The sequence below is a fragment of the Pholcus phalangioides genome, unplaced genomic scaffold (genome assembly GCF_987345545.1).
Source record: "Pholcus phalangioides strain wild (caught in Gottingen) unplaced genomic scaffold, Ppha-v1.0 ptg000019l_1, whole genome shotgun sequence".
Taxonomy (NCBI): Eukaryota; Metazoa; Arthropoda; class Arachnida; order Araneae; family Pholcidae; genus Pholcus; species Pholcus phalangioides.
Window position 1 is genome coordinate 8,982,699 of NW_028301612.1, and position 72,089 is coordinate 9,054,787.

Here is a 72,089-nt window from a genome sequence, read left to right on the forward strand (position 1 = left end):
TGCCTCTATCGGGAGTCGAACCCGGGGCCCTCGATTGCCGGACGAGCGCAGAGCACTCGTCCGGCAATACGTTCTAGCGAAGGAAAATCTCTATCTCCTCTGTAGCTTAGTGTTCAGAGCACTCGTCCGGCAATCGAGGGACCCGGGTTCGACTCCCGGTAGAGGCAGAGATGAGTTTTTCCCTTCCTTAAAAAATTAATATCTCAAATAATAACTATCTTCACAACATCCAGTCTTCTGTATATCTTGTAAAATTGTCTAATCCGTCTGCAGAACACCTGCATCATCGTCGTGGACCAATTGTGGTCCACGGACCAGTCCAGCGATTGAGAAACGCTGATTTAAAATATTTGAAGAGAAACAAAAATTAAGCTATTCAACATAAAATTTTAAATAAATGAGCAAATTTGGCAATAATAAATAATAAATTATGAACATTATGAAGGCATATTCGGAGATCGAGGTAAAACTTTATAACAAATAACGCGATGTTAATTAGGATATAAATGCATTAAATACAGTTTCTAAAGACATACTGATGAGATGCATTGTAGTCCCTATTTCTTTTTTATTATCCATAACTACAAATAGTTTCTTCAAATAACACTTTGTCCATCAATCTGCTTACTGTGTTTTCTTGGAAATGATACCTATTTACCAACAAAAGAGCTGAGTCTATTTTTGGACAATAGGCCGAGGAAAACAAAAAATTATAGCTTTTTCCCAAATGGTCTTATGCTTATCGTGAAACAAAATCAAAGAAAATCTAAGCAAAAAATAAAAAGGAAAAATAATAGAACTAGAAATGTACACTTATTCCATCCGATAAGAAGGGGAAAAAATGGAGAAAAAGGAAGAAGTGGCTGATTCAATAAGAGGCTGGTTATTGCCTAAAGGTTCCATCTTTTCTTCTGTTTCTCATTTTTTCCGTGGTTATTTTTCGCAAACACCCAAAAAATAGAGTAATGTGGTGTTCTAGTTGACAGCCGATTGCTCTATTAATGCAACCTAAATACAAACGAATTATTCTTGTTGCTGACGTATCCAAATTCTGAAAATTTAGTTATTCTAATGACGGAATTCATTGAACCCATTTCGTATTTTGAATAACCATATTTTCTGAATTTATTAATCACTATTTGATACCTGATTAATAATTATTCCAATTATATATATATAAAAAATTGTCATCACCAACTTTTAGAAAAGGCCATTTTTAGAGCTTTCAAACTGAAATTCATTGAATTCACTATTAGGTTTCACAAAAGTAATTCAAAGTAACCAAAGTAAATTAACTTCTTGGTGAAAAAATAGAAAGTGCAAACCATCGAAACTTGTCTTTTTTAAAAATAACATTAAAAAATTAAATCATGTGAACAAAAAAATATATCCATGAATATAAAATGACCAGATGCGTTTCGACAATGATGGGGACAATATTGTTATCCAAGTTTCGAATTATAATGACGCGTCTACCAATCTTGGGAAAATTTGTAGGATTCGCACATTGCAATTCCCATATTGCATCATATCTGACTGTTGGTTGTTTAAAGCAGTGATTCTCAACCATCGGAAGCCTGCGGTTTGGTTTCATTTATTTTTGTATGTGGCAGCATAGGCGGTGATAGACTTGTCTGTCACCGCGGGGGTGGGGTGGGGGCAAGGTCATTATTGCTGGGGGTGCACGATGATGATGATGTTAATTCACATGTACATATATACATTAAATCAGTCGACTCCACCTTTGATGCTGGGGGGTCCGTATCTCCGCCCATGTGTGGCTGGTCTTTCAAACACACGCAGTCACTCGTGGTCGGGTATGAATGAGGTCGGGGCCCGGTGGTTGAGAAACACTGGCTTACTTCCTTAATTTTTTATGTATATTAGCCGTGGCCCAAAATCAAGAAAACGATCAACTTCACGACTCACGAGTCTATTTACACTTTAAAATTGTTTTTTAAATAATATTCTTTAATAAGGAAATGTTTGGTTTCGAAAATTTTTAAACCAGTCAGTGAAGTTTTAATTCAATGGGACCTGAGCTAGGAAATCACATTGGGGCGAAAATTATTATAGATTTTCAGTTGTTCTGAAAAATTATTTCTTTCATAAATTCTGAATAGTTATTAATTCCGGAACTGTTTTCCGATTAATTTTTAATTATCGCTTTTGTTAATTTTTGATTTCAAACATAATGTCAAATTCTGAATAAATGTTTTTCATAAATTCTGAAAATGTTTTTCATAAATTCTGAAAATGTTTTATTATTATTTCTCGAATGTTTTTCATTATTTCACGAATGTTTTTCATTATTTCTCGAATGTTTTTCATTATTTCTGGAATGATTTTCCTTAGATACTTTTATTTAATTTTTTTATTATGTGTTTCCTTCATCGAAATTAAATTCTCATGAATTCTGAGCTTTCACTGATATTTTTTAGCGTGGTCATATTTTTGTATATGCATATTTAAGCAGTCCTACGCTCCTGTAATATTGTTTTGCATTTTTGAATGTCGACTATTCTACAGAAAATTTATAAAATCGTTTCCCAAGACAGCTCCGAAAAATGTCCGAGTCTCAGCCCAGAAATACAAAGTCGTTCGGATCGCCTGAAATAAAATGGATTTATAACCGAAGTTTTTTACGTAGATCCGTACCGCATATTTTAGCCGTCTTGATACTAAAGTTTCGCGGGTTACCTATAACCTAGAACCCCTGCCTCATTGGTCTGCTTAGCTTCGTCTACATAAATATCGACTTTATTACACCGAATCCAAGCAATTTAATCTGACAAAAAGTTTAATTTTTCACTTCTTTAGGGTGGAGTGCTTGAACTGATTAGTTGAGGCCAGTTGCAAAGATTTGCAGAAGTGTTGTTGCTGCGGGTATCGTTCCAGGGATTGGAAGTTTACTAATGTAGTTCCGATATTTAGAAAGGGTAGTAGAGAAACAGTGTTGAATTGTCTTTCAGTGAGTTTGACGAGCGCCCTCTCGAAAATTTTAGAAAATGTTATCAAAAGGCGATTGGTGAAGTGGATAGACGAGAATAATGTATTGTCGGATAAAGGTCTGGACACACATATCCGCACCGTGCCAGGACCGTAGCTTGGCCGTCAGTTGGCCGTGTGACTCGGCTCGTCCCCCTTCAGACCACACCTTTCCGCGTGTAGCCCGTGCCGTCACCGTATGCTGGCCATCGAACCGTGTCAGTTTGCTTTAAGATTTTCACGTAGCCAGTTCAAAACTGTTCAGCAAATTTAGTAATGGTGATTTGGCTGTAATAGCCCTATCGTTAGAAGAGGAGGAAGAGGAGAATTTGAAAAGAAAAGATGCAAAATCGAGAAAAAAAAAATAGGTAAAAAAAAAGCTATTGCATTGTGATTTGGGGCAAATAAATGAAGTTTTCATATAAAATATTTTTATTAGCAATCAACAGTCAAATTGCACTGAATTCATTTTTATGGGACGGCAAAACAGATTTTATAAAAATATAAATGTCTCATGGATAAGATGTCAAAGTGTGTGTAGTTATTATATGCTTCCATTTAAATCAGATAAAATTTTATTAAATTAATTTTGAATTTTTACAAAATTTCGTTAATGTTTGTGGTATGATCTTCTCCCTACGCTACGAGGCCATAAGTTATTTCAGGTTATCCAGGCGTTAATAAGAAATTATTGTTTACTTGAATTTTAGATTAAAAAACTGTTCAAGAAAAATCTATTTTTTTTCTTGCAAAATTTTTTATTTGGGTTTTCAATTTTAAATGTAAATTCAAAAATATTTAATAGATGTGTAGAACAATTTAATGTATGGAATGAATAAAGTAAATACTACTGTAAACAATCTATCCGTATATGCATATAATCTTCTGTCTCTGTGTGTGTGTGGTGTTTTTTATTTGGACTAACCTCCACCTTTGTATGTACCAAACAGGAACTTGCAAGAACTATAACTATATAGAATCTTAAGAGCAGCTGAGAGTAAAAACAGAAGTGGCCAGGCCGGGTGCTATTTGACTGTGTATACATATTTTTTTGTTTATATGCCCTTGGCAGAAAGGGAATGATTTCATGGAGAGATATATTGAGAAAAAAAGTCACTAAAAAAGTAAAAAATACCTGCGGAGAGAGTTACTCTTCCTCACACACACATTTTCTTTTCTTTTTTCAGAATCAACAGTCATCTGTTGGGGCAGATGGTGTCAAATTGCGATAAAATGTGGGTGTATACTACCCTTCCTTACAATTACATAGAAACAGCATATCCCACTTTGTGTACGTATGTAGAATCTTCTAACCCAGAATTCGCCCCTCTGCACATTGCGATTGGTGACAAATATAGTGGAAATCGTTGGAAGTGTTTAGTCCCCCAGAGTGTTTTTCCCGTTTGCATAACAATATTCGATAACTTAAAGTATTTATTGCCAAAGTCAGTCTCTTGAACAGCAATGTCCGATGTCATGGCCTTCACAAGGGAGGAAGGAGATGGCAGAGCACCGCGCCAGCACCGGGAACTAAGACGATTATTATCTCTCTTTTCACTCCATAAATTTACTACACAGGATCCCCATAAAAAGCCCGATATGAAAACCCACCAAAGATCCCAGTCCAGGGGGTCCTGTTGCAGGATGTGTGTGGGGGGGGGGCATATCGGATATAGCGAAGCATGTTGCGTGTTCTGATCCACGTTCTTTCATGTTGCGTAAGTACTAAATTTAAAATGTTTCCAATATTTTCATATACGGTAAAAGAAGTTTGAACCATTCTCTATCAAATGCATGTTCAGTGTTTTATTTATGGAGCATTGGGGATTGAACACATTCACACAGTTTTTAAAATAATTATTCTATTATTATTTTAATAAACATCTCCAAACGCAATTTTGCTACATGCTATTAAATAGGGGGAGGAGTGTTTAGTCTGAAAGGGAATATTTTTGAGCTCATTTGAAAGCCATGAAACCTGTAGTAAATGTCGAAACTTCGGCAGTATTACGATAATAATTTTAAATCACTCATTCTCAATGTCCCAGTTAGCGCTGAGAAATATCCGTACAAAAAAATAATTAGACGCACAATTAAATGTTAATTAACACAAAAATTGATGGAGATAATTTTAAACTAATGTGAAAAACCGTTTCCAAAACTAATGAAAAATTTAGAACCGAGGGATTAAAAATAATTGGGAGAAATAATTTCAGTGCCAATGAAAATTCAAAATTATAATAAAAGAAATAATTTCGGAATTGATTAAAATTTAGAATTAACGGAAGAAATAATTCCAGAACTATTGAAAATTCAGAATTAATAAAAGGAATAATGCCGAAATTGATTAAAATCAAGAAATAAATGGAATTAATAATTCAGCCATTGATGAAAATTGAAAAGCGACATAAAATAAATGAGCGCTCTCTCCTCTTTTATAAAAAAATCTGCGCTCTCTCTCCCTCCCGAGACCGCACCGTCACCGTAAAAATATAAAATAAACTACTTGGTGACGGTGTGGACGCGGTGCGGTGACGGTGCTCGGCTACGGTGCGGCTGCATTGCTTAGCAAAGAATTATTCTTTGACCGTGTGATGACCTCACTCGGCCGACGCACGTGTCGGGCACGGTGCGGATATGTGTGTCCAGACCTTAATCAGCTCGATTTTAGGAAGAGGAAGTTATGTCTAACCAATCTCCTCCTTGCCTCTATGATTACGTGACTAAGGCTTTGAGAAAAGGCGAAAATGTCAACATTGCTTATCTTGATTTACAGAAGGCATTCGATCGGGTCCAACATGGTAAACTCTTAAAACATTTACATGAATTGAGATTGGGTGCAACTTGTTGAATTGGATAGAATCGTAGTTGAGAGATAGGCCACAAAGAATTGTGGTGAACGGGGAATTTTCTGATTGGACAGGTGCCAAAAGTGGAGTTCCTCAAGGAAGTGGCTTTGGCCTCATACTTTTTTTCACTTTTTATCGATAGACTCGATCAGGGTATCGATAGGATTGTTAGCAAATTCGCAGATGACGTGAAGCTAAGGGGAGAGGGGTAGTCAGGAATCAAAGCGATAGGGAGTTGTTTCAGACCAACTTAAACAAGAGTGCAGCATGGGCACATAAACGGGGGATGATTTTTAGCGTTGACATGGGTTGAGCATGGGTGGTCATTTTGGTTTGAACAATTCACGTTTCTCTTCCGAGTTGAATGGTGTCACTATCCCGGATAAAACTAGGTTCACTGATTTGGAAATTCTCATTGATGAGCAGTTTAGGTTTTATGAACATTGTTTAGTCATGGTCAAAATATCGAATAGAATGCGCGGTTTCATGTCAAAAAAGTCCCTTCGAGTTCTCTTAAAGTAATTCTTCTTTTTTTCCAAGACTTAGTCCGTTCGGGATAAGAGTACACCGTAAGATTTTGGAGACCTTACCTACAGAGTGAGACATTGACTTGGTAGAGGGGAGCAAAGTAAACTATGCGTGATTTTGTTGTCACACAGGGCTTCAGCTATAAAAAAAGACTTGCATTTTTGAATATGTCAACATTGGTGGGACGTAGGTGTCTCTGGAGGATAAATGATCGAAATATTTAAACTTATCATTGAACTGGATAGGATGGACCACCACAAGTTACTGATACACCGTCAGTCGAATGGTTCGACAAAGGAAAAGCAGTATCGATTAGTAAAGGACAATTCCAGGTTGTGATGCCGCAGGGAATTATTCTTTGATTGGATCGTCGATAAATAGAATAGCTTACCTCCGGGAGTCGTGAATTCTAACACAACCGACGTGGTTGGAAAATTGGACGATGAATAGTGGGATAAATCGAGAATCATACTTATATAAAACAACCACAACCTTTTTACGGCCAGTGTTTCATATGGTGTTGATTATTAGTTTATTCTTTCATGACATACGCTTTTATATTGGGTTGCTGTATTTTGTTTATATTTTCCAACAATTATTTTATGGGCATCTTTTTTTCAGCCACCTCAATGGGCATTTTACCTGTTGTGGCCGTTGTATTGGTATTTGAGCGGATAGGAAATTGCTTCTGTAGTGATGAACAAGAGTTTTGAGGGATTCTTCAATTCATCAACAGGTACTTCAATTCATCATCCGGCCTTCTATCGATAGAATTGAATTTAACTAGTTATACGTTCTACGAGAACTTATGAAATCGAACCTTCCCTAATCTGAAATGAAAGGGTTAGAACCAGTTTCGGATAAGAACAATTTTGAACACGTTCACATATATCTATATAAAACCAACTAATATAAATCACTTCAGAGCTAATGAATTGTTTGTCATATTTATGAAATTCACATAAATTTATTTATCTGAAAAATTATTTGACAATTTTTGGTAATTGACTAGGCATATACATTCTCAGCTCACACATAACTTCTGATATGCGCATTTAAAAATAATTTTGATCATTTCTCTGGGATATTTTACTGCATTTCTACCTTTAAATATATCTTTTTTGAGTCAACTGCGTTATTTCCGTAAATTACAATACCCGACCTCAGCGTATCTTCTATACATATCTCCAGGCCGTGTAATCTTATAAAAGCATATCTCAATAAATTGTGCAAAAGAAATAACATATTTAAGAAGAAATAGACTTTCACAATGCAATATTTGCTTACAAAACGACTTTTATACGAAGATGAGAGACATCGCGACTCTTCTAGAATAGCTGCTGTATCAAAAAGCAAGAAACCGCTTGAAGCTACTAGTAGAAATAAACGAGGAAACTCGATTAGCAGATCACTTGAATTTTTCCTAGAACATAAATTTCAATACAATTCGAGACCTTCGAGTGTAACCCGGTGTTACCTTTTTAAATATCTACACGCTCATTTTTCAATGTTAAATTCCTCAAGAGTCTTAAAATCTTTTTTCCACGAGAGCTTTACAAATCTAATAACTTTAGAAGATGAGCCACTGTCAAATGGAACTCAAGAGTCACCAATGATTTTTCTAATCTGTTTTAATAACCGAGACACTTCGCGAGCTGCGAATTGAGGTTTCTCGCAGTCAAACTGTTAGCTAATGTAACAAATGATCACTAATAAATCAAGATCCAGTGGAAACAATTCATTTCAATGAACTAGAATTGAAATTTCGATCTTGTGCTGGTTAGCGCACAGATCTTAATTCTCTGCGGAGTAATTCTGGGTACGTAGATCGTTATTTACTCAACAAAGAAGCGCAGAATTAGCAGATGCGTTTGTGTCTGCGTGTGCGCGTGTAGTATGTGAACGTAATAGTTAAGAGATGTCGGGAGAGAAAAACGTAAGTGGTTGGAAGAGGGAATGAAAGCAAGTTGCTTCTAGTGGTAATCTCTTAATTAACGAAGTCTTCCTGACTTCATTATAGCTTCCCGTCTCTTGACATAGACGTTCACAACAGTCTTTTTGGAATAAGAATAGTAAGGGGGGCTAGCGAGAGAGAGAACTTGAGGTATCTCTCTTTTTGATCGGCAAACAAGGTTTACGACTCTATAAAAGAAAGCGATGGAAGCTGAGGACCCTTACGAGACGTGGTCCGGACTTCAAAACTAACTTTTGGAGCCCCCTTTTTTTTCCCTCGGTTAAAGAAAACACTGAGTGTCTAGCTGGAGTGAATAATATTAGGCGGAATGAAAAGGAAGGAAAGTGTGCCTCAGAAGTAGACATGACGATAAAAGAACTCACATTCAGAATCTTTTAATACATACAGTACTTAGTCAGAGAACATGCACTTGTATATTTTCGAAAACCATGTTATAATTATTCAAAAATATCTTATTGTGACAAGAAAAAGGAAAACCTAATCATTAACTGCGAAAAAACTGTGAGCATCGGATTTCGAATAGGGGTTTACGCCAGGGGGCAATGCTGTTAAACCAATTCTCATTCCCAGATTTTTGAAAACGATTGAAAATTATGTGTGAGTTTAACCCCTTTACGATCACGGACGTAATATTGCGTTCAAATGCCAGTGGAATAAATTCAAACAAGTTCTCTGTATTTTCTTTCTTCTCTCTTCACCATGATGTAGCTTCATAGTAACCCTATCAACTAAAGTTAGCTTTTCTTTCCGTCGCTTTTTTCGATGTTAATGATTTTTCCCGCAATTATAATGTACCTTCCAACTATATAAATGTAAGAGTGAAAGAGAACACTTAGGGTGAGGGTGAAAAAAGACTCGCGAAAAATTCTCCTATCTACCTTATATCTATCAAATTTTTTCCCTTTTATATATTTTTTCCTTCCCCTCGCCCTTTTTTTTTCAAATTTGCGGTAAGGCTATGATTAGGTTACCAGCAATCGGTTTATCGCCGATTCGTCAAATAAAGATGATACAAATTTGTTGCCAAAAACTTGTATGTGAAGTGGTTAATTTTGGAATAGATGCCGTAAGTTCCAGGTTTGAACAGGGGAAAACATATAGATAACAATATATTTTTTCCTAACGTGCTTTAGGTGGCCACTGATAGATGGCGCCCTCATTTCCAACTGAAATCACTAACGGCAGTAAATTGTAGTGTATAACGATACGGCCGGAGTTGGTGTACGGTGAAGTAGTAGCAGTCAAATGCTTCGACATCCTTTTCGGCTTATTGAATTTTATCATTTCGATAATTTTTTGTCGCAACACGTAATTTTCTGCAGACGAGCGCTAACTAGACCGGTAACTAGAATTTATCGCCGATTCCGAACGGCAGGCTTGTTTTTCTATACTCATCGAGAGGTTGATGCACTAACCCCTCTATGTGTGGTCTCCCCTGCGGTACAAATTTTTTCTGGAGTCATATCGCCGTTTTCGTTGTACCCCTGTGTCAGGAAAGTTTTCTGACAAGGACGAACCAGGTATCGAACTCGCGACGCCTCTAAATATCGTCGATAATAATGTTATAATAATGTTAATGATTATGTCATAAAGCACCAAAGGATACCTTTGTGTATATATTTGAATATCACGACAGAATTTTTTCGCCATTTTCTTATAGATTTATTCCGCGACGCGATTTTTGTTCTATTTTCCACGAAATACTTCTTCATCCTTAACAACGTAATACTGGAATTTATATCTAAGAGAAGATATCGATTTCGTTATGGACGGAAATTGATAGAATGGCGATATTCGTTTGCCCCAAGAAACGAAAGTTTGGTTTGCACAGACTAAATCAGGGCTGAGAACAACTGTTCGTAAGAGAAATGCGGGGTACTAACGAGGGAAATTGGATCGAGGTTCTCAAAATTTTAAAGGGATTCGATAAACTGGATCAGGGCATTCTGCGTCAGACGCGGTCAAGCACGAGAAAACACGGAAACATCAATTCAGATTATATTCATACAAAGAATGCGTTATCGTGGATAGTTCTTCTGTATGAGGGTGGTTAAGTCTCGGAATAAGCTATCTCTTCGACAGCGTATCATTAATATCTTCAGAACCGATGAATAAAATAAAATAAATTAGAGTAAATCTATTTATATATATAGTTCACCTTTTTTTTTAGCTAATCTTGAATAGATACAGAGAGGAAAAATCATTCTTTGGAATAATCGTTTTTATCTCTGTCTGTTCACAGGAGAATTAATGAATACACACTTGCGATGCTGTCAAATTAATTCTTAAAACTCTCCACCTACGACGACCTTATCACATATGCAGTCAAACTCGGCTATAACTAGCTCGGTTGTAACGACACCTCAACTAAAAATTGAATGGAGTCGAACTTGGTTAATTCGATGATTTCGGATTAACCAATTTCAGTCACCGGAAAAAAAGTTCGAATTATCCAAAATTTGCATAATCCAAATAATCTATGCTGGATCATTAAAATGGCTACAAATTGCAACTTAATCATCATCATCGCTCATATAGGATGATAATAATCATGACTTTAATTATAATTTCATCATCAGTTCCGAAACGGTTTCACAAATTTTAATAATTTGTAGTTATATTGATCAGTCTTTTTAGCTGCTACATTATTCCACTGTTCTGGAATCAGCATCACTACAGAATTTCTTGACCGTGTTGAAAGCCTGATTTACGGAAACAGTTCATAATGAAGTCACGAAAATGTTTTCCAAATTTTGTTTATCATTCTAATGCTATCAAGGATATATACTTGGTCCATATTATTGAACAACAGTGATCGGTATTAAGGGGTACATGTTCTCGATGCACTTCAGCTGAACAAAGTCGAAATGGGCATTAACTTATCAAAGAAAGAGCGCAGAGTAAAACAGAATTTTTAAACTTTTATTTGTCTTTTTTGCAACTTGGTCGAGAAAAGCAGTCTTACTTGTAGAAATTTTGGAAACTGCATTTGTTCTTACAAAAAAAATCATGATTTTTTTCCCTCTAACTTAAAATCATCCAAAACATTCGAATAATATTCGAATTGAACAAGAAATTTTGACATTTGGATAGAAAATTCAAAAGAAGTTAGTAAGAGTTCAAGTCATCCAAAGTTCGAATTCACTATTCATTTCGAATTAGCGAAATTCTACTGTATTTGGTGGCCTGGGATGATTCTAATGGAGAACAATGTTAATGAAATTTGCTTATAACGTCAATGAAAACGTAACGACCTCGGATGTAAAGACACATTTTTTTGTCACTTGTTTTACGTTTCTCAAGAAATTCCCATAAAAGTGCTAAAAAAAACTCCAGTTTTTTTTTACGAAGCCTGCCTTTAATTCAAATATTGAAATAAAGGATGAAGACAATTTGTGTAATTTATAAATTATTTCATAAGATTATAAATACAAAAATTCCTGCAAGTTTGTCATGCATACTTTTTTTTTGCTATGAAATAATTTTTAATTTTTTCCTTGTAGACTTGTAGCACTTCATTTCCAGACACAGGTTATTTATGGGCCAAGATTGATGATTTTGAAAAATAATGGCAAGAATTTGTCCCGTGATATCCCGTGTTCATGATCCCGTATTTTTTTCGATAAAATATGTAAACATCTTGTGAAAAACTTCAGTGAAATCACACACAGTGAAAAAAATTCATTTTAATATTTGATTGAACCTGATTATATTGTGCCATATTTAAAAGATGTCGCCCTCATTACCTCTTTTTTCACGACACCTTGATTACAGCAAGATTTCAAGAAATTTTCGATGCCGTTATAACCGAACTTAACTATAAATTGTGTTAGACTTAACTTTCGAACGGATTTATGAGACAAATTAATTAATTTTAACAACAACAGTTAACTGTTTAGCAAAATAACAAGTTGTAAACACAATAGAAAGTAAAAATTTATTCGTGGGAACGATAACTCCCCGTGAATCATAGCTTGTAAATAGGCCCAGAGTTTTCCCATTTTTAGTGTATTTTCAAAAGCCGGGGGGGGGCAACAGACCCCCTGACCCCCCAAATGACGGGCTTGACGTCTGGTGAGTCGTGACAATCCAAGAACTTTACCTGATCTTAAAGGCAGCATTTCGCGCCACGCGCGTGATGAACGTTTCCCCGCACACACTTCGGTCATTTGTGGAGTATGCCATCTTGCGATTCCACATGAAAATGATGTCCATGATGTGGAACATGTTTTGTTGCAGTAACAATTGTAAAAGTGTTTGACAATTGTTAAACCGCTCTCTGGTGACGACATGTGCAACTAATTTTCCCCCCCTAAAACAAATTCCCATCACTTCATGAAGTCCTCTACAAAATTTCACAATTTTCTGATGACTGGTTTCGCCTGTATGCTACTTTAAAATAGGGTCTTATTTATGGGCGCCCTGTACTTTAAAAATTTATACAAATTGAAGGAGAGAAGTGATATATTTGAATGCGGTTTCCGAATAAGTTATTCTCAGGTAGTAGAAAGGGGTGTCTTTTTCATTAAAACAAAAACAAAAAATTGAAATTTTTGTTCTTCGACGAATGCCTAAAAAATTGAAAACATATGTGAACGTCAGAAACGGGAAAATTCAGAAATGACTGTGTTAATCGTCAACCCTGCATTTTATAGGATTCTGACTTCAATATTTCCAAATGATTTGCTTCCGTGCAGTGTGCTCTATCGACAAAAAATTGAACTATTTTTTTTTTCTGCACCAATAAAAAACCCTCTTCGTGGGGATAACTTTTCCTCAAACCGCATTTGAAATGCTAATTCTTTTAATTTTTATGAATTTTTAAACTACAGACGAATCCCGTTGTAGTGAACCGTCTGCGGACCCAATAAAAAATTCACTATAACAAAAGGTTCACTATATCCAAATTTGTTGAAACGTTGAAGTTAGTTAAATAGATGTTCAGTTGGGACCACTAAAAAAGTTCACTATAACCGAGAGTTCACTATAACCGGGAGTTCATTATATCCCGGATTCACTATAGCGAGGTTCGACTGTATTTACGAATTTATGAGACACCCTTAAGTATGTAAATAAGATGTGTAAGAAAAATATCGTTTCTAGCTGATATTTCTTCAATTTTTTATGTAACAAAATTTATTCGTTGAGTTTTTCGTACACCTTATTCGTGGTTTTCCTTCGCCTGCCGTAATAGACGGTCTTGAGAAATAAAAACTGGTCTACGTGCAATTTAATGACACAATGACATTAAAACACACGAACACACAAAATAAATAAAAACATGGAATATAGTTTTTATCTAAAAGAGGCCGAAAATTACTTCAGATGATCAAAAATCGATAGTTCCAATGAACGACAACACACATTACCTATCATAAATTACGTGCAAAATTAAAATTATATCAGGATCAGGATACTTGATGTTTAATAAAGAATTTGATTTATAAAAAAATAATTATCGCAGATATAGTAAATAACGTCAAATAAATCTCGTAGCTATGCAAAAAAAATTAATTGCAATTTCGGAATGAAACTTCATTTGTCAATGTAATCAAATTTATTCGTGTATTAAAAAAAAATTTTTTTTGGCTTACGTAACAGTCTGTTTATAAATAAAAATCAGTCCAAGTGCATTTAATGACACACATTACAAAAAAAAAAAAAAAAGAAACATGAAAAAAGCTTTATCTAGAAAAGGATAAAAACGACTCTCAGATGACAAAAAGTCAATATTTTCAGTAAAGATGGAAAATATATTAATTGAATTTAAATTATCAAGTACTTATGGAAAATATCACTGTTCAATTCGAAAATAAAATACGCTGTTTTGAAGGATGGAAAGACGGTCAGCAATCTATGATCAAAAAAAACTTAGGAAAACTACGTTTATATTATACATACCATATGAATATGTGTAACAAATCGTACGTAAGGGAGACATTTAGAAACACTGAGTCCATATTAATGGTCTAATTTGATGTCGGTGTATTGTAAACGATTAATCCATTGATAATCTATCACTGGGCAGCATTCTTTAGTCTCTTTTTTTTCCCCCTAGTCATTGCTTTTATATTAAGAAATCCATTTGGTTGTGATTTCAAGGATCATTACCTTTCTCATTTTCTTTTCTCTGTTAATGCTCAAAAGCTTAATATACGCTTAAAACATAAGCTATCCGTAAAGAAAAATCTGACTGAAATATATATGTATGTATATGAAAAATGATCCGATCCAATAATTTTCTAATTTCAATGAAAATAAGAGAATGAAAATTTCAGTATTTAATAAAAAAAAAATCCTGAAGAATGATGTAATTTGTATTGATAAATAATTGTTTAATAATACAATTGCGATGCTCTCAAGTTAATGCTTTAAAAAATATCCCCCTACGACAACATACATTAGATATCATAAATTACATACAACGCTAAAATTATTATTGGTGTTTAATAAAGAAGGAAATATTTTTTGATTGAAAACAAAAATAATTCTCTCAGATATAGTAAATAACAAATGTAATAAAAAATCTTTCAAGCTGAAATTCCTTCATTTGTCAATGTAATCAAATTTATTCCTGTTGTAAATTTTTTTTTGTTTCCGTAATAGTCTGTTAAGGAAGAAAAATCAGTCTAAGTGCATTTTAATGACACACATTACAACGAAAAAAAAATACATGAAAGATGCTTTATCTAGAAAAGGGTCAGAAACGAAAAATAAAATTTCCAATATGATGAAAAATATTGATGGTATTTAAATATTCAAGTACCTATGGACCATACCTCTGATTTATTAAATTCGAAAAAATAAAATACGCTGTTTTTAAAGATGGAAAGACGGTCAACAGTTCATTGTGTTATTACACATACCGTATGAATATTTGTAACAAATCGTACGTAAGAGAGACAACTAGAAACCGAGTTTATATTAATGGTCTAATTTCACTTCGGTGTATCATACACGATTAATCAATTTATAATTTATCATTGCGAAAGAATCTTTATAGTCCCCTTTTCTCTTAAGTCATTGCTTTTGTATTAAGAAATCCATTTGGTTGTGATTTCAAGGATTATTACCTTCTATATTTTTGTTTATCTGTTAATGTTCAAAAGCTTGATGGATGTTTACCACAAAATATGAGCTTTCGTGATTAGAAAACCGCGCACAAAGAAATATTAATGATAATAACTGAGATAAACGTGTGTATAAGAAATGATCAGATCTAATAATTTTCTATATTCAATGCAAATAAGAAAATTAAACTTTTGGTAATAAAATATTGATGGTTTTTTTCGAAATATTTTCACATTACTTTTACCTGAAAAATAAGAATAAAGTATTACATTAGTTAGTACATTAACAAACCAAAATAAACTTGCGATGATCTCAACATAATTCTTCAAAAATATCCCCTATGATAACACACATTGCATATCACAAATTATATACATCGTTAAAATTACACCAGGATACTTGGTGTTTAATATAGAAGGCATGAATGAATGAACGACAGAACTTTGCCACTGGACTTATTCCGTTGCCGAGATCTCTTCCAGCCCAGCTTCGTGGCAGAGTCTGGAACATAATATAGAAGGCAATGTTTTTTGATTAAAAAAAAAGTTTAATGAAGCCATTGAAGACTTCACCTTGAGACCTTTTTATTTTAATGGTATACATCACAGTGAAAAAGTGTTTGCGTGAATAAAAAACAACCCTCTTGATAAAACAACGTGCGTGAACGTTGTTTTTATCAAGAGGGGGAACAAAAATGACTTCAGATGACAATAAATCAATATTTCCAACAAATAAAGAAATACTAAATATAATTAAAATTATAAAGTGTTTCAGAACCATATCTTTAATCTCTTACATTCGAAAATATGTTGTTTTGAAAGATTGATAAACGATCAGCATTACATTATCGAAAACTTAGGAAAAATACGTTCATAATAGACAGACCATATGGATATTTGAAATAAATCGTACATAAAAGAGACGCATAGAAACAGAGTCGTGTTTAGTCTATATTAATGGCTTAATTTCATGTCGGTACACATTTCATGGCGTACACGATCAATCGATTTATAGGTATCAATTGATTTATAGTTATCAATCGATTAATTGGGCACTATACGATAGATTATAATTAGGGATACGTAAATTTCGCAAAAAAAAAATTTAAAATCATAAATTTCGCATTTATATATTTGCTAAAAATTCTGGTGAGAAATTTGGTATGTGTTCACAAAATTTTTTTTCACTTTTTCACAAAAAATATAAACTTAAAAAGTGAATAAAATATATTTTAAAAAAATAGCATGTCATAGGACCTCGGCTAAAATTATTTTTCTGAGGCCTTGATAGAAATGCTTACTCTCGATAATTTGAACCAGATCTCATTTTCATAAGGCCCCTCTCCACTTGAGGTTTCTGGGCCGCGCTCGGTCGGACCCATGGAATAAGACGACACTGGTTGGATGCCATGTGTAAAGCCAATTTATTTTAACTCTTTCCTGCTGTTGTGTCTTCAGCAGAATACTATGCCGTTCATCAATTCCAACATACACTAGAGTCTCGTTTATCCGACGTCCCAAAAAGAAAAAGAGATCAAGCACCAAAACTGTTGAGCTTTTAGAATTTCACATAACGAAATTTCATATAAACTGTAATTAAATACATTGAGCAACAAGAAGAAGCTACAGGAATGGACATAATGATGCTGCAAAGATGGCGAGATTTGGCAGCGAAGAAACGATACTCGTCAGGAAAGCAGACTACGATCAAAAATTTCTTTAAATCATGACAGAACTAAACTTTTTAAGTACTGTATTTAACTTCAGAATGTTCTGTAACTGTAAGTTCATTTTCTTACTTAATTTTTTTCTGTTGTTTTGCTGTAAACATGACTATTAGGTTCGTAATGTGCAAAATTATAAGAGTTTCACGTTTAATAGGCTTTTCCTTAACACCTCCGTATTATCCGACATTCTGACAGCATGTTTATGTCGGATAAGAGAGACTATACTATATTCATTTGTCAGTTTTTTTGTTGTAAAAATGCCCTTGAAATTTGAGCCCAAAAGATTTCAAATCTACGAATTTACTCCACAAAACATGTGCGAATGGAAAGTTTGATCCTTTCAAAATTGTCGATCAGCATCATTTTCCTACATAACTCGGAAACGGAACTCAACTAAAACCGTATTTAGGAGCTTTCATTGTCAAAACTTATTTTTAAGAAACTTATGCTGGAGTAATCGTCTTCATATTTATTGAGAAAAGCATCAATATATGATATTCGCTCAGACGAATGACACATTTGAACCACGACTTATGCTTGGTTACTACAGGCGTCGGGAAGAATTTTGCTGCCACCAGTAATAGCCTACTAACATAGTGATACTTTTGTTTTCTTTTTGGTAGCTTAGATACGCACTGCTCATTTTTTTTTGAGTGCAAAACAAGTTATCTTCGTGTCTTGGATACAACAAAATTAAACTCTTTGAATTCTTGAATGAATGCGCGCGTCACACACAAGATTCACTTTATGCTCCCAGCATTTGTAGTGCAAAATGTTGTCACCAAAAAGTGTTTTTAATAATTTGAAGCACGCAGTCATGTAACGCACGGAGTACGATGCTAGATCCTTTATTTTCGTATTCAGTTTCGTGTTCTTCAAAGGCGTCAATTATAGCTTGGAAACACACGGAAGAATTAACGATAAAATTTAAATGATCGAGATTTCGCAGAAAAAAAAGTAAAAATTCAAATTTGTGCATTTATTCGTCAAAATTGCAAATTTCGTATTTATCGCATTTATTTTGTGAATTTCGCATTTATCGCATTTATTTCGTGAATTTTGCATTGATCACGGTTATTTCGTAAATATGAAATTTACGTATCTGTAATTATAATCTATCATAGAGAAGCATTCTTTGGTCCGTTTTTCCTGCAGTCATTGCTTTTATATTAAGAAATCAATTCGGCTGTGATTTCAAAGATCATTAACTTCTTCAACTTTTTTCCTGTCAATACTCGAAAAATTAATATACGCTTTCCACAAAATATAAGCTTCAGTGATTTGAAAAAAACAAAATGCACCGAAATTTATGCATGTGTAAAAAAAGACCTGATCTAATAATTTTCTAATTTCAATGCAAATAAGAAAATGAAATTTTCAATATTTAATAAAAAATCATTTTCGGACGAGGTACATATACCTGAAGAATAATGTAATTTACATTAAAAAATAATAGCAAATGCAAAAAAAAAAACAAGAAGCTCCTGAGAGCAAAAATCGTCATCTCTCTATACCCAATAAATAAATTAATTGATGAAGGGGAGAGAGATTTTCTTTCGAAATTTCCGTAATTAGTTTTCGTTCGGATATTCGTATTTCGAAAAATATTACGGAATATTGACGATTTTAATTTACAGGAATAATAACAACGAAACTCCCCAGTGGATATGATTTTTGAGAGGAAAATATGCGAAATGCATATTCATGAAAAGCGCGTGTTATTATTCTTTTTAGTGTTTAGAACACATTAATGTGTTTCAAATGTATATTTGTAGCGAAATCAGTTCTTCGAATCTTTACTTGCTCGTTCCGAAACGTGTTAAATTTGTGATCGTAATACTAATGTGATGAGAGAAGGAGAAATATATTCTTTCAATTATATTATACAAAAGTGATAAATAATGTACATATAACGGAATAAATTGGAAGTGACTGAGAATTACATTTTTCCATAAGCAATAAATTAGTGATAAGGAATTAAGATAAGGATGTTTGTCATACCTAATAAAATTTTATCGGTAATTTCTATTTATGCATTTACGAGTCAATATTAAATGAAACTTCCAAATTTTCAGATAGATGATTGGAAACCTAATTTAAAACATAGAAAACAAATTTCACAAATATAATGGACCATCTAAACAGCGTGTGTAATGGGAATATTTCTTTGGATATAATTTAGTTTTTTCAGTTTTTTTTTTTTTAAACACGTAACGAAGTTTATGTGATCAGAAGCGTGGGCGACCTTATCAGACGCGGGACAGCTTGCGAAAATAACTGCGGGGCCCCTTTAGCCTCGATTTTTATTTTTCTTATGTGAGATGGGGAATCGAAAACATTAAGGAAATGGAAATCATGAAAAATTCAGAATAAATGTAAGAAATAGTTCAAAACTGATGAAAATTTTTCAGAATCCCAGAATCGATGGAAATTCCGAATTGCCAAAATGAATCAAAGTTCGGAATTGCAGAATTGATGAAAATTTAAGAATTTATTGAAAAAAGTAATTTCGCATTGTGTGTGTTGAATAATAATCATTCCAGAATTTTTTCTTTCTAGCTGAAAATGGAGAATTCTAAAATTATTTCTTTCTAGATGAAAATGCAGAATTTCAGAATTGATGAAAATGCAGAATTTTAGAATTGATTAAAATGCAGATATCCAGAATTGATCAAAATGCAGGAATCCAGAATTGATCAAAATGCAGGAATCCAGAATTGATCAAAATGCAGGAATCCAGAATTGATCAAAATGCAGGAATCCAGAATTGATCAAAATGCAGGAATCCAGAATTGATCAAAATGCAGGAATCCAGAATTGATGAAAATGCAGGAATCCAGAATTGATCAAAATGCAGGAATCCAGAATTGATGATAAACAGATTTACAGAATTGATGATAAACAGATTTACGGAATTGATGATAAACAGATTTACAGAATTGATGATAAACAGATTTACGGAATTGATGATAAACAGATTTACAGAATTGATGATAAACAGATAAACAGAATTGATGAAATGTGCAGTTATTTGCTATAGATTTTCTGGAAATGATTCCATAAATTATAGAATTATGCATTCCTTTCATCAATTTCTAATTTTAATCAATTCTTTATTATCAAAATTTATTTTTCTTATTTGGGATAAGAAAAACTGGTTAAACTTTAGAAATATACAGAATTCGATGTATTTTTACAACTTGTCTGGCAAGAAAACTTAAATTTCTCATCTTCCAATTTTTTTCAGATGCTTCAAATCAGCATTTCGACTAGAAAAAAAAAATGCACTTTTAACAGAAATTCGAAACTTTTTTTACGTCTAATAATCTGACATTAAGCTGACATTTCTAACAATAAAAACTGTCAGATTTGTGGATGAAAAAGAAATATCTTTGAAATACTGTGCACTAAACTAAAATTGTCTTACATATGAGGGGGTATTATTTAGAGATAAGATTCATTGTTCAGATGCAGTCCATGCCGAATTATGTGAGCACATCGGAACTCGGGGTTTCTGATAACAATAGTAACTATGTATATTTGGAAAGTCACATTTGCAAGTAGGGTGAACAAGGATTGGTAAAACGGGCCAACTTTGTTTTTCTTTTGCACATAATTGGTTGCAAATTGCTCAAAAACAGTCATTAAATTTTGTTTTTCTATCCTAAAACGATACTATTTCTATTCTGAGCTAAAATCCTGACTCTTCATTATTCAGACATTGTGAGGCCTTAGAATGGAACTGTCGCGAACGAAAGTTTCACACGAACTGTACGAAATAATGTATATTACGAATTTTAATGTATTTTTGATGTTTTTGATATGATACGTTTCATAGATCCCTCGAGTAGGTCTTGCGGAAAAAGAAATTTGAATCTGGTCAACCGAAAGGAACTTATCGAGGGCACAAGGGAAGGACTTTTTTCTTTCTTTTATCATGCATTTGCCTTAACTATACGAAAGCGATTGCAAGCTCATTCGTACATGGATCACGGCGAATACTACGGACCGATTACGACATCAAGTACGGAAATGCTTATCAGGGAGGGGGGGGGGAGTGGAGAACATCTTACAGTCTTGCAGTCTGATAACGGTAACGTACAGGGTGAAAAAATAAGTTTGGTTAAACCTTAGCTTCGGTATACACAAAAGGCATCCAACGGAAAAAAAAAGATAAGATTATCCGGAGCCACGATAAATATAAACAAATTTTTTCTCACGTTATAATATTGGTCCGTTTCCGTTCTTTACAAAAAGCGATAACAATACCCGAATAATAACATCATCTGTCATTCCAATAAGTGGCATCGACTTAGTCATTACTTGTCGACTTATAGTCATTACTTGTCGACTTATAGTCATTACATATAGTCATATACTTGTCACAAAAGCATGACAAAAAATTCTTTGGCACTTCATTAACCTTTCAAGCTACAATTAGAAATCACAACCTTCCTCGAAAATGCCATATCTTCTTTGATGAAGAAGGCTCTCTTTTGATTTTCAGCTGGTGCAAACTAAGTGGTATATGCAAAAAGTTTTCCATTGAGAAATCAACTTCACAAAACACAACTCGGCTCGTCAATACTGAAATAAGAGACTTTCATGGCGACGAAATATCACGTCATTTCCGCTTAAAGAATTAATTAGTATAAAAAATTCATTTTTATATAGCATTTTAGCGTATAAAAAATACAACAAGTAACATTTATAACGGGATGTGAATTTTAAGACGCAATTTTTACACATTTTGAGGGAAAAAATCTCAAATTCTAAGACGTTGAACTTTAAATAACTTGAAGTGCGATAGATCAGTTTTTACACAATCATAGACAAAATAAAGCAATATCCAAAAAAACCTTTTTATTTTACCCATTAGCTAATTTTAATCAGTGTCGCAATTTGTATCCACCTCAGAGCACGCTAAAAATCTCAACGTAATAATCCAGTTTCGATTATCAACGTGAGAGAGTTCCGGAGTTTTCGAATGTTTCGGAGTTTCAGCCCTAGAGCTGAAGTAAACAACTAATAGGTAAAAATATAAAAATAAAAGAGACGAGCTCGCAATTAGGGAAGAATCCGTTATAGCGGTGGAAGCAACTTTGTTTGTTTTGTTTATCTCTTATAGGTTACTAATCAGGTAATTAAACACATTGACTCGACGGAATTCCTGACATTCTTTCGTTTTTCGGGTGGCAATAGAATTAATTAGAACACGTCGATATCTGAGTGTGTTTGCGTGAAAACATGCTAAAGTTATCGAAGCTCTCATTTGTCTCTGCACCTCTTGTCTCTATCTCAGCATCGATTGTCGATAAACTTAGGGGCGCCAAAGATTGGCGCCATGTTTTCTTTCGTTCTTTCTTTCCATTGCCTTCGCTTTCCCAACAGATACCACTAAAGTCACAGCAGAAGCAGCAGCCGACGCGTCTCAAAGCCATTTGTTGAGATGTCATTCCGAATGTTACATTTCATATCAATGCGATAAACATCAATTTTCATTTTTTTTCTCTCTCTCATCTCTACCATCAAAGAAACCATAATATAATAGAAAGTTTTTAATGTCGTTCCGATCAGAATGTACCATTTTTTTAAAAAAAAACCTTTTGTACCGAAACCGTACAAAGAAAGACAAAATAGGAAAAGATGTAACAGCGATTGGTTGTTTGCAGCTATTATTTATTGCATCTCTTCTTTATCTAAAATCATATTCTGTGAAGAAATAACAAGCTAGAAAGAGATCTAATAAAAAGGATCCGCTGTACGATGACGTGCATAATAATGTTCGATCGTGAAATTCTAGCTTTTACGTCATTGTTACAATGGCCATTATAAACTGTCCATGAATGGTTAAAATATCTTGCACATGTTATTTCTATTTCCGAGATACACTGAAGTAATTAAATAAGACAGTTTTCTCTTGTATCAACTTTAGTTCAGCGTGAAATAATTCAATCAGAACTTGTAAATAGAACCTCTTAATTACACATAAGGAAATCGGAGGACTTTGTACCATCTAATATTGCTTTAAAAGGAGGTTTTTCCGGCACGAATTTATTCCTTTAAAGAATTAGACTTGCAAAATATTAAATATATTTATTTCAATAACTTACTGTACATACATATTTCACGGTAAATGTGATAAATCGGTTATCATATGTAATTACTAGTTACTATGCATATTTAAAATCGCCTTGTTAAGCTTGATAAATTTACCACTTTTCCCGTTGAATATGCGTAATACCCAACCGAAGCGTCGTCGGTAAGTTTGATAAATACTAAAAAAATTATCCCTATATTACCAGCGATTATGCATAATAATGAAGGGTCGTTAGTAAATTTGATGAATGCTTCAAATTTGTTGCCTTTATCTGTGATTGTGCACAAGGGTGATTGGTGAATGTGATAAATAGGAAAAATATTCAAAATATTCCTAGTGTGATATATGAATATAGTCGGACCCCAATATAATGATAACACATTTTGCGACCGTACCTCGGTATAATGATGGGATACATGCATGAATTGTCATGTATGGCATACCTCATATTACGATTTATCATGTTTGCCAAACGATGCGATTCTTGGGTACTATGCATAATCGCCAGTAAAAGTGATACTTATTTTAGTGCTTATTAAATTTGCCAATGGCATTTGGGTACTATATATAATCGCCGGTAAAAGTGATTAACTCAGGGAAATTTATCACATTTACCAAAATGCTTGATGATTATGCATAATAATCTGTTATTATGTGTTATAACCAGATTTATCACATCACGACCATTCAGCGCAGCGGCAGTTGGCTATCTCTATCATTTTTGGAAAAATGTAACAGACGAATATCGTAATATGGAAAAAAATATATAAATGTAGTAATCAGGACTTCGGATAACGTTTTCTTTTTTTTCATCAGATTTTTTATTTTTTTTGCTCATTCTGAAGCGGAGATTTAACCAAACATATTTTTCCCATTAAGTTATAATTATCAGGCTGCACGACTATGTAGGAGTCTAGAAGCCCCAACCCATCTTCGTTGACAAACATTTCCCTAATTTGTATCGTAATAAGTACGTAGTATCTGCTGTTCTGAAGAAGAATGCATGACGAAAAAAAGTCCCTTTCCTTCATTTCTCTATAAATTTCTTCAGTGCATCAGATACAAATTCCCTTTTTCGAGGAACTTTCTAAAGGGATCCATTAAACGTATTGTGCGTTAAAAAACATTGTAATTCGGGGTATAATTCATACAGTTCCACTCACACGCCTCCTAATGGATGGATTACAAAAATCCAGGAACATTTTGCAACCAATTTTGTGAGAAAGAAACACAGAAGGGCCCCGTTTCACCAATATGTTTACCACCCGTCCCGTTCAACCCAATGGGATGTATGGTCACCGCACTTTCAAACGGGACTTTTTCCGTATATATTTATCATTTGGTTATTGTTATCAGAAAACCTGAGTCCCAATGCCGTCACATTAATCTAAGCTGCGTGGACTGTGTTAACAACGTCCAGTGAGAATTCAACATTTTATTCTTGGATTATTTTTTATTTATTTTTATTTGATCATTTTGTATATATCAGATATTTATGATGATAAATAGATAAATTCCGAAGAGATATCGTGTATAAAATAATTCAAGTACGTGTTTCTTCAACGTATTGGTTTCGTGTTCAAGGTATTTCAATTATCCAATAACCACATCTTACCTTATAGTATTTCTTCCTCTTTTGTTATCAATTCTCAACTCAGCCATGGAGCACAAGGATACTTGATATACCAATACAGAAAACGTATGAAAAGAAACCTATAGGGAATTCTAAGAAATCAGCTGATAAGGTTACCGTCATATATATGTTTGAAGTTTTTCTACTTTTTTTAAAAAGATAGAGTTTTGGGAGATTTATTTACCCTTATTCTGTATTTGAGTTTTCTCTAATAGATTGTAATAAGAGAAAAAAAATTATCGAATTCAAAACCACATATCGGTGTCCATGAATCCTTATATTATGTTCAAGAATCAAAATTTTGGGTGAATTAGTTTTTTCAACACAATCTATAATAGTTTGTACGGAATCAAAGGTTTGAATTTTGAGAAAATTTGCAATTCAATGTTAGAGGAAAATAGTGAATGGGATATTATTATAACGAGTTTTTCTCTACTCTTCTATACTGTGATACAGCTGAAAATAATTTTTATTTCTAGAATACAATTGAAGGTGGAAGCCTTCGGAGATAATTTGTTTTCCTAGTCTTTGGATTGAATTGAAGAAATTTTTATTACAACTCAAATTCTATATAGATTCAATGGTTATAAAAATTATAATAATATCGAAGGCGGAGAAGTTGAATGCGGATCGTGTTTGATTGGTGATTTGATTTGTTGAACTTGATTGTAATTTAACCAAACTTAATAAACAAAAAATGCTTTCGTGGCCATCGTGTAATGTTATTAAGTTCACCCGAATGAAAAACCCGAAAAATTTAAACTTAATTCTAGTGAACCAAACTTGTTTTTAAAGCAGTTGTCTTGTGCTTTTTCGCAGTCACAATTTGCATAATTGTCTTCGAAAATGTATGATATTATTGAAACAAAAATAAGTGAAAGATCGATTTTGAATAATAATCAGAGTAGAAATCAATATATCAAGAAGCATTCAACTTCATTTTACATCATTACACGAGTTTTTCGCGATAGTTATTCGAGTTTTTTTGTGCCATAAGCTATAAGCCAACTAGCCAAATTGAGTTTTTACGACATCGAAGTGTCAATGAATTTTTCTCGTTACAACCGAGGGTGATAATTAAAAGATCCTTAGAATAGGAAAAATGTAATTTAATGCAATTATTATCCCTCAAAAGTGTTTGCCCCCCATAGTTATTATAATATTAATTTTTACAATAATCACATAATAATCAACAATAATTACAGTGAATCTGGAAAGCATCTGAAATCTTTACTTCTCGAACTATTTTTTGAATTTAATTGTCTTCAACGTTTTCAGCTATTTTCTAGAAATGGCCGCGAGACACGGTAAGAAACTCGTTGAGGACCATGCGTGGAAGACCTCTCTCTTAAGGATTCTCAAAACGCAGAAATTATGAAGCTCTATTTTTATTGCCTTATTTGAAAATATTTCACAAATTTACTAAACAATTACATTTCACCCATCAAATGAAACACATATGGAAAACCACAATAAAATATTCTTCGCAAAAAAATCCCAGCAAAGTGGCTGCGGAAATTGATGCAGTTTCTGGAGTGAAATATAGCAAAGCTTCATAATAAAAAACTAACGCAGTAAGGCCTCGTCCATTTGCATAATGATGTGTAATTGTTATACTATGTGTTTGGGTTATTCACTATGCAATTTTGGATGTGCAATATATAAGTTGTATATCGAATATATCGATCGTTTGTACAATGTTGAACATATTGGGGGTATAATTGTGTGGTGATGCGATGTGTAATTTTTATATATTCTGTGGTATTTGTTTAGAACATGATATCACCAAAAAATTTTTTTAATCTAAAAGTAAGTCTCTTGATAATTATAACTAATTATAAGTGAGATAAATGCACAAATACGTGCGTACGGCAATGAAACACGCTGATGTATGATATTTTCATACGTATTTGTGTGTATGCTTTATTTTTGAATTTTAAATGACAATGAGAGAGAGAGAGAGAGAGAGAGAGAGAGAAAGTGCTTGTATCTAAAAAATGTGATTTTGGAATTATGATGTTCTGACCCACACACCACAGAATTTTGTGCTTATGTAATCTTGTATATACTTTTATCTTATATATATGTACAAGGTGTCTTGTGAGTGATTCGGCCTTTATCTCATCGATCGTTCCTCGTAGTGATATGGATCTAATTTATAAAATGCTCAAAATGTGTTGAAAGATCACTCTGTACCAGTTTTGAGATTAAAAATACCGTGTGCCACAAAATGAAAAAAAAAATTATATGGGTCCCTGTCCTTAAATTCCCAATCAGAAAGTTATTGCCCTGTATTTTCTGACGCGCAACAAAAAAAGTCCACTCTTCTAAGAGCAATATTCGTTGAGATATTTGAACTAAAAAATCGGAGGAAAAAAATTGGGTAAAAACAGCATTAAATTAACGGAAACGCTTTTTTCCCCTCATTTGTGTTTTTATTTTAATCTCAACTACTCTGCGATTTTTGAATTGAAATATCTAAGTGAATGCTGCACTTATATATTTCAAATCCAAATCCGATTATGGACTTTTTCTGTTTTTAGTCTCAGGAAAGACAAGACAACTTTCTGATTGGAAATAAGAAGAAAGCGCAGCAGAAACTCTGTGTATACGGAAGCGCTCTTCATTCGTAGTCATTCTGAGACTATTGTAAACTCATTAACGATGAAAAAATTATGTCTTTCTTAGTTACATACCAATAACAACGAGAAAATATAACATTTCTTAGTCTATAACGAACAAACGGGTAAAAAGTAAATTTTGTCGTGTATAAGCGACTCGTATATAAGCCCCCCCTCGCCCCCGCACTTCAGGACCACGCAATAAATTGAAAACCCGTGTATAAGCCGACCCCAACAAATCCGTGCATTTCAGAGAAAAAAAAAATTTTCATGCAAAATGAATAGCTCTTGCGGAAATTCACAATAGAAAATGATTCCAACTTTTTAATCCGTTTCTTCTACGTCTCCAAGCTCATGGTAATCCCTCAGATCATGATAAGGGGGTGCGGGATTTTATCTTCATGTGGGCTGTCATCGCCATTGTCACTTTGAAAGAGGATATCTTCAGTTCCATTCATCGCACTGCTGATGCAACACTTTTTGAAAGATCAGGTGATAATTTCGGTGAAAACAGAATTCCACGCCTCATGTACCCATTGGCACACTTGGCCAATGTCAAGTTTCTTCAAGGCACCACTTTTTTTGTAGTTTCTTTATCATCGGAACTCATCCATTCGATCCACAAATTCCTCAAATAGTGTTTGAGAGGCTTGTTGATGCTCACATCTAAAGGCTCTACAATCAACGTTAGACACCACCAAACAATGATGTTTTCGATTTCTTTGCCACGGATTTGACATTATCAGTTCTGTGGGGTTAGAACATATCCCATACCAATAATGCCAGTTTCCCGAACATGGCTACAAAAATGACTACTGACTGCGGACTGTGGGGGTCGATATTTTCTCACCAGAAACTGACCCGAGTATAAGTCGACCCCCCCCCCCCCCCACTTGGGGAACGAAGTTTTCCACAAAAAAACGAGTATATACGGTAATCAGCCAAATATGCGTTTTAGAAAATAAATAACCAATATACTACAGTATTATATTGAGAAACGCCACTTAGCTGAGAGACCCCCCCTTCTGCCACCTATCAAATAAAATCCCAAACGTTAATGATCATCCCAAATATAATTGATAAATGATAATGGTCGCATGGAAAAAAAAAATATATTAATAAATACGTTTTAAGCAGTAATATGAACTAAATTAACAAATTTTGTGGCAGAAAAATTTCAAGTTTTAACCGTTTGGTGGTTATGGACAAAAAAAACAAAAGTAAGTAAGAATGACATCATTTTTTCATAGTTAATTAGTTTACAAAACATGGACGTTTAAAGTCTGGGAATGAATGAGCATACGTAGCGATTTTTTTGCTATACAAGGAAGTTCCCTATATTGTATAATGTAATAGGCTATTTTGAAATTCTGCATAGATATCGAAATTATATGCGCAGAGAAACAGGTGAAATGAAAGACAATATGCCTCATCAGGACGGGAACAAAATTTGAGGGCACATTTCATGTAGGAATAACATATTTCCTTTCCCTACGAGCATCTCTGTGCTCATCATGCGCCCCCACCCCAACATCATACAGCTAGGCCCCCCCCTAGACTCAGATTTTTAGTGGGTACTTCTCAATATTGAGTTTATAGCGTAAACAAAACGGACAACTCAGATAAACACCCTGTGATTCATTGATTAGCATCCTGATTATTTCGAGCATTTTCGTGATTAATTAAAGCGCCTGCCATAGATCTTGCACAGGAGCTCTGATGATGGTTATAATAAAAGCTCTTTATATTCGTGAATATGCCTCCAATAAGATGACGGGGCTCAAACCTCTTGAGTCTCAACCATGACCTCAATCGGGTGCTGCATGGCCCCTCCCCAACTTGCAGTAGCGCCCCTAAGCTGATATCTTTGATGGGCTCACAGGTATAAAAGCATATTATAATGGTTCTCTCTCTCTATTATACATTTTAGCTGGGAAAACAAAAACTATGAAGATAATCCTGGGCCGGACTGGAGCTCTGTCAGCCTCAACTCTTGTAGGGGCCATGCTTGGACTTCGGTTGAGTAGAGGTTCCACGATAAGATCTGGCACAATGATTTATGACAATAAATACGCATATTATTGTCATAAATCATTGTGCCAGATCTTATCATGGACCAGAGACCCCTAAACATTGACCGCGTCTCTCCGGAAGCCGACCCCAAAAACTAAAAAAAATTCAATATTTCGGATTTTTTTTTGATAAATATTAAAAAATTTAAGTTCCGTGAAATAACCTGATTATCTTCTAGGGTTCCACTGGACAGCATTATAATCACCAAGGGTTCCACTGAACAGCATTATAACCACCAAGGGTTCCACTGAACAGCGTTATAACCATCAAGGGTTCCACGAGAGACTCTACATTGGAAACCCCTGCTCTACAGTAACACGTCGGGTGTTCGGTTCGGGTTTCGGAGTCGAAGCTTTATTTGAAAGGATAAAAACATGAGTGATAATTGAAACATTATTTATGCTTGCAACAGAATCCCATAAACCGTATTTTTGCGGACACATTTTCTCCCAACCCTCGCAGTAAAAATGAAATAAAAATCGGATTCCATTTCAACATCACGGACACTCAAAGAAAACAACCAATTCTATTCCGCCATAATAAATATTCTCACAATCTTCAATCGCCCTCATAAACGGTTTAATACGCAATATACCAAGTATATCGTATACATGAAGTTAATTTTTTCCCCCTCCCCACAACTTAAGAGCTTGTAACATCTCTTATGCAACTTTTATACTGGACAGCATTAAGAAAGCCATCGTAAACCAGCAAAATACAAAGATCGAGCATTTTAAGAGGTTTGGATCCATGAAAAAGAGAGATATAACGGTATCTCACGCCATCTTGAAATCGTAATGGGATTGAGATAAAACTTTCAGAAAAAAAAAAAATCTTTAATGGATTCATTATCACACAGGGATTTTCTTTGCCGATTTCTTTTTTAGAGTTCATAACTATCTTATCGACAAGAGGGAGAAAAAAATGTATTTTCGATCCCTGGAGTTTCAAGAAATGCCTGGAGGTGACTCGGACGGATAACTATCCATAGGCTCGTGTCGACGTGGGGTCGCTGTTGGGTTATCGTCGTATTATAGATATATGAGTTCCTTGTCAGTTTAAAAAAAGAAAAATAAAATTCTTTTTGGAACTTTTTGATGATAGTAGATATCTCTACTTTTATTTTTCTTATATTATGAAGAAGAATTTCGGGGATGTTTCTGTAGAGGAATTCCCATCTCTGTGCACCAGGGTTTTATTTTTTTTTTACTTTACCGAGATGTTTTATCGGTGCTTCAGGGGGTGGAAACGATTTCTACAGAGATTAAGAAATAAAACATTGAACGGTCTATTTCTATTAACTTGAGAATTCAAATAGAATAGAATGAATTTCGAAAATAAAATCTAAAAATATATTGTGTAAATAACTTGTATATTATATCTTCTCATATAAGAGCTCAAAAATGCATTTTCTATCTCAATATGCAGGCTATATTCGCACGGATTAAAAAAAAATACCGCTGAATCAATGAACTGACATATCTGTGTATGTATAGTTTCCGTCCTCAGACCCATCAAGATATCGAATATTTTTTTTGACGCTAGAGAAAAATCAGTAAAAGTTCATGCCGATGGAAGGTGCTACTTAGTGCCAAAGTTCAGAATGAGTATCATAAAATTGTGTGAAAATAGAGTATGAAAAATACTATTGCCAACATCGCAGTCTTTCAGAGACACGATAATTCAACAAAGCAGTAATAATTCAATTCACCTGAAATTGTTTTTCTGCAGTTTTCCAACTTCGAGGTGCGAATGCGAGCGGGTCTCCCATTTGAATGGAAGTTTCTGCTCACGGAGCTGGCCGACCTGTAATGTAATACATAATATAGAGATTCACGAATTTCACTTCGTGAATTTCCATATGAAAGAGTCCATGAAAGAAGCTGGCAGTGCAAGTATACCACGGAAAAAACGTAACTCTAACGACATAACTCTAACAGACGTTACATCCGGACATTGTACCAGAATGGGCGCCGAATTCAACCTTCAACTGCTTTTTCTTTGGGGTTCCAAAATTCCGGCTTGCCCAGTTCGACAAAATATTTAGTTCCGGCCGTACACAATACGCTCCTGTATGTAACAAATTGATAGAAACTTCCCAGAAGAATGATTACGCGGCGCATGTACGTTTAAATAGTGCAATCATTAATAGCAATAACTCCATTCGCAAACAATATCACCCAGGAGGAATTTTTCAATTCCCATCCCCTTTTAAAAGGATCAAATTTGGATGTTTTGCTATTTTTTCGAATTTTTCCAATTCTGAAATACATTCAGAAAACTCAAAAAACTAATCTACAGTGAGCTCTCGATTTTTTCCCCCTCGGTATTTTGCATACCGGGGGTATTCAACCTTTCAGACATAACTGGTCAAATTGAAATTTTCCACGAAGCCCACGGGTCAATAAGTCGTAATTAGGTGTTTAGAATTGAAGATGGAATTTGATTTAAAAGAACCACCAGGGCCTTGAGTTGTACGATGGAAATTTATATCATTTAAAAAATCGATAATGATTATTTCTGAAAAATTATTTCTTTCACCAGTTGTGAAAATAAGTTTTTAATTAATTTCTTCTTCTTTAATTATCATGAAATTACTACTTAATTAGATTCTGAAATTATTTACTTTAAAAATCATGAAATTAACTTTTTTCAATAAGTACGCAATTATTTTTTTCAATGAGTATGTAATTTTATTTTCATTACTAAACAACCCCTTACAACATGAATGATGTATACAGTCGACTCTCATTTCAAATACCGTTATAACGAAAATCTCGTTTTGACGAAAACTTTTCTCACCCCCAGATAAGTTTACATAGGGACAACTTAAAAATCTAAAATTCATTCAAAGAAATTTCATTATAACGAAGGGATTTCTCCTGTCTCTTGGAGTTCATTATAAAGGGATGTTTATATATTATAAGAAAAAGTTTCCAAATAACATTAGAAAAAGAAGTTAAAAAAACAAGTTAAACTCCAGTTAGAAAAAAAAAGTTTCCAAATAGCATTGCGTAGACTACTCATATGTGTCATTCATGTTGCAAGTGGTTGTATAGTTATTAAAATAAAAAAAATTAACTTTTCATACGGTCCCTTTGTGCCCAAAAACTCAATCAGAAAGTTATTTCCCTATCTCTCTTGATGCCAAAAAAAATTCCATCCATCTAAATGCAATATTCACTCAGATATTCGAATTCGAAAAACGGAGGAAACTTGGGTAAAAACAGTTCTAAATGCGGAAAAACCGTTTTTCGCTCATTCAACACTATTTTTTCTCCCACAAATTTCTCCGCTTGTAAGATGAAAGACATATCTGTAAGTCATATCAGACATATCTGTTTTATGGGCATCTTTTTATCAGCCACCTCGTTGGGCATTTTGTCTGTTGTGGCGTTGTATTTGTATCTGTATTTGTATAAGACATAGCAATAACTTTCTAATTGGAAGTTAGAGCACGGGGACCGTATTAAAATTTCGATTTTTTGTTTTTCTTACACCTTGTATTTCCACTTTGAAAACTGGTACAGGGTAATTTTTGAGCACCTGTCGAGCATTCTTTATACCGGAATCCTACCTCTACGAACGGTTGAGGAGATGAAGGCCGTGTTAGCACTTACAGGACACCCTGTATATCTGATTATATTATATTATATTATATTCGCGTTATTTGAATAATTTTTCTAATTGGATGTATGGCTCTACGATCAACGGCTCGCCAGTAAAACGCTGCAAACTGAACCAAGTAATCACTCTGTATATTTCATAAAAGTAATTTCTCAGCAACTGATTCACATAAATTAAAGAGTAAATTAAAATCATTCGAGAAAGAAAAGTTTTAGTTTTCTTTCCTTTCAGCTGTTGTACACTTTGCAATAAAATCGAATTTTGGCAAACTTTTAAAACACCCAACATCAAAATCAGAGCTGTGAAAGAAATATTAGAAGGAATTTATATTTCCAAATGAAATGTTTAAACAAAATGCACAAAAGGAAAACATTTTTTGGCTCCTTTCTTCGAGTGGTTATTCCTGTGTGAGAGCAAAAATAAATGCACGGCACATCCGATTGAAGTTGTTAGTTACTATTAAAGATTTTGGCAACCGAACGCTGTATATTTTTCCTTTTACACTCGCTCCTTACGTTTAAAGATGTTTACTGGACCAAAATGAAAAGCCATTTGGCTTGTCCTTTTTAGCAATGGCTTTTTCGGCTCTTTCCCCTCCCCCCACTCTTGTCTCTTAATGAACAACCAACTTTCTTGGAAACGATCGAGCAAAGAGACTCGAGTGCGCTCACAATTTTTCGTTCTTCGCAACGTTTTAATTTGGAATGTTCCACTTAATAGGAACTCGGAACGGAACCAAAGTAAAAGTTTTCAGATCAAAGGCGAACGAAATAAAGACAAATTAAAAGCATTTCAACCCTTTTATTCCTCCTCCTGAACGGGAGAGAGTCGGAAAATTAACGGTTCCAACGGAGCAATTTTGCGCTCCTCCATTTCTCTATCGCCCTGGATCTTGTTCCCAACATTTAACAGGAATAGTGTTTTTCCCCCTTTCCGATATAAATGTCTACTGAAGGATGTATCGATCACATTTTTCCCGTAATCTAAGAATCACAAACTCGAGATTACTATAGAAAAATTTACTGAAGAATAAAAGATGGGTATGTGTTTGCCTAATTTTTCACTTGCCCTCGGGTTAGTGAAATTTGTGATTATCTTGATTGGTTCTCTCTCTTATTTTCGCTAATCATGCTTGACAATTTACTTATAACTTTCGCTAGCATCGACGAGATATATCGCCGAACCGGATGTTTTGTATTTCGTCATATTCGGCATTTGATACGATATCTCGCCTCCTTAACCCCTTCCGTTCAAGTGTTTGGCAACAAATATGGATGATCTATATTTCACGAATTGGCGGAAAATCTGGTAACCTTGTCCAAACCTAACCACACATTAGAAAAATGAGAAATAATCAAAAATATATAGCAAGGAAAAAAATAAATAGAAAAGGGGAAAAACAGAGAGTATAATAGATAAGTAGATAAGCAGCTTACAATTTTTATTTCTCTTTTCACTTTAACCCTAAAAGTGTTCTCTTTTGTTTTTACATGTGTTTAGTAGAAAGATACATCGTATGTGCTGGAAAAATCCCTAAAAGGTATATAGAAAAACAACGGAGACGAAAAAATACAACTTCGTTTCATGGGGTTACAAAATAGCTTCGCGATGTTGAGCAGAGAGGAAGGAAAACGCAGAAAACTGGATTGAATTGATTCCACTGACGTTCGAACGAAATATTTTGTCTATGATTGTGAAGTGGTCGAAAACCTTTTGTTTCGGCACCCTCACGAGCCCAAAGATTCCGTAAAGCCAACGTTTCGTTGGGCTATTTTTATGAATATTTAATTTGCATATATTGTATTACTCATATTATAGTTATCGTAGTACACCCATGCATTATCAGGAAAATACCCGTATTTTACCGCATGCAGGGAAATCCCAGATCAGATTCTGGAAATTTCTTGAATACCTTTATTCCAGAAACCAATTGAATTATAGATGAATGCGTACTGTGTAAGCCTTTGAAAACTTCATTTTTCCCGGCATGCTGGGAATGAACGAGACCCCAACATCCTAAAAGCTGTTGTATCAGGAGTTTTACAAGCCGGCAAATGAAGGGAAATACGGTTTGTGTTTTCACTAAAGAATGAAGTCTAGAACGTTTCTTTGAAAGTTCTTCGCGAAAGATTCCAGGTAGTATTTTTTTCATAATTTTGCTAATTTGATTGACTTAACACCATTTATTCTCATTTTTACTCGGTTAAGCTTCACAACTAAAGAAGAATGTAATCATAATCCTTTAGGCACTTGTCATGGTCACTTCTAATTCGTAAAATGGGTGGCATTACTTCGAAAAAATAGCACCACAGACGTCCTTGTAGTTAAACAATGTTTATTATTCTATGGCAGGGGGTTCTTGACTTGTGTTCTATTGACTCTTTCTGCCAACAAGATGAAAGACGGACTCCTATTTGCCAATAAGATGAATTTCATGCAAAACTTTGTAGAATGATATTCAATGCTGGAGCTAGATCATTTCAGAGCACACTTAACAGATAAAAGTTAGCAAAAAAAATCGGAAAGACAATTAGCAGTTATTCCTGGTGGCCTTACAAGCCAAATTTACCATCGGAAGTCAGTACAGCAAGTCCTTCACATACAAATACAAAGGCCACAAAAGGCTAATTTTCCAGCGAGGTGACTGAAAAAGATGCCCATAAAAATGGATGCCAAATATAACCAAAATACTTAAGATATTATATTCTTTATATTGATACCCAATATGAAAGAATGTATCACGAAAGATAAAACTAATAATTAACACTAATAATTACACACTGCCCATAAAAAATATTATGGCTGTTTTCTCTACGTATGGATAGCTTCTGGATTTACTCCACTGTGTCTATTATACTTCTTTTTAAACGTGCGAATCGTGTTAGAATTCACGACTCGGAGGTAAGCTATTCCATTTATTAAAAACCCTATTGGAGAAAAAAAAAACCCTGCGACACCACAACCTGGAATTGTATCTTACCACACGATAATGGTGTGCGCTTGTCGAAGCAGTTGATTGACGGTGTATTAATAACTCATGATCCATTGTATCTATCCCGTTGAAAAGTTTAAACGCTTCGATCGTATCCCCCGATACTTACACAAACCTAAAGCCTTGTGTGCTAAGGCACGAATGGGGAAGGAATGAAGCAAATGGGTACAAGATTTTGACTCCAACCTAACACCAACAGAAAAGGTCAGGAAGCCGACACTTTGTAATGTTTGGAGTTGGGTGAAAAGTCGTGGAATTTTTTGAAGAAAGAGGTGCTTATTATAAAGAGGTGCCGCCTTTAAAAAGTGCGGCATAAGCAACAGCATGGATGATACTGAGGTAGATGCAATTTATGATGAGAGTGACTCTGATGATGATAATATGATAATAAGGAACAAGTTGATGTAGCTGATTGTAATATATCAGATGAAAATGATGAGGGAATTCAGTGGCGTTTATGTAACGAGAAACGGAATCAGTAAAATTATACTCGAAAATTTAATGTAGAAACAAATGACGAAATTGATGAGGTGAAAATGCAAAGCATCTATGGGTTCTTCATTGGGGGAAACACCAGAGACAGGCTAAAATAGCAAAAACGTTTCTGAAAGTACGACGATAATCCAATCACACATGAAAGTTAGATAATAAAAAGTGAGAAAATAATAAACAAGAGATGTTGAAAATATGTGAAACACCACTGCAATATAAGCTTACACAAGGATACGTTAAAAAAACTTTGTCGTGTTGGTCCATTTATAAACATTCACGTGTTGCGTCAGATATTTGAAGGTCAAGAAGGACAGCCGTTGCCAACTATAGTTTTTCCTCAATGTTTTTTGTCGCATCACAAAACAAACCCTCAGCGTTGTCGCAAATATATCTGATTCTACAGAGTTGAGAGATAATTATATTCTCCATTCTTTTTTGATTATATTAGAATTGACTTTCAATTTGAAGTCATTGGTATTTAGGACAGAAGCCTAAATTGGTATTTAGGCTTCTGTCCTAAATACCAATGAAGGCTGTTTTGCAATTCTAATATAAAACAAAAAAAATTGTTTTAATTTTTTGAAAAAATATATAATTTCCCTCTCAACTCAGAATCAGATATATTTGCAACAACACTATTTATTTGAGGGGAGAGGGGGGATAAACAACTTTAAAGAAAACCATAGTTGGCAACAGCTTTCCTCTTCTTCACTTTCAAATATATTTTTGTTCAAAGTGTTTTTTTTTACTTTATGAATGAGTAAGCTTTTATGACATGTAGTTTTTCACATATTTTCTACATGTCTTGTTTATTTTTCATAGTTTCATTCATGTTAAATGTTCGAAAGGTCGTTGTGATTGGATTATTCTTCTGTCGAGTTTGATCAATGTTTGCTCGGCTTCTGATGTACTACACTAGCGAAAACGTAGGGGGACAAGTGCTTCCGTTTAAGGCTCAGGCGTAGAGTACTTTCAGAAACGCTTTTGCTATTTCGGCCAGTCTCTGTGGTGTTTCCACGATAAAGAACTCAAAAAGATGGCTTTCTATTTTCAACTCATCAATCTCTTCATTTGTTTCAACTTTGAGTTTTCAAATTTCATTTTACTGATTTCGTTTTTCGTTGAGTTATATACTGTCAAATTTATCTTCGTTGTCTATGTATAGCACACTATGCATTATAGCTGCCTTTGACGCTACTATTGGTATGTTATTACGTGTTTTATTATTTGTACTGTGAATTTTAAATCTGTTAGAGCATATTTCTTGTCGGATATATGCATGTATAAGATCTTTCATCTTATGTCATAAGTAAAAACTATCTGATGTGAACTATTTTCCGAATTTAAAGCCCAAATACTCAGGGGGGGGGAAGGGTTTCTTATACATATTACAGTACGGTATGTCATTTACATTACAATGCCGTGAACGCCTTGTTCCACATCAAGATATTTTATCTTAGAAATTTCGTGGGCAGAATTATTTTCATTTTTATCAGACAAACACATGAATTTTCTTTTTCACACTCATTTATCACGTCTTACGTTAGTGCATTTAGCTTCCACTCTTTGCTTATACTAAATAGCACCCAGACATTAAAACATCGATTCAAACATAATTTCATTCCCATGGTTCAATTAACCAATCAAATTAGTTATTTTTTTTTATAAACGTTGAAGTATTTCTCGGTTCACTTCGTTTGCGGCCATTTTTCGTGAAGGGTTCGCGTATTAAGTACTTCTCCGGGGTGCTCATGATTCTTGAGAAGGGGAAAAATGTTGAAAATGTAATATTCAGTGTCTGTTGGCCGTTGTCACTTAGCTACAAGGGTGCCAGTGGAGGTGGGCAGTACTTTTGGTGCGTGCGCGCGTGTGGCATTGCAATAGTTCATACAGCGATAATATATATTTACTATTTTTTAATTAATTGATTTAATTTATTCAATTTAAACACGGCTCAAACGCAAGTGTTTAAAGTGTTTGTTTAATTATGCTTGGATAACTATCTTCAATGCATTTTGAAATGCTTAAATTTCGATTAAACTTCATATGCGGCACAACGTCAGTGTTTCAGGGTTTCTTAATTGCGTATGTGTAATGTTTTTATTTTTATTTAAAATATGTCGCAAAAAGACCTCGCGACAAATATACGAGTACAAACGGAATCCACAATTTTTTTTACATAACGGAAAATACGCGGAACATTCGGGCATAAAAACGGAAAATAAAATTGACCGCTTAGGGTCGTACTCACCGACGTGGTTTAAACTGTAGTCCCAATTTCTGGGTAAGGCCGGGATTGCACTATAAAAGTTTTGTAACAGCTCTTTGATAAAACGGGGAAAATTCAACCAATAAGATCACCGGTTGAATGCAACCAATTTGGTTGAATTTTTCAACTTTTATAAAAGATCTTATATAAAACTTTATAGTGTAATCCGGGCCTAAGAGATCAACATAAATTAGTTAAAATTGACCTGAATTTAACCAATCCATGTCGATCTCTTATCAAAAAATTGTGAATATAGTTTAAATCATGTCGGTGAATACCGCCCTCAAGAAAATAAAGTTAAAAAAGTACGGTTGTGGGGGGAAAGTGGTATTTTTTTTCGCAATCTCGTTCTATCACTTGTTGAACTAAAACGTTCCACGATTTACTTTACTGGATTCTTTTGTTGCGCATATGTAAATTTATTACACGCAATCTCCTTGTGAATGATGGTCTTTATTCTCGTGGGTCTTCTACTTGTTTTTCGCTGATGATTGTCACCGATTTAAACATTTTTTATGCAGTCTGTTCGTAGAATTCGGTAAGTTGCACTATCCTCTTGAGTGTGCTTCCAGCCATTCTATGCAACCAAATGTCTCTCGGCACTTTTTTGCCTCATTAAACTTCTAAGGTTCCATCAGCGAATACCTCTCAATGTAGTGCATTCGGTTTCCGTTCAATCCACGGGAAAAGTGGTGTATTCTGGTTTTTGAAAATTATATATAAGTTGGATAGGTCACCAGGGTGTGGTTTAGATACATGTTCAGCTTCTACGGCTTCAAATATTTACATACTCCACCTGCAAATACTGTTGAACTCATTATCTAATGTTTCAAAACAGAAAAATACAAACTTAACGTAGAATTGATAGATTAGGATCCAAACATCAAACATTTAAAAGTTTCTTTTCAATAATTTAAATTAATTAAATATTAGGCCGAATTAAAATATTCCAGGTTGTGTTTTCAGTCACTTCTAGGCAATATAGTTTTATTTGTTGTTTTCATATTTCATGTTTTTGATTTGATTGGTAACGTAATAACTCCATTATTTTCGTTTGGAGCAAAATCCCCAGAACCTTTCCTTGTCTAGAAATTCTGATTGGGTGATATGCTATTGAAAACAATTCCTGATTAAAAAACAACAACATAAAACTTGCTAATTTTTTATTAAGTTTTACACATCTTTTACCATTTAACTGTTCAAATCGCTTTGCAATGATGATTTTGGTAGGCTGTTAAATAATTTCTAGATCATTTGAATTAGTTATACATCTGGTGTAATTTTTATAATGAAAGGGAACATTTTTAACTATTTGGCAGTTGAAAGATTAAAATTATTCTACGGAAGAAGCGCATTTTTGAACACATAACTAAAACATTTCAGTACAACATGAGTAATAAACATTCTAGAATTTAATATTTGATCCGATTGACTGAAATATATCCACAAAATTTAAATGCGTTTGCGGTTTTTGACAAAATGACAGGAAAAAATTGAACAACGCTATTGCATTAAGTTTTAAGTGAAGCTTTTGGTGATTCCCGAGTGGAATCTCTCCAAAAGATTCAACAGATGTTAGGAGATGAAGAAATGTTCGCCGCGGTGATAAAAATACAACCTCTTCAAAGATGACCAAATCACAATCACAGAACAAGCAGACGAAGCGACAATTAGGATTGGATCCGTCCATGTTGACTGACAATTTGGTCTTCAGGAGATGGAATATCAAATTCATACTGACCGACTTCTATGACTCAAGTGACGTGGTTCATCACGAGTACTGCTGACAAAATGGCAGCAAAAACTTGAACAACAATAGTGCATTAATCGTGATGGAGCTACATATTACGATGCAGATCCTCTAAGTAGTGCTCCTTGGTGGTTTGTTCTGTGCCACAAACATCACCAAGGAGCACTAGTAAATGGTTCTGCATGGCAATAATCTCCATTCCGATTTTCGATCACATTTCGACAATCTTCGGCGGTGTGCCGGTGACTACCAGCTATAGGCCTACCAGCTGCAGGCAGGAAAAACAAACAGGAAGAACAAGCATGCACACTAGGATAGCACACACACATACATACATGCAAAAAACCAAGTGTCCTTATCTCCATTGGTTCACGCACGAAAAATTATGGTCGGATACTTTTTGAATAGACCTCGTAATTACGAATATCTGATGAAAATTTTCAAGCCAGTTTTGAGAAGTATCCAAAATTGATTTTAATATTTATTGTAAAATTTTTCACATCAATTTTCAATTCACTTTTGAAAATATAGCTAATATAAGCATCAGAATCAATTACTTCATATTTAGCAAGACTTAAGACTTTTTCAATTCTTTATCGGTTTTTCTTCCAAGTCTTAATGAAATAAGAGATAGGTCGCGAAAGAAATACAATAAGAAAATATTTTTTTTTTCTCTCTTCAGAATACAAATACGGTTGTGAACGATAATACTAAAGAGACAACGGGTCCATAATGAAGTCAGGGGAAACTTCGTTAATTAGAGGATTACCACCACCAGGAAACCCTTCAGCACCTTCTTCTCTACTATCTTTTGCTAACTGTGCTTCTTTGTTCGTAGGTAAATAACGATCGACGGCTGGAGAATTATACCGTAGAGGGTTTGTTTCGTTTCAATCCTGGTTTTGAACTTACCAATTCACCGTATCATTAGGGAGAATTGTTTCCGGTTAAATTTAAATTCTCCCCTCAAAGTCTTTTGTTCATCGGATTAGGAGGGAGTTTGCGTCTCTGTAGGAAATTCTTATTCGGAAACGTTTAGAAAAGCTTTTGGGGTTCATTAAATAAGATTGGAAAGTTCTCGCTTCTGAAAACTGAGAGCTGCTCACCAATCTGATTAAGAAACTGTTATGGGAACTCTTGGTGCTCATTTATTCTAACAGATGGTTCAAATTACGTAATGCGTATGGATGTATGTTCACTTCGAGTATAGAAATCTAATTTGTGTTTGAAAAATTAGCTCTACTTTATAGGGCATTATACGGACACGGTGAACGGATATTCAATCGGGTGTCGATATTGTTCGGGATACGTTTGTCACGAGTGCTCAAGTTGGTAAAGCACGAAACAATTTCCGAGACGTCACAGATTTATTTAGAACAACTATTTACACGTATTCATAAGCTGAGATTTGACTTCTCACGCTGAACAGAGAGCCCCTGAAAGAAGGCTTCTCCAGCGTACGCAAGAGTTTGTCTTCTCTCCGATTTAACTACTAAGTATCGCTCGGGCGAGTGCTTTTATAGAAGCAAAGTCGAGAAACTTTCTCGACCACTCTCGCGAGAGATCCCATTCTTTCCTTCTTTTTCTAAAAATTTATCTTTGCGCCATGACATCGCCAAATAATCGGAATTGTGACCAAACTCTTCGCTAATTTGAAGAGATCTTAAGAGAAATGCGTTAATTCTCATTTCCACATAGAACAATTTACCTATAATTAAATTACATTGAATAATTCTGCATAGAACGATTTACCCTATTTACACGCGAAAAATAAATGATAAATAAGCACTATTTAGATCATTTTTGTAACAATATAATGCTGAGAGATGAACGGCTCGTATTGAAAATAGTCGATGCGCGGGCTGTAAGTCTCGATATCCTCTTAATATATTTATCTGTATTTATGACTGTTTTACTGAGCAATTCTTATCAACAATTGATATTTTTCACAGAGAGACTTTGGACTGCAATAGATAACACGTATGAGAACAATTTTCAAACCTGTCAGAAATAAAATTTACCAAGGAAATAATGAATTTACCCGACATTGATTAACCGATTCCAAAACTTGAATTCAATTAATGGTGATTTCTTCGACCATTAATTTTTAAACCTTCATAAAAAAGACAAAAAAATAATTTTCCACCAAAACGGCAAATCATTTGTAAAAATATTGTTTCTTGAACCGTCCTCGGCTGTAAAAAAATCAGGCCTTTCTTACACGGGGATACTAAAATCGATCTCCAGTAGCCCGGAATCACTCAGAATTCTTTCTCATTCGGTTCTTTTTAACCCTTTCAGTCACGGGCATTTATTTTATTTTTATTTTTTTGAAATTTTCAAGATGTTTTTGCATTTTTGATATACAAAAATGCATTAAAAACATAAATATCAGCAAATTTTCATTATTTTCAAATTTTGAATTTTTTTCTGAAGAAATGTATCAATTCGTTCAATTTTTTAGCCCAGATGATGCAAGTTATATTCATCTTCGCATATAATTTGTTTCAGAATTTTATTGCTAAATTTTATGTAGTAAACCGTAATTCTTCCAGAGGTACTTTCTCCTGGGAGTCATCTTTACCCCCCCCCCTTTTCCGGAAATATCAACTTTAAGTGCTGCCCTCTGATGAAAGCCCCAATATCATATTCACCCTATTTCTTACTCAAAACTTATACAATCTTTCAAGTCAGGGCTTAACTTCCTGAGATAAGAAGAAAAATTCTACAGTGGAAAAAAGCAACCATAACATCTGTGCATGCTGGAAATCTTCATAATTAATGAGAGTTCGATAATTCCAAGTCCCTGTTTGAGTCAAAGCACCGATGGTTTACCAGTACTGCTACTTTTCTGAGCACCAATTCTGGTCATATCGCCATACAACAATTTACTACCTATATAGTTGGGCCAGCACCCCCTAGAGATAGAAGGCCTCTGCACTGTTTGCCATAAACGTCATTTAGTCTACCTAGCAAGTTTGCCACATTTTGAAACACGGCATCATATTTCGTTTCTTCTTATTTTGACGTAGAATCTTCCTGATTGGCTCACATAGTGATGGAATGTGGGGCATAGAAATCGCCAATTCCGAGCCCGATCATTTCTTTTCCTCACAACGATGACACTGGCACCAGCAGGGAATTAATTTTTTTCCTGAATATTTCTGAGGGAAAATGGACTACTTACTGACGTCACAAGCAGGGTGCAGGGGCCTTCTATCTCTAGGAGGTGCTTGTTGGGCCGGAAACGGAGGTACCATCTCTTTAGGTGGTCGCTTCAGGTTATTTTTAACAGGGAAAAGACTTGCAATCATTCTTCGCTGGGATCGGATCCGTGGACCTGACTACTTCACCAAACACCAACTCTGGCCATATCGTTGTATTGCAATTTACTACCATTAATGAGATGGGTTGTAAATGAAAGCGCTGTGAGCTCCTCAAGTTCGTTAGGGAAAATATCTTGCCTATATCCTCCCTGGGGTTCAAACCCAGGACCGTGACAGCAACCTTCACGGTGGTAGACGAGCATCTTACCACCACGCCACTCGGGCGCGACCGCGGTCCTGACTAGCGTTCATGGTACTAGATGAGTAACTTACCTCTGCACCAATTTGATGCCTCTGGATAATATAAACTGAGGTATCTTATCTTATAACAGACAACAATTATATGACATTGGAGGGAAATTTACTGTCATACTGGAGTAGCGAGGAGACTAGCGTTGTCAACAGGTTCTTTAGATATTCTAGTCGTAAATACTCCAATATTTCCGTCTAAGTGGTGCCAAACAATCATAGATTTCCATCAAATATAAAGACTTAGAAAGACCATTCAATCCGATGCACGGTCGGAATTAAGCTTTTTTGGCATTTTTGGGAAACTTTTTCCCTTTTTGGGAAAGAAATTAACAAAATACACCCTGTGCATTTGACCTTGCTTGACCTTCCGTGGAACAATGGGGGTGGCTATACAACGAGGACTACCTGTAATATTATTTTTTCTCCGATTTATATTATACTGGTCCGCGAAATTGTTCTCCCATTTTTTCGGTACGCAAATGTCAAGAGATTAAAGAGCACTGAATTAGATCTATGGAGCTTCACCGACAAACTAGCATTATATTAATGTTGGCTGAAAATGCTAGCACGGTAGGCAGGGTCAATATGATTTACAGAAACTTGGCTTCCGACATTCCGTCTCCAATCTTTGGCTAATAGCACGTTTCATCACCGGTACATTTCGCACCCGGACGTTTCACCCTGTCATTCCCCTACAAGTTGCGGTCAAGTCAGAGGATGGGTGACCGCATGAGTGAGTGAGTGATCGTATGAGTGACCAAGTAGTGGCTAAGTAGGTAATGACCGATTAAGCATGCGATTGAGTGAGTGAGTTACCGCCTAAGTGCTTCAGTGAATGCATGCATAAAATAATCACTAAGTCAGTCACGCACTCACTCAGTCACTCATAAGTAGTATATACATGATCATATCTGGGCCCCCCGGGCCCAGATATGATCATGTAATAGAGGGGTGGGGCCCAGATATGATCATGTAGCAGGTGGTTGTCTCCCAGATATGATCATGTCTCCTCGTTTTATTAATGATAATAAACAAACTTCAAGTTTATAAGCAGTAATTCTATCAACTCTGCGGTAGTGTAGTGGTTATAGTCATAAACATTAACCTACACTGCTGTAGAGTTTTTAGGAAAATCAGAAAAAGAGATGTAAGAGTTCAAAATAAGCGAGAAACAGTTTTATATATTTATTTTTATTTTTTGCAATATTCTGTTCTATCATGATTGTAAAACTTATTAGAATAGATTTATTTAATTCCACCTACCAAAAATCTATTTATCTCAGAAGGAGCTAACTTCTAACACTTATTCAAGAACCACAGCTCAAGAAAGTTAACTCGTGTTCACGCATGAGGTGGAGTTTTGAATAAAAATGAATTTTCCAAATTTTTTTACACAGGACGTGATAGAGAATGATCTTTTTCATTTTAGATTTCCATCTACGACTGTGGTTTCTGGACCTACGTTAAGTGGAAAAACTACTTTAGTTAGGAAGTTATTGAAGTGTAACATTTATGGAAAAGACATAAAAAGTATAATGTGGTGTTATTCAACATTTCAACAATGGTTTTTGGAAGAAAGAAATATAAATTTCCATCAGGGGCTACCTCAAGCGTTTGAAAATAATGCTGATATAATTGTAATTGATGATTTATTAGAATCTCTGAATGAAGAGGTCTCTCGCTTATTTACAGTTACTTCTCATCATGGAAATAAAAGTGTAATACTTTTGACTCAAAATTTGTTTCCTAAAAATAAGATATTTAGAAACATCACTCTTAACACTCATTATCTTATTTTATTCGGAAACAACAGAGATTCGAGTCAAATTCAATGTTTGTCGCGACAAATGTTTCCAAGTAAATCTAAGTACTTTATTGATGCTTATAAAAAAGCGACAGAGAATCCATATGGGCATTTGTTGATCGATTGTCATCCGTTAAGCAACAAAACCTTTCGTTTAAGAGATTCATGCTTTCCCGATTTTGATGGTGTTTATTGGGTGTATGTTCCTTCAGCATGAAGTCAATACGTAAGAATTATCATATGTTGGCATTTTTACAAAAAGCAAATCCATCTCAACGTCGCGCTATACTGAAAACGCTCACTGGATCACAGTTAAATTGTATATGTGAAATATGTTTAAATACCCTGAACGGGAATGTTGGAAAAGCAAATATCTCAAAGCTTAAGAAATATAAGACGGTGATTAGAAAGCTCGCTGACAAAAAAGTTTCAGACACTGTCAAGAAACAGTTGCTAACAAATCAGACCGGAGGTGCATTTTTACCATATTTGATTCCAACTGTAATCAGCGCATTAGGAAGTCTTTTCCAACGATAAAAAATGGCTCAAAAAATGGCTTTAGTCCCAGAACAATATTTGTTACCTCGACGTATGCAAATTTCTGAAGAATCACGAACGGAAGATGAAATCGAATCTCTTTTGAATACTAATCACATGGCAGATGATGTTAAGGTTAAGATACTTAATAACATGGTATCAAAATACAAAAGACTTGTTCACACGCCGTATGAGCCCGTTAAAGTTTCTATTGAAAAGTCATCTGATGAATCGAAGGAAGAAGCTATTCCAATAAGCAATTCTGCCGAATTAGTTGATGAAGATCCAATGGTACAACAAATATTGCTTTCAATTCCACAAACAACCAGAAAATTCGTTCCGGCTCTTATAGATAAAATGAAGCAAGCTAATCTATTTTGGAACAAACAGGGTCAGTTGATTATAAATGGAGATTTGCTACCAGGAAGTCATGTGATTGATATATTTTCATTTATGTTGAGAAACCGAAAGAACATAAATTGGCCCCCGGGCTTTAATTTGTTTTTTCAAGAACTGATCAAGACTGGAATTCCTTTGGAATGGATACAAAATGAAGTACTAAAAAGAAGTTTCGCACATACGTCTCCTATACAGATTCAGGGGAAAAGCCTGGTGACACTATCAAAAAAGACCTCCCCTGAAGGCCATGTAAGTTCAGTAAATTTTCCTGAAGGTTATTTCACACCCTCACGGGAAAGTAAATTTAAGAAAAAAGAACATAAATTGGTAAGCCGCAGAGAACGGAGTAGAAGTCACGAACCTGCTGGTGCACAATGGTCAAACTATTAGAAAAAATCTACTATAATTTCGAAAGCCCGGCGTCATTTGGAGGTGTAAGAAAATTAGCTGAGCAAGCAAGAATTTCTCAACGGAAAGCGAAAGATTGGTTGATGAGTCAGGATGTGTATACACTCCATAAACCAGTGAGATATCGGTTTCCCACAAGACGAACTATAGCTCTAGGACCGAATGAGTTATGGCAAGCTGATTTGATGGATATGAAAAAATATTCACGTGAAAACAAAGGAATAAAATATTTGTTAGTCGTTGTTGATGTGTTTCGAAGAAAACTTTTTGTTCATGCGCTCAAAAATAAAACACAAGAACAGGTTTTAGAAGGATTCAAAACACTTTTTAAACGAGAGAAGTGTCAGAAACTTCATACTGATCACGGAACGGAATTTTTTAATCGAAAATTGCAAAGTTTTTTTAAAAGTTATGGTGTTCATCATTATGGAACTCAATCTCCGAATAAAGCTTCTTTAGCAGAAAGAAAAATCCGCCAAATTAAGGAAAAAATATATCGGATTTTCACTCACACTTCAAAATATAAATACATTGACTTTTTACCCGCCTTAGTCAAATCTATCAATGATTCTATAAATCGCAGCACAGGTTTTGCTCCGTCAAAAATTAAAAAAATTCATCATTCGACAATATTTAAGAAATTATATGGTTCTAATGCAAACACTAAATTTAAGTTGAATATAAACGATCAGGTTAGAATATCGAAAACGCGGAAAGTTTTTCATAAATCTTATCTACCCCATTGGACACATGAAATTTTTCTAATCAAATCACGATATAAAACTCAACCACCGACGTATGATTTAATAGATTTGAAAGGTGAACCATTGATTGGACGCTTCTATGAGTTCGAATTACAAAGAGTGACAAAACCTTCAAATGCATTTTGGAAAATTGAAAAAATATTAAAATCACGTGAAGTTGGTAAACGCAAACAGTATCTCGTCCAGTGGCATGGTTTCGGACCTAAGTTCAATTCTTGGATTGAAGCAACGGCTTTGAAAAAATGAAAAATCAATTTTTTGTGACACTTGCAAGCAATGCTAATGATGATTTGTTTCCACAAAATACACAGAGTCATTTTGTGACAAAATTGTTCACTCCGTTACATTTAGAAGGTGATTGGAAATGTGCGCTCACTGATGCCATTTTTCCAAAATCATGGCACAATATTACTGAAAGTAATTCAAAATATCAGGTTTCGTTCACAGAGGAGATAGATGAACCTGATGTTAGAGAATATCAAATATTCATTTCTCCTGATGTGGACACTATTAATCAACGAATTTTGCATACAGCTAATACTAATCTGGTATCGTTTCAAATTAAAGATACTGAAGTAATTGTGACTATTCCAAAAGACTATGAGATAAAGATTACTGTTGAGCATGCCGATAAACTGCTATACATGTTGCATTTACCTGTGAAAGACGCAATCATAAATTCCACATCAACGTTCAAGTTTAGGTCTACGGGGAGTGATGTTAGTGAGCAATATTTCACCCTAGTGGACAAACGTAGTTTTCTGGTTCCAAATTTCATGATTCCGGTTAAGTACGTCAAAGAAGAATTCTCAAAATTATCATTTTTTGAAGCTTTAAATGAAAATATCAAGTTGATTACGAATAGAAATGCAGTCGAATTTTCACTCGATAAAACTGAAAAATATGTGCAAATAAAAGTTTCAAATGGCTTTGAATTGATCGTCAACAAGAATGATGCTGCATCTTTTGCTGCCTTAATGAATTTGAATAAAGAAGTTACAAAATTTTCCCATGGCTTGACTGCTCGTGTATATAACAAAGAGAGTGTTAAAATTAACAATTCGGATTTCTTTGAAATAGCAGAGGTTGCCTTTAGGCGTAAAATAGAAATTGAAAAAACAGAAAAATTTTCCCTGCCTCAAGGGCTATATTCTAGAGGTGAGCAACTGACGCACAGTTTCGAAAAAATTACTTTTCACATGCTAAAAAAAAATATGTCGAGAATAATGGTACCAGAAAACCATAAATTAACTCTATCAAGGGAATTAGCTGATTTTTTGGGTTTTGAGAGGCTGCAATTTCCACATGGCATATATTTTTCAAAATATCCGTTGCAATTGCATACAGCTATTTCTGAAATATTCATTTATACAGATGTGATAACTAGTCAGATCATAGGAAATGTTATGGCCCCCTTGTTGAAAATTATACCTGTTCTAAATGAGGGGGAAAACCAACAGATAGTTAGATCTTATAATAATCCTTTGTATTATTCTGTAAGTAAGAATTTCATCGAGTCTATTGAAATTCAAATTTGTTCAACATCTGGTGAACTTTTGAATTTTTCTGAGGGGAAAGTATTTCTTACCCTTTCTTTCATAGAGATGTAAAAAGAGAACTTTTCTCCAGCGCTTCTCATAATAGATATTATTTAGAAGCAGGTGTACTTTCATGGATATACATATGTATATAAGAGAATTATATGTTTACTTCTCATCATAATAGATAATATTTCACCAAAAGAATGTTATGTGCTCGACAATGTTGCAATTATTACATCAGTCAGCAAACTGGCAATGGTTTGCCCTATTTTCAAGGAAGATTAATTCAGCGGGGAAATGGTTTTTTTTCCAATATATTTCGTAGTGCTGTACCATTATTATCCCAAGTAGGTCATTACTTAGGTAAACAATTTTTGAAGTCGGGAATCCAGGTAGCATCTGATGTTATACAAGGCCAGAACTTTAAAACAGCTGCTAAATCTAGATTGATGCAAATGCGAGATAAAATTGCAGGTGATGTAGTTGACAAGATGCAGTCAGGTTCGGGCAGAAAGCGACGTGCAAATACTAAAAAAAAGATTAAAAAAAGACGGAAAGATATTTTTTCCTAAAATTATAAAAAGATATGTTCATGTATTTTTTTTCACTTCTCTTTCAACATGGAGGACAAAGGTTGTATCTGTCTCAAGTCAGAATTAGATGTTTTTGAAAAACAATTAATTCAAGTCGCTGTGGAAGGTTCAACATTTGTTGAAGTGAAGCCAGTTGCCAGCATCACCCAAAAAGGCCCAATTGAATTTTTGATAAATAACACAAATAGTGAAAAATATATAGATCCGTCTCAAATTTATCTTCACTTGAAAGCTAAGATCGTTAAACAAGACGGATCCGATTTGCCCGAAACAAGTAAATCTACACCAATAAACTATATTTTAAATACTTGTTTTTCTTCTTTGCAAGTATTTTTGAATGATAAGCCCATCAACAACTACGCTAACTATGCTTACAAAGCATACATAGAATCATTATTATTCACATCAGAAGCTGCTCAAAACAGTTATCTTACCAGTTCCCTCTATATCAAAGATACTGCTGGAAAACTGGACAATTTTGACCCCCAGACAAGTCTTAATAAGGGATTGAAAAAAAGACATGAACGTTGTAAGGCATCGCAAGAAATGGATCTTTTCGGATTGCTTCATTTCGATTTGGCTCAACAACCAAAACTTCTGATAAATGGTGTAGACGTCAGAATTAAACTAGAAAGAAATAAAGATTCGTTTGTGTTGATGAGCGATGTAACAGACACTAAATTACAAATAACAGACGCTAGTTTGTACGTGCGAAAAGTACAAATAGCTCCTTCTGTTCTTTTAGGCCATGCCAAAGCATTAGAAATAGGGAATATACAAATTCCGATACGAAAATCGGATTTGAAAACTTTTACTGTTCCAAATGGGACGCAAACTCACTCTATTGCAAATGCATTTTTAAGTGAGATTCCTAGTAGAATTGTTCTTGGTTTAGTTCCAAACAAAAATTTCAGCGGTGATGAAAGAAAAAATCCGTTTAATTTCGGACATTCGAATATAAATTATATATGTTTGAGAAAAGACGGTGTCACATATCCATCAAATCCCTACACCCCTTCTGCTAAATCATACGCTCGAAGTTATATGTCACTTTTCACAGATTTAAATAAATTTGCTAGTACTACAGATATTCCGATACTTTACGAGGACTATCCTCAGGGATTCATGCTATTTGGTTTCGACCTCACGCCTGACTATTCATCAGATAAACAAGATTACATCAGCACTATAGAAACCTCAAATCTTTCTATTGAAATGAAATTTTCAGAAGCTCTAACTGAGACGATGACTTTGATTGTTTATTCTCAAGTTCCAAAAACTGTGCAAATTGATAAATCTAGAAACGTTTACACAGATTTCTAAACATGAATTCCATTGACTTGTTTCAAATAGCACATAGCGATGGTTTACTATCACCAGTGTTCGCCGGAGTTTTTGCATGTGACCAACTCCCCCAACAAAAACGAAGAAAGCATAAGGCCTTTATTGTGAATTTAGATACAAAACATAAACCAGGTTCACATTGGATTGCTATGTATTTCGATGATAATAAATGTTATTATTTTGATAGTTATGGAATAATATGCAAAAACATACATATCTTACGATTCATGCATAAAAACTCGAGAGTAATTGAATACAATGTAACGGTGTATCAATCCCCATTCTCACGAACATGTGGTATTTTCTGTTTATATTTCCTTGCGCATATTGTGCGAGGTAAAAGACTGGACAAGCTAACAAGAAATAAAGAAGAAAATGAGAAAAAAATGCATGCTTTTGCTTCGAAACAAGTACTGAACTATCCTGATATACCTCAAAGCGATGTCATACAGTACTGTGAGAGTTTGCTTTAAACCAATTAGTGGTCCTAATTCATTTTTAATAAAAAAATTCGATCTTGTTATTCGTCATTCCATAATTTTGTAGGAGGAGTTATATGAACGTTGGTTTAGATGTTATATAAAAAGATATAGTAATGATAAAAAAATCTATTCTAAAAGTATGGAGCGATATGGTTACATCTACGTTTCTTCGGAAGCAAAGCCTATTTTTTGCTCTCCAAATTTATATTCTGATTTGATTGATGCTCTCAAAGATGGTGTAGCACAGGATCTCGATTATCTGGAATGTTGTTCTCTCCATCTACGCTATTTTAAAATTTTAAGTAATAAAAGCATTTTAGATTCCCTTCATAATCAATGGTTGCCTAACTGTTCACTAGTGAATGAAGAGTATGGTTTCATCATCCTTCGTGAAGAAGAATCCCATTTCGTTCCCCAAATATATGGCAGTCTATTTTACAACAATCTTTTTGATTGTTTAAAAGATGCTGTTGAATGCAATATCCAAGATGGGAATAACTCTAGTAAGATTGGTTATTTTAAAATGCTGAAAAGTGAAAAAGAAGTTATTGAAGAAATCCATCGACATTTGAGGAAAAAAACTTGAAATTGTTCGGCACAGTATCTACAAATTGTGAAAAATACCCAATGAACACTTTTGGGAAAACATATTGTAACCGCAAACATATGTAATTTGTATTGCTGTGATTTTTTTAAAACTGATTTGTTGAAAAAAAAATGTACAAAATGTCTGAAATGTTCAAACAATAAAAGTTATTTCACAAAATATTTTGTACGCATATTTTTTTTTTCTTGTCATTTCTTTATGAAGAGAAACTGAAGTAGATGATTTCTAAGTTCATTAACTTGGAGAGAGAGTAAGTATTAATATAGTAAAACATACAACTGAACAAAAAAATAGACACACAACAAAAACTGCAATCATTCAAGTTCTTTATTCTGAAGACCGGGAACAAGTAGAAATACAAGACCATTTATCCCAATAAATACAATCAGAAATTGCTTCAGTATTTCCAAATAATAAATAATTATTCATACGAGCAACAGTTCTGCAATTTATATGATAACTCACAATGAATACGATAAACATGAAATATAATCCAGACTAATTTTTCTCTGATTATTTTTTTATGAAAAATGTAATATTGCTTTCATTTTACAGTAGACTCCCGATAATCTGACACAAATGAGGAGCCCTACCACAGGGAAATGCATGTAACACAGTAGATTCTAGAATCCCCATACAGGTGAAACTAGGATTTGGATTGGACATCGTCAACCCAACCTCTGGTTTCCGTTCTCATCCAACAGCCGAGGACCCCAACTGCTAGACTTATCGAACCAATACTGGTCTGAGTCGGTACTCCCGCGAGATCCCCGGTGGTTTCCTGGGGTCTAAAATTAACAATTAATGAAAAAGATGGAAATTATAAGGGATCCTAGGTTATCGTGTCGCATAAACTTCTATGCAAAGACAAGCAGCGACATGTTTTCCTCTTCTATGCTCGAAGGATCCCCCCACCCCCAAAAAAAACAACAAAAGAACGTCAGATTAGGAACAGGCAGACTATTGAGAATCTACTGTAATAACAAAACAGTTGCATGTGCTGAAACATTGTTCAGACGTTGTTTCACCTCCATTTTCTTTAAAAGATTATAAATAGTAATAATAACATTTGGCACAAAATGTTCTCATTATTCACTCGTCGCTCGATTTTATAAACCTCAAATTTCATTCCAGCATTGACTTGGTGCAAAGAAGATGAATTAATAGAAAATAAGTATACTCAAACCATGATTTTTTTTGTTGGGTATATTGTATCACGTTTTAAGTAATATTCGAATTTTTTATCTTCTATTCCATCCCCCCCCCCTTCCCCCGAAGTTAATAGAAACGAGCAACGACTGTAATATAAAGATAAAATAAATAAAAGATATTAACAACATAGTTATACTCAAAATGTGGTACAAATACACCCAAACCACTACATTTTGGGTAATATCTACGTTGTTCATCTTCCATTTTTTCACCTCCATATCATGAAGAATATAATACTTTCTTCACTCGAGGGTAATGGATACAGAAAACAAGAATTAAGAGTCTCGTAGTAAGTAATGACCAAATGACTTAACGGTTATTCCATTGTCATCGATAAATTTTTTATCATAGTAAGGAGTTAAGGAAATTTTATTTTGAATTATCGTTGACAGTTTATGTTTCCGACTTCTGATAAGAGTTTGTGAATGATGCAACAATAAATCTGAGAATAATACATCTTTGTACATCTGATGCGAAATGTTTTCAACAACGTTTTTTTTTATGCCTTTTGCAGTCTTTTTATTTGTGTTCCCAAAAATGTATGAGTACATCTTGGGTTTGATAGCGCACACTTCTTTAATTGGTACTGATTTTGTTTCGTCTTTGAAACATCCTAATTTTCCTGTATTAGTCTTGCTGTACAATTGATGATTGGTAGGATAGTTGCTAGTATCCATAAAGTGACTGAAATGATTCTTCAAATCAGTATAAAGATCACGCGTATGGATGTGTAATAAAAGTGAATCGGTGTCAGTGTAAATTAGAGAACATTTTTCGTCATAAAAGTTTTTGAAATAGTCGTAATATGCTTTATACATATGCAATTTGCTAAGTTCTAATACACTAAAACCGACATATATGGGTTTATTTAACAAAAGATTAGTTTTCTTCAACTTAAAAACTACGAAATTGTCATTTATGCTTTCAAAATATTCTAAAGCAGGATTTGACATATATCTCTGACACTGAGCTTTGGTTACCGCGGTCTTTACATTAACACGTTTTCTGACATTTTCACACGATTTACCAAAAAAAGAATTGTTAAGAAGTTTGAAAAAAGATCTATCAAATTCGTTATTTGCTTCTATACGTTTATCATTATTGAATAAAATGTAATCCTTTAACCATGGAGTTTGTCTAAAAGACAAAGCTCTATGTATTTTTTTGATTTTCAACCCCTGTTGAAGGTAGTACTTTAGATTACGATAGTGAACAACGTATTTTTGTTTGTCGAACAAATTAGGTATTAACTTTTTCACCCCCTTATTAAATTTAAGACCCAACTGTTTCATGATTCGTTTTTGATAGGGGGAAATCATATCATAACTTATCACTAAATGTTCTGCAGCTAATGGAAAGTCGTCAGTTTTCTTATGAATAGAATCGGGATAAATAAGATCAACCTCAAGAAAATAGCCAGTTTCACAGTTATCTGAAATCTTCGTTACATCCAGTTTTTGAATTTCACGGTTAGAAAGCCATTTAAAATTATCTATTGGAAGAAAATCAGTCATAACTACTCCGTATAAGTTATTCGCGTCGATGGACATGATATAACTGTTAGGTTTTTTGTCATCATAACCATCAATGTATGGATTATTGGCTTTTGCAAACCGTTTGTTAACGTAGCTGATTCCTCCACGTATGCCCGATTCAATGAAAAGATACATATCAACGTCCGTTAGAAGTTCTAATTTCACTTCAGTTTTTTTTAATCCTGCATTAAATGACAAATCCGCTGCTGTAAGAAAATATATGGGATCGATTTCATAATATTTATATGACAATTTTCTGAAACTATTAAAAACATCAGCTAACAGTAAAACATCAGTCATTTGATACAGACGTAGATAGTCCTCAAAAGTTTTACATTGGTAGTATTTCCATATTAGATGAGCATGTTTATATTCATCATCAGTTACTGATTTTCTAGTCAAAATATTATAAAACTTATTTTTTTCTGGCAACTGTTTTTCATTTAAAACTTCTTGTGAGTCAAAGTAACTGTATGGAAATATCCCCTTTTGCCTTAAAAGATGGCAATATGCACTTTCACCAAAAAACATATTGAATATAGGGAATTCATAATTACTTATATTTAAATTATGAACAAGAGTAGATAATGATGCGCTGAGAAAATTGAAACTATCGAGAAATTTTATTCTATCCAGAGAAAATGTTGTGAATTTTTCCATATTAACAGGTATAACTCGTATAACATTTGCTACTTTCCTAGACAAATGTTTTAGTATTAAGTGTGAATCATAACCAGATCCGTTATGCATTATCACTGGAACAAAATATTTATTTCGAAATTGGAGGTTGCATGTTTGGTGGGCGAGCCCACGAAACTCCCCTGTAAAATGATTATGGTCCCTAACTCTCATTTCTCCACGAATGAATGTATTTTTACATATGTGACATTCGTTCAGATTTGTATGCATTAAAGTTGATTCATTGATAGGAACATTTTTTAAAAGCTTTTTTAAAACGATTTCTGCAATTTTATTGAGTAAAACAAGAAAATGCTGGACAGCATCCTTTCCTACATAGTTTGCATGATAGAGAATTTTATTTTTGTTATTTACTACTACTAGAGCATATGAAATCGGACAGTGGGTTTCTATTCCTTGCGTAGAGCTCACAGTCAGATCCTGTTTTTTATCATCATATAGACTTTTTTGCGTGTAACATTCAAAGTCGGCAAATACGGAAAACTCGTGCTCGACCATTTTTTCAGTTGATTTGAAAAAAAGTTTAGAATCGTTTTTGCTTGGCATGGAGAGTTTTTGAAACTTTCTGTTTAAACAAATTTCTCTATGGCTAAACAACGTTTTCTTTCTTTGGAAGCCGATAAGACAGTTTTTGCAAAAATGGTGAATACCATTTTTTGTGTTCATTAATCGATTAAAATTTTTTATTAAGTAGTAGTGGTTTTCAAAATACAGTAAATCAACTACATTTGCTGTCTCCTTCTTACTTATATAAATAGGAAAAATCTCACTATCATAAGCGAAAACATTTATAGAAAAATTATTTTTATTTTCAAAATAAGGAATTTTGTCAATTGCCATAGGAAAAACTATATTATTTGTATTTAAGAGTTTGATATACTTCTTATACGAATTCACATCATTTTTATGAGAAGAAACAGGAAACAGCTTTGCTAAAATGCAGTAAATGAAGCAAAGATCATCTTCACATTTTATGTTGAGTATGCATTTTTTATTTTGTAGTTTTTTTGGCAATTTTACTTTATAGCATCCACCACTAGTACTATTATATTTTCCTGTATGTATGTCAATATGTTTGATAGTCTTTATAACCCACCCACTTCCAAACCTTGTAAAGTTCTCTATTGAGTTTATGATTTTGTTATAAGCGGAATCTAATTTTTCATCAATTTCGAAAGAAGATGTCAAACGTTCTGCGAAAGAGCAAAAATAAAAATCTCGCTGTCTTAGTTCATCGCCAATGTATTTCATAAAAGTAATGGATAAGCAAATAATAAAACGAAGTCTTAATGATAATGAATTTTTAGAGAATAGATCATGAAGAGAACTTCGTACATTATTCAAAGAAAATAAAGGATCGATGATACTATTGCCAGTGATTTTGTATGTATATGTCTTACTCCAACCCTTAAATGCTGATGATTTTTCCACAAACTCCACCATTATGCACCACACCAAGAGTCAGATGCTATGTCATCAATCTTTCAAATGATGGTAAACAGTATCTACTCCCTTTTTTAACAGGGGGACTTGATCAATTGCAATATTGAAATGCTTCAAAGCAGCATTATCACTCGTAACACGACAGAAGCACATATACCACGTACCTCGAAATTCTTTTACTTCAATTGAAATTCCCTTTCCGCAATACACAGCAAAAGGCGTGATCAACTTCTGTTCATCATATCCATCATCTACCAAAATCACATCGTATGTCGGCGATGGTTTCTTTTTTGAGGTTTTCTTCGGTTCTTCACTCGAGGTTCTCTTTTTAGCTCCGGCTTTTTTCGGTTTTGATGTTGTGGCGATGAGTTCTTCACCGTCATCATCAGTTAGATTAGCTGTACGTTTCTTTCGTAACTCTAAATCTAAGTCTGATTTGGAAAAATGGAAAAAAACTATACGCAGATATATTTTTCAATTAAAAAAATCATAAAATTTTGAATAAATGGTATAGTACAGTAATATCGGAGTTGAACGCGAGTTTGATGTGATATATATTGAACTAAAAATTATTCAGTCCGAACAATGAGGATTTTTGAGAAAAACTTAAAAAGTAGAACACCGATGAATCTACTAAAAATAAAGACTACTTACTACTGAAACCTCAAAAAGAAAATTAATATATGGTATATTATAGAAAAAGAGAAAGATCCATATTATTATAGATGGATACACTATGAAAATTTCATCGAACCAGAGTATAGTATCATTACATTAGATTTTCACAGTATTTACAAGAAAAAAATTTCTTACCCGAAAAAGACATCCTCGGAATATGATCTTGTAAACTACTTGTTCCCAGTCTTCTAAAACGCTAGTAAAAATGTCTTTATATATATTCATGCACTCGCAATTATCTGCTTTGCAAAAATAAGAAATATTTTTCCATCTAAATGAAAAATAAATACATGAAGGCACACAAAACATTTCAAGAATCCGTCTAATGATTTTCGAGAAATAAGCATCCGTATAAATATAGCGATTTAATTCCCATTTTCTCTATTTGCCAACCTGCCTTTTTTCTCTAAGAATGTTCCATTGCATGGATAAAGAATTCATAATCCATAAAAGTTACCTTTTCTTTCATAATTTCGTTCAAGTAAAAAGTTTGTAAGCTTTAATAAATTATTTTCTCTTACGTCCTACATACATCTTAAGAAAAATATGAGAATATTAAAGAATCAAAATATAATTGTGTTTGTACAGACTCCATGTATCATTCTTTCAGTACATTTAAAAGGGATAATAATGAACAAATGAAGGTCCAAATAAGATAATTTATGAAGCGAGAGCATAAATATGATCATTATCATATCTGAAACCCCTCTATTACATGATCATATCTGGGCCCCCCCGGGCCCAGATATGATCATGTATATACTACTCTCATACGGTCAGGAACTTAACTAGTCATAAGGTCGCTCACCCATTCCCTCGATCTCTCATACATGGTATTTCCCTCACTCATACTCACACTCACCTACTAATTTCGTTAATCATAAGATCCATCTCCAACTCATTTTGTCACTGACACAATTACTCACCAACTCACTTCATCACTCACTCGGTTACTCATCCACTGTGTCGCGCCTAACATTTCACCTGGACCAGGGGGGGGGGCTATAATTGCCGGGACGACATGTCGGATCCCCCACAGTCAATACCACAATATTATATACCAAAACTAATTCTTTGTTTCACAAGTCAGAAACACGCTCAATCCTTGTCAAACTAATTAGTCTAATTAGACCTTATGTGCATATTATGACCGTGATTCAAGAAAAACGAAAAGATCAAATGATCAAAACACGAAGCCTGTTTGTTAAAAAGTTAAATGCAATTTCATTTCCATATACACATTGCCTTACACAAAAGCGAATGTAAAAATATAGACAAAAGAAACGATTTTTTTTCGAGTATCCGTGGTATCTAATTAATTCAGTTGTTTTCTAAAACGATAATCTTTTAATGCATCCGAGGCAATTTTTTTTTTATTCTAGTTTAATATCGAAAAACAAACAAAAATTCTACGAGATGCTACTAATTGAAGTTGATGAAGGAGAAGACTTATTGAAAGATCAACAGAGCTTAACATCGAATCTGTTCGGCAAACAAAAACAAAATAAAATTGAATTAAGAATTCTTATGTAAAAATACCTTCTTTTTTTTTTCCTTTTATATAAATTACTTTTTGTCCTGTAATTAAGGTTCATTACGTTTGATTAGATAAAGCGGAACTCTTTGAATAGAAATTTATTTAGCTATCAAAAACATTTTACTTCAATGTTTCGAATTTATTTTATACAAATACGATCGAATTATCGTTCGGTACATTACAATGCGGACAGCATTTGCATTTCTATTGCATCCAAATAGCAATTATTAGTCTGTTTTTATATAATATGTTGCTGTTTTTATAATTTAATAATCCTGAGATGTGTCACATTCCATTTCATAATTTAGAATTTATTTGCAAAAAGAAACGATAATTCCCAAGTGTTGAAGCACATTGCCATCAATTATCACTTCTAATGTCTTTCCTTATTCTTGAAAAAAAAAAGAAATTTTACCTCTTGCTAGTAAATACTTAGGAAGTTAATTAACTTTTCCCTCGGAAAATTGTTGTATACATAAAATATATAAACTGATATTTATTAATTATTATTATTAATAAATATCCCCTGTTGATTTTGCAGGTTTCTGAAAAAAAATTCATATAGGTATAGACAACATTTTTAATATCTCAGCAAAACTTCAGCTTGATACCAAGTTTTCAAAAGAAAAAGCTTGTTTTTCAGTAGAACAGCAGAAAACATTTCATGACACCTTAAACTAACTTTCGATTATTTGCAACCTCATGGTTCAATAACCACTTATTGGGTGCATAATTGATGGAATTGAAATCATGATCTAAATAGTTATTATAAAAGTGTCAGGCCTAGAAGTTGTTCAATCTTGAATGAATTATCTTGATGAAGTGTTTAGGTTAGAAACAAATTGATGCAAGGACCAAATAAACTTATTTTCGCATCAGCCGGCTGTTGAAACATTCTTACCAAATAAACTGTTCGGTAAGCCAGATGGCTTATATGTAGTTCAGCAAAAAAACAAGAAAAAAATAGATACTAAATACTTTAAATTATCTAAACCAATTATGCTGAGCCTACATGTTCACAAGCAGGGGACAGGTGATTCTCAGGTAGGCTTGGAAATTTAATTATAAGTAGAACTGTATGGCATGAAAATTATTTAATTTCACGAGAGAAATATTGATGATGTACATATTGGCTAAAAAAAAAGAAAGAAAAAAGATTAGACCTATATACAGGGAGTTGCTGGTTCGTCGTACTTCTTATTGGTCTTCGGGTTCAGAAAAGTTGAGAAACGCTTCACTGAGCAAAAACACTATCAAACTCATCAACATCATATTCGGGCCTTCTAGCGGGAAAAATTGGTATTAAAAAGAAAAAGGTCTCGTTGAATCAACAGATAATTCCAATAAAAGTATTGAAACCGAATATTCCAAAACGACGTAGCTTATATCCCTCAGTTCCTGTAATTAGCTACATGACTTAATAATAACCCTCTAGTACTGTGACAGATTCGGGAAAAATAGTGAAAGAAGTAGAGCAGTTTCTTTCACATCTACCCCTGCCTAACACTTATCAAGGAATGGAAAACAAAAACTTGTGGTTTCTGAGTTTAACAAAAGCTTTCTATTGTTACAATATTTATTATGTGTCTTATCATCATTGTTTTGTTACATGCGAAAAAATCAATTATACAATATATGGGGATACGCAAGTTTCGCATTTACGGAATACATAATTGCGAAATTTGTAATTGCTGATGAATAAATGCAAATTTTTTTCATTTTTCTTGAATAAATGCAAAATTCAGACACACCAATTTTCCGCAAAATTTTGATAATTTACACTTTTTCATGTTAAAATAGGTAGGCCTACGTAATAATTTTGCTGAGCACTTAAATTCTAAAGCTTTCAACTAAGAACAGTAGGCTCCGTAATTAAAAAAAATCGTGTGGTTAGTTTAGTCCGTTATTGCAAATGAATGGAAAATTTTTAAATTGAAAGATAATTTTCTGGGTCAGTGCGAAATAGTTTATTTGCATTTTTTGGGGGGATGAACGCGAAATTCATGATCAATTTATTTATTTATTTTTGCGAATGAATGCAAAATTCTTTGCTGGATTTTTTTAAAATTGATAAATAAAATTGTCATTATTTTTTTCGAGAATAGATGTGGAATTTCCAATTTGGATTTTTTTTTTTGCAAAATTTACTCATCTCTAACAATAACGAACCGATTCCATCATAAAAATTTTATTATAGATTCATTCAAAACCGATTTAATTGGCAAATGAAAATAAATTCCTATAATATTGGTTACCTCCAAGGCATAAAAACGATCGTTACTCCTTTCCTCTTTTTTGATTCCATTGCAAAATCCATGAAGATAAAAAAAAATAATATATCATTACGTACAAGAGAAAAATAAATTTCGAATATATTGAAATTGGCTCCATCGTTATTTATGAGAATAATATATATGAATCTAACCACGTGTATCTTTATCAGAATTTGAGAGATCATTGTCGTGTAGCCCGGAGCAAATTTCGTGGCTCGTCCGTATGAGATTTTGGAGGAGCTAAAACAAAGATCGAATATTTGTGAAGCTACTCAATCATTTTTATCGATATAAGAAAGAGGCATTTATATACCTTTTCCCACACTAACATACCCCCCCCCCTCCACCACACACACACACACACACACACATATATATATATACATTCTGAAGTAGACATCGATATATGACAACGATGATAGACGGTTGTGCGACACTCGGGCGTCCTACTGAATCGATTTAAGGTCATCGTTCCGTCCTTTTGAGAGTTTTTCGAAGGAATTTATGGGATTTTCTGAAGATACCGTGTGTATTCGTATATACACATATACATCAAACACATAGAAATCCAGAAATCCACGAAGATTCTTTCTCTTGATCAGGCAATGATATTTCGTTGTGAATGGGATTTTCAAGCAATCGACGTGTCATTCGAAAATCATAATGTATAATTTTTATATCGGAAAGATGGATTCGATATTAAAAAGACAAATTTTTGTATACACTTTGAATAACGTTACATTTTTAGGATTTGTCGGAATCATGAAAACAGATAAGAATGTATTTAAACTAAAAATAATGAAATCAAGTAAGTTTTTGTTTGTGTCTGTAAGTAAGATAGTAGTAATAGGTGTATGAAAAAAGGCTTAAAGTTCTTTTTGTTGAATTACATTTTTACTCTACATGCCAAACATTGTTTGGGGTTTCATGAATATTTCGGATTGCCAGAAACAATTGCGCATAAAAGATGGTAAGTGATTAGACCAAGGGTTCTGAACCACGAGTCACGGGTTCTTGAAAGGTTTCAGATGGTCCGTGAGCTTGGATGAGAAAACAAGTCATTTCTTTTACATTTATATATGCTGAATATCATTTTCTTAACGAGTCTGTGTGATCTTCATTTTATTGGCACAATAGTATTCATAGACTTCATCTCATTTGTCCTCGGGAAGAAGAACTATTACAACTTAACCGTATGTATACGCAACTAGCGCATATTCCTTTGCGGAATTTCTAGCAAACTGAAACGTGTCGAAATGTGTGTTCGGAGAGTATGTATGGTCCTAGCGTACATTGGCGTACGCAAAGGGGAGGGGTGTTCTAACACCCCCCCCCCTCTCAAGCCGAGATTATAGTGTTTTTTTACAGGAAAAAACGTAACCTCCCCGAGAAAATTCTGCGTAAGCCTATGCTATAGCGTATTTATGCCGATTATAATAATATCGTCTAACGAAAGGATAATTTTATGACCGTGTAAATCCAGTATCCTAGTCTAAAAATTATGATGATTATCTACAATTCATTCTTGCTTTCTTTTCGTACTTATAGTAACTTTGTTTTCATATTTTTAAGCTCTTATCAACATGCAGGTGGATTTCTGTAGCATACGGTAAAATAGCACTCATGCCAATAACGTATACGGCACATTCCCCCGTTTCTACAGCCAGAAACAGTGAACGGTTGATGAGATAAAGTCAGAATCAGGACTTACACGATACACTGTATAAGGGGATTTTTGTCGCTATACAACTTATAAAAATATTTTCCTATAAAAAAACTTCACTGTACAGCCCAACTTTTTTTTCCGTAAAAGGGACCCAAAAAGGATATTTAATTAATACAAATTATTTAAAGAAAAAGCTAAAAGGAAAGGTAATGTTTTGTTTAATGAAATATAGAGGCCGAGAGAAGAAAGAGGAGACATAAAGATAGGAGAAAGAATAGTGAAAGCTTAATAGAATCAGGAAAAACCCCGAAAACTTTGTTAATTAACAGATTACAAGAACTAACCCTTTCTTCTAATCCCAACCTCTTTCTTCTCTGTCTGTACGGTTTCTTCTCCACTTTCTATGAACCTTTATGCTTGGCTCTGAATGACTCGGTGAGGATAATTATTCTCTCAGGGATGCTCTTTTCTCTACCTCCTCTCTATCTCTCTCACTCACTCTGTGATCTTTTCTCTTGAAAAATAAAATAAAAGTGTGGGAAGATTCCACGAATAATGTAGGAGTAGAGATGCTCATGAAAGCAATGGGACAGAGATCTAGATATTTCTGCACGTATGAGAGTTGTGTTTCTCATTCTACTGGTCATGGTGAAGCCATTGAAAGCATTTCATGAATATAATATTGCATGTACTGCAGGAAAGGAAACATTGTGAAAAAAAATTGTACTACATGTAGGCCCTGTTACTTTTGTTTTTATACTGTTATATAATATATATTGTTAAGTACTCCTCATCTATTTTGAGAGACCACCATGAAGATGTTGTTGCTCACGAGCAACAGGTTGAAGATGTCTAATGAAGAAAACTTATTGTTGTTTTATCTACGGCTGAACGAATTTCGCCTGAACTGAAGTTCCATTCCATACGATACCATCTACTTAATTCATCCTGCCATCAGTCTGAATGGACTTCCTGCTCTGTCTCCTTAGGGCAGTGGTTCTGAAAACGCAGCTTCCTGGGGGGCATTCATAATCTAAGACCTAAGTGAAGGGCGTCTATTGAGTCAGGATTGTATTAATGTCTACCAACGTAATGATTATTCGGAATTTACCCAACTATTCGCACGCTTGTCATGAGATCATCAAGTACAGTATATGAACGTTATGACGACTGGCACATTGTCACTAAAGCGAAGATACTGCAGACAAATGCTGGCTAAGCATTGGAAAAGATACTCTCCTAAACTATGGCAGTCATCATTTTCATGTTCAGTGGAATAATGACTAAGTAAGACCACTAGCAAAGAATGACTGCTTAAAGCCGATGGTAAACGATGGCTAAGTAAGCAGCCGGGAAACAAAGACAGCTGATGTAGGTAAACGATGGCTGTTCAAGAACGACAATTTAGTAAGGCCGCTGCCCAACGATACTTGACTACTACTACTACTAAACCAGATATGCACCTCGTCCATATTCCTCTGCGGACGTTCTAACGAATTGGTGCATGTTGGAATGTGCATGTCCGTGTTGGGAACCTGATGTAATGTTTGTTACAGTGCTGCCATCTGCCTCCTATTTTTCGAACTATGAGTGAAGTGTAATGATTGAGGATTTTACCATTGGGGGCATGCTGCTCTCAGTGGCGAGACTTTTTAACGGGGAGATCGGCTTGTATACGCACCTCGAAGTTGGAACGATAGTTGACTGAGAGCACTCTCAAATGATGGCAAGGGCGAATAGCCACTGGTAAACGAAGGGGCCGCTATGGTGGTCGAGTGGCCATAGTGACGGACTCCTATAGATGGCAGCACTGAAAAATCAAAACACAACACTACATATGCACTCAGACTGTTAGGTTACACTCACAGAGTTACACCTCCGGCACAACTCACTAGGTAGTAAATCGCCCATAAATTGTGATAGACCTGAGTTGTGCTCGGTTTGAAAGGAAAAGGTAAACGAAGGGTGAGTAAGGCCACTGATTTATTACGGTGTAGGGAAAAGCACCCACAAATAAATTATGATCAAAGTAAGGGAGCCGCTAGGGTCAAATGTTTGAGAAACGCTATCTCAGGATATATAATTAGTAAATATATGTTATGCAATAACATCCTATCTTCACCCAGAACACTTATCATCTGAAAAAGTCACGGTGGAAACAAAGAACACCGTTTCACAATTATCAAATTTCAAAGTTGTGAGGGCGGCAAATATTTCAGCTACACCCCTGCCTGGCCTCATAGTCATTCGCAAATACTTGTTTTTCGAATCTGACATTTAATGATGCAAAGAAGCAGCAGCGGCATAGGATGGCCACACATTGGCCCAATGTTCCTTGGTGAATATTTGCTTCTACAAAACAGTTTAATACGCCAACGCGTCTGGTGACTTTTGGCGTTCTTCGACAAATGTGTGCCCAGACTGATTGGAAGACCGGGAAGGAAAGCGGCTCTCCTCCGACTTTGGCTGAAAGTTCCTGGTCATTTTGTTCGACCAGGCTTTCAATATCTTCCGGCCTGCAACATCTGACGATCATTGCCAATGGTCGATCTGCTACACTACTCGCTCATGGCCAACATTCGAACTTATTGGTCCAGCCTTGACACGAGTGTGTGTGGGCCTACTAAAATCTAGAAGAAGCAAGAGACTTCCATGATTATGTGTGGAGGTTTCGAGCATTCGAAACCACAGTAAGACACTGTTTTACTAATGCATAGACTATGTATCTCCAATTTTTGAGACAGTTGTGAATTAGATTATTACTATTGAAAAGTTTATAAAATTAAACTGAAATTTTCTCTTTCTATAAACTCTGCATAACGGCCGAGTAAATTTAACAAAATGTGGGAAGAGACTGAAAAACATAACAGTTTTAAAATTCACCACAAGATGGCAGATTGCAATTATTTTCTCTAATTTAATATTAAGCTACAGTATTGATTATTAAAATCAAGGCAAACATGTTCAATGTTGGGAGACATTTCTTTCTCCCACATATCATGCTTTTGACTCAACAAAAAATAATTCTATAGTTGGTAAACAGAGAAAATCTAGGTCTTGAGTACCATGCACACACAAAATTGAAATCGTGGACACAAAAAATTTCTACCAGAAATTATGAAATTTTATTACTCTACTAATGAGCGTTGTTGGCGTTTCCGACAAAATGAATTCATTCAGTGCACAATGCGATGGGCATGTAAAAGCTGTCTTACGTATGTATTTCACATTACTCAGGATTTGGTGACTACTCACTGTTTTTTTTTTATGCCGCACACACACTTGCCATCTCTTCTCATATTTATCGAGCGTATTGTGCTTCAAACTTTGTCAGTGAATCGCCGAATGAAGACGAAGCCATAAATCACAGCAGTTGAAAATAAATTATAGTTAACCCTCTGTTTTAAAATAACGAAACACGGGTCAGTGTTTGTCATAATTTCAATCCCTTTTGTTAAAATTCCAATAAAATCGACGCGTAAAAAAACTTTAATGCAAAAATAAGTTGAAAAGACTGAATAAATGTTGCTTTAAGAAATTTAGCTAAAGAGAAAAACATATACGTGTTCGATATTTCCCATTGCGGTCAAAATGTCAAAATGACCATTTTTGCCGTTCCAGGAAGTTCGAAATTCCCGTCGTTCTAGTGTAAAACCCCGGACGTCTTGAAATCCAGGCAGCCTAAGTACCACTTAAGACACGGATTTTCCTTTTCTTACACCATGGCAAGGGTTCCATTCCCAGCTGGAGAACAGCAAACTTCTTTTTCCGAGTTCATCACAGCATTAGCATCCAAAAAGTTTCTTCTCCCGATCTATTGTGGGCTGAGGAAGTTATTATACAAATACAAATACAACGCCACAACAGGCAAAATGCCCAACGAGGTGGCTGACAGAAAGATGCCCAAAACAAATACGGATGTTCATATATTTCAAAAATACAGCAACCCAATTAAAAATGCAATTAACAAAAATTATAAACAATATATACACATGATAAATATACAATGTCCATAAAGAATACTTATGGTTGTCTTATTCTAAGTATGGATAGTTTTAAATGTGTCAATTGTGTTACAATTTACTACCTCCGGTGGTAAGCTATTCCATTTATTAACAACCCTATTAGAGAAAAATTTCATGCGAAACCATAACCTTGCATTGAAACTCACCCATTGATACTGGTGTCCCCTTCTAAAAGCAGTCGATTGGCGGTGTACTAAAAGTTCATGGTCCATCCTATCCATCCTATTGAAAATTTTGAACAGTTCGATCATATCTCCTCGACACCGGCGTTCATCCAATGTAAACATATTCAAAAAATGAAGTCTTTCTTCATAACTCAAGCCCTGTGTGCCAATAAGGACACGCGTAGCTCTTCTCTGCACCCCTTGAACCAAGTCTATGTCCCTCTGTAGGTATGGTCTCCAAAACCTTACAGCATACTTCAGTCCAGGACGAACTAAGCCTCGAAAAAGCGGAAGAATGACTTTAGGAGAACGCGAAGAGACCTTTTTGAAAATGAGACCAAGCATTCTATTCGATTTTTTGACCACCGCTCAACAATGTTGAGAAAACCTAAGCCGCTCGTCAATGAGAATTCCCAAATCGGTGACCCTAGTTGCATCCGGGATAGTGACACCATTCAACTCGTAAGAGAACCTTGGGTTGTTCGAACCAAAATGAGCGACCATGCACTTATTAATGCTAAACGTCATTGCTCCATTCATTTGTCCATGCTGCAATCCTGTTTAGACTGGTCTGGAGCGACTCCCTATCGCTTTGATTCCCGATTACCCCCATTAATTTCACAGTATCTGCGAATTTGCTAGTAATTCCATCGATACCCTGATCGAGTTTATCGATAAAAAGTGAAAAAAGTATGGGGCCACGGACACTTCCGGGAGGAACTCTACTTGTGACGTCTGTCTAACCAGAGAATTCCCCGTTCACCATAACTCGTTGCGACCTATCTCTTGAATATGATTCTATCCAATTCAGCAAGTTGCTCCCAATTCCGATCTCGTGTAAACGCTTCAGGAGTTTACCAAGTTGGACCCGATCGAATGCCTTCTGGAAATCAAGGTAAACAACATCTACATTTTTGCTCTTACCCAAAACCTTAGTCACGTGATCATAGAAGCAAAGGAGGTTAGTTACACATGACTTCCCCTTCCTGAACCCATGCTGATTATCCGACAATACATTTTTTTCGTCTATCCACTTCACAAATTGCCTTTTGACGATAATTTCCAAAATTTTCGAGAGAGAGCTCGTCAAACTCACTGGACGATAATTGGACACAGCTTCTCTACTACCCTTCTTAAATATCGGAACACCATTAGCAAGTTTCCAATCCCTTGGGACGATACCCTCAGCAACACTACTCCTGTGCGACTGGGCCCAACAATTCATTAGCGCATTCCCTGAGGACCCTGAGATAGATATCATCTGGTACTGGTGCTTTGCTTGCACATACATTTCTTAGAAGATTTAGGACCTCCCCGTCTTCTACTTGGATATCGTTGAGGGTTTTATAACATTGCTCTCTAACCTAGAGCTCTCTCCTATTGAGAGGGGGGGGGGGGGCAACCGTCCCTTTACATCCATTATTGACGTATCGAAAAAATGATTTTGGGTCAGAGCCAATGTTATCGGCCAACCGAGATTCAACTTCCTTTTTACTATCTCTTATCGCTTTCTTCAACAGTCTTCTTTCATCAGTAAACAGTGATAGGTCACCTCGTCCACTTTTATACTCTCTGAATGCTCTTTTCTTTTCAAGATAAAGGTTCCGCTCGCTAACCGCGAACCATAGAGGGTGCGATGTACAAACACGCTTTTTTCGAACAAAGGGTATGACGTCGTGCAAAACAGAGGACAGCTTCGTACTAAATTCTACCAATTGACTTACCACCCCTACTGATTCCAACCGGTCTTTGAAAACTTCCACTAACCTTCCTCTTAAAACATCAAAGTTAGTTCTCCGAAAGCAAGGAACCAGTCTTTTGTTATCAACCTTACCCGAGGAAAAGTTACAGTGAAATCTGACGATACGATGATCACTGGAACAAAACTCTTCCTCCACCGAAACATGTTCAACTAGATCATCAGAACTAGTAAGAACTAAATCCAAAATAGCAGTACCCCTAGTGGCTTCTGATACATGCTGATATAAAGCATTTTCGAGCACCAACTTAAGAAAGTCTCTTTCATACTGATCTCTAGATGAAAGGTTCTTCCAATCAATACCTGGATAATTGAAATCCCCTTGTATGAGAACCCTCTTACGCTTACACATGCAGGAAATTTCATCATGCAATTTGGCGATGTAGTTTGGATATTATATATACAATTTATATATACAATACAGTTACTATTTATAACATAATATAATTATTATATTATATTACACTCATGTCCATAAATTAAGGATAATTCAGAATCACACGGAAATCGAAATCTTAAGTAAAATTTTCACCTGTAGAATTATCACACACATCTGCAAGAATGATATGCAAATTTCAGATGATGCCGATAGTACGTCACAATGACGAGAGTGTAAGAGGGGGGTATATAAGGAATGGTAGCAAAGAAGTAAAATTGTTCACAAGAGTTCTGTAAGGCGCTCAGTGCCATAAGCGAATAGTTATGACACAGAGGACGCATGTGGATGATTTTTTACGTGGTAGAATTATCGGCCGCCTGGAATGTGGGCGTACTCAGATGGAAGTATCCGAGGAACTTGGAATTGCCCAAAGTGTCATCTCTAGACTTTGGCAACGATTCCAAGATAACGGAAATGTCAGTAGACGTTACAGTACAGGTCGCTCCCGAGTTACAACGCCGAATAAAGACCGGTATTTGGCAGTAACTGCCAAAAGAAGCAGACGGAGCACAGCATCCGGCCTGTCTCGTCAGCTATCTGCAGCCACGGGTACCACAGTTTCAAGGCAAACCGCGTACAGACGTTTGGGAGATATCGGTCTATATGCTCGCAGGCCTGTCAGATGTGTTCCGCTCACGGCAACTCACTGTCGGCAGCGATTAGCCTGGACTAGAGAACATGCAAATGTGGACATCGTCACAGTGGGCTTGTGTGATGTTTTCCGACGAGTGCAGGTTTAGCTTGCAGTCTGATTCACGTCGGACTTTCATATGGAGAACGCCAGGTACCCGTTACCACCTACGGAACCATGAAAGACCAAATTTATCGGGACATCATTCTGGAACAACATGTACGTTTGTTTAGGGGTGCCATGGGCGCAGAATTTGTGTTTATGGATGACAACGCCCGAGCAAACATCGTAAACGAATGCCTTGAATCTGAGGATTTAAGCCGTATGGAATGGCCAGCATTCTCACCTGACTTGAATCCGATAGAGCATGTGTGGGACGTGCTTGGCCGACGAGTTGCAGCCCGTCAACCACCTCCTACATGTGTACCGGAACTTCGGAGATCATTGCTTCCTGAGTGGAGTGATGTTCCCCAAGATCAGATAGATAATTTGATACTCAGCATGCCTAAGCGTTGTACGGACTGTATTTCATCGCATGGGAGACATACAATGTATTAACGATCATACCAACCATGTAATAGTAAGTTTTTGTAAAGGAGATATTTTTTACAATTGCTCCAGGGAGCAAAAATCGTAGTTTTTATGAATGGTATCATACATGCACCATCGTTTTTGTTCTTTATCTTTTGTTTAATAAATGGGCTTTATGAATAAGTAACGTTTGTTTTGGTTCTGAACCTTTATTTGCCGGAGCTGGCATTATCCTCGAATTTATGGACATGAGTGTACCTCTCTACTATTGAGAGAATAACGTTAGTTTAAAAATGAACGTTTTCGCTACTTCTCTCTTAGAAAACTCCATCTTTTGATGGATTTCGAAATTTCTTCTATTCCCGTTAACCTTCCTACCCTTTTTTTTTTAACACGCTACTGAAATTCCGTCAGTCTATGGATAATATTTGCGGCTGTAGACTGCTCGAAACTAGAAAGCCCGCAAGAAAGCAAAATCTTGTCTACTGTGTACACACGCTCGGTAATATTATTCGTTTGTTGAAAAGTTCCTGTAGCTCCTTGTTTAGTCCATAAAACTGTTCAATATCTTCAATATGATAAAAGTGTGGAGCTTCAGTAATTCATTTTCTATATGACTTGAAATTTCAACGATAGAGTTTTGAAAAGCTACGCACGTGCTGTCGTTCCGTATATTAATACCCCTACACGATAGTTTTGTGATAAATTAGATTTCCACGTCGATGTTGGGTACTTAAATGCATAAA

General features: G+C 34.8%; 2 protein-coding genes across 2 annotated transcripts; one reads left to right on the forward strand and one right to left on the reverse strand.

The window, feature by feature from the left end:
* The first annotated feature begins 46,766 nt into the window (after nt 1–46,766).
* On the forward strand, nt 46,767–51,641 carry LOC149071197 (uncharacterized protein F54H12.2-like). The gene is made up of 3 exons (XM_089248097.1): nt 46,767–46,904; nt 50,118–50,226; nt 50,647–51,641. The coding sequence occupies exons 1-3, from the start codon at nt 46,767–46,769 to the stop codon at nt 51,639–51,641; spliced, it is 1,242 nt and encodes a 413-aa protein (XP_089104223.1).
* Nucleotides 51,642–53,060: 1,419 nt separating this feature from the next.
* LOC149071198 (uncharacterized) lies at nt 53,061–58,543 on the reverse strand. Its single transcript, XM_089248177.1, has 2 exons — nt 58,454–58,543; nt 53,061–58,071 (listed from the first exon to the last, which is right to left on the reverse strand). The coding sequence occupies exons 1-2, from the start codon at nt 58,464–58,466 to the stop codon at nt 57,674–57,676; spliced, it is 411 nt and encodes a 136-aa protein (XP_089104303.1). The 5' UTR covers nt 58,467–58,543; the 3' UTR covers nt 53,061–57,673.
* Nucleotides 58,544–72,089: the final 13,546 nt, after the last annotated feature.

Coding starts and splice junctions, on each gene's coding strand:
- LOC149071197 (XM_089248097.1), top strand. CDS start 46,767: ATGGTATCAAAATACAAAAGACTTGTTCACACGCCGTATGAGCCCGTT. Junction 46,905..50,117: donor TAGTTGATGAAGATCCAATG/GTACAACAAATA, acceptor TCGGGAATCCAG/GTAGCATCTGATGTTATACA. Junction 50,227..50,646: donor AGTTGACAAGATGCAGTCAG/GTTCGGGCAGAA, acceptor CTTCTTTGCAAG/TATTTTTGAATGATAAGCCC.